Source organism: Scophthalmus maximus, chromosome 2 (genome assembly GCF_022379125.1).
Source record: "Scophthalmus maximus strain ysfricsl-2021 chromosome 2, ASM2237912v1, whole genome shotgun sequence".
Classification (NCBI taxonomy): domain Eukaryota; kingdom Metazoa; phylum Chordata; class Actinopteri; order Pleuronectiformes; family Scophthalmidae; genus Scophthalmus; species Scophthalmus maximus.
In genome coordinates this window covers 15,437,842-15,508,576 of record NC_061516.1, presented here as the reverse complement: position 1 = coordinate 15,508,576, position 70,735 = coordinate 15,437,842, and the positions used below count along the sequence as shown (strand labels likewise).

The following is a 70,735-nucleotide window of genomic DNA, read 5'->3' as shown; positions in this document are numbered from 1 at the left end:
ATCAGAACTAATTTAGTGGGTTGAGATTCTCCTTATGCAACAATGGCAGCCTGAAATGCAACACGCACAAAGACACACAAAAGAGTCACTATTGCCTTGAATTGAGGATTTGTCATAAATATTTTTCAGGATTAAGATACATCAAAATTATTTTTTTTATGTTAGTCTCCTTTGAGCACAAAAGATAACACCTAGGGCTAAAATACAGAGCTTGAATGTTTTACATACTGTATGCTTTTGGGATATGATTATCTTCCATACCAGACTAATAAAACACAACATGACTAAAAAACTAAAGCAGTGAATTGCAACTTACAGAGCATGAGCACATAACACACTGATTGCTCTGCTTGGATGGGAAGAGGTCGTGCTTGGTGAAGGTCTCCCCCGGCTGATAAATACTTCCATTGTACCTGCAGGATTTCACTGACGCCCTCAGGCCCGCGGGGATCCTGGGCCCATCTGAGGATCACACATGGACACGAAGGGGTGAAGTCATAAATACAAATCGATTCTCTTCAAAGGCCCAGAGGTGGATGAGAGGAGTTAGAAAGACGTGCCCACCTGTGCATCTCGGGCAACACTGCTGGGCCTCAGCTACTGGGTTTTCACAGGGCAGAGCAGGGCACCTGATCGTGTTACATTTCACATGGGCTGCCTGAGAGAGAGAGGGAGAACAACATCACACTCTACCTGTACCAAAACCACTGTTTCAGCAACTCAGAGCAAATACAGATGACTCCTTTTTGCTGCAATATTCCTTAAAATGTTTGTCCTGATAACAGTTGATTAAGAAAAATATTCAAAGTTACCTCTGTGCAGACACAGCGCATGCAGAACATGAACCCGAAAGGCTCCAGATAGGGATGCCAGCTGTCTCCTGGGCTGTATGTCTTGTCCTTAAAAGTACATACCACCCCAGAGCCTGCTTGTCAAAAAGTGAGACAGACGAGCGATTGAAACACACATGGCACAGATGAACTGGAGCCCTGACATGTTAATGTAATCTGGCTCCACATTTGTCAGATACATTAAGTCAACAATCACCTGATGCAAACTAAAGAGGGAAAACATGAGAAACTACAAATGCCACTGATCCTAATACTGCTCACACAAACAGAAGTCGTGATTCAAATTCCAGTGGTTTCTGTGAGCGGATGAGGTGAATAGCGTTCGTTTGGAGCAATAGATGATGTTAATGTTAAAATATGAGTTCAGTATTGTCCGACAAAGCGTTCCTTCCTAAAGTCCCAATGTCACGCTTTTCTTTATTCTAAGCCCATAGACGTTTGATGGGGACAGAAGGAGCGTCAGCGGGGTCTGGACTTACCTCTCCGGGGTTTTAGCTCCGCGTCTGCAAACCAAATGATGAAGAGGAACAAAAGCGTGGGCTTCATTTTTTCACATGTGCGCCGACTCGGTCTTCACTGCGCAATAAATATGTTTGGGCAGAACAGACACCGCAGTACAGTCTGAAACAGGGATATATAAAAAAAATGTCTTCGTTGATATATGGCGCCCCCTTCAGGACAGTTACCTCACGGCATGGCAGTAACGCGAGTGTGATCACATTCAACCATCAAATTCACATTAACTCACATTAAGTAACGATTTGTCCATTGATTGCTTGAAAAGAGAGGAACTCTCAGATGCATCAATAGTAATCTTTAAATCGTGTCGTACTTGATATGCCAATAATCAGTGTGTGCACTTACTAACACTTTACTCCTACTAAATTTAGTAATGGTGAAAGTACTGTTGAATAATCATGATGATGATGATACTGATCTATGATTATGTTTGAGAATGAATTTAGTTTTTTGCACTGGTTTAAATTATATTATGAGTTTCCTGCCCTTTTGTAATTACAAAGCAAAATCAACCGAGAGCTAAAAATGGAATGATTCAAATGAAGGCAACACACATTCAGAAGTATAATACTGTTCTCCATTTATTAACACCCATGGGGGATAAAACAGTGCAACCATGTTAAAATAGACATCAAGATGCCAAGAAACCCTAGACAAACAAAAGACAGAATAAAACTTAATGACCCATATCCCAACAAGCATTCCCACTCCCTCCTGTTTCCTATTGCAAGGCTTAATAATAAAGCATTATAACTAGGAGTTAACGTTTCATTCAAAGTCAGTGCAGATGTATAGAAACAAAGAAAATATCACAGATTCCTAAAACCCACAACAGTGTTTTCTAAAATGGGGCTCCTCTTGTGATGGAGGAAAGGCTTGCTTCAACTAAACAGGTCAATCGCCGTTGCTGTTTCCCTTTTAAAAACTGCACTGCATATTTGGAACTCTGTCCTTGGGACTTTTCAGCCATGCTTTGCCTAAAACTTTTTGTTTTTTAAATCTGTTCCAGCCAAAGCTGAAAACTGTAAATACTTTTCAGGATAAAAATGTCACTTTGGACTAGAAATGCACATTTGCATCAAAAATGTTTATCACTGACAAAAAGAAGTCCTTGTCCCAGTAGCTCAGTTGGTGGAGATCGTACCACGTATCAAAGCTGAGTTCTTATCACAGTGGCTGGGGTTTGAATCCAGTCCAGGACCTTTCTGCATGTCTCCCCCAATCTCTCCCCTCGCCTGCCCTGTCCAGTCTCTATTAAAAAAAGCAGGAATGAAAAAAAAAAAAATCTTGATAAAAAATGTCCTTTAAAAATGATGTATAAAGATACATCTGGTGTTTTTATGTAGTTGAACACAGAAAAGTTTCTCAAACTATATAGGATCCAATAATGTGTGAGAAGCTTGATAACTGACAGCATGTCAAGGTCAAATGTTAGACAAACGTTTAGTCATCCAACTCCTGGATCTGACACACCTGAGCATTTTCCACTTCCACACAGGATTGTATGATTTCAGCACAGACTCGGTCAAAGACTGGCATACATACTAGATATGATGCCTGTCATATAAGTTAAACTTTAAAGTCTGAATAAAAGTATCTTGTATTACAGCATGAATTAATGACGTTTTAACACACACACAAACTAATGCACCCACGAAACAGTAGTCAAATCAGAAACAGCGGAGACTCAAGAACTGCTGCTCTTTGCCCCCGTGTCGTCCTCTCGCTTCTGCCGTTTCTTTGCTCTGATTGCATTCATGGCTTCCTCTATGGAGCGAGTGTCCCTCTTGTTGGCCACAGGTACTGGGAGAAGAAATGACCAACATAATGAGAAAACAAGGGGGAGGGTGGGTTGGGATTATGTGTTTTTATGACCCTGTTCAGACATGGCACTTGCATACGCCCTAAGAGATTCCATTACAAGTGTTCTGCTCTAAGCACAAGTGTCAACGTAGATAAGATTCAATGAGGATGCATTCTGATCACTCAGACCACATTTGGAGGTGGTCTGGGACGCATGTGGCCACAATCGTTTAGCAGTGTGAACATCGTCACATTACGGTGTCACGTGAGACATTTTCATACGGAGTAACAGTCTCAAACAACTCTCACGTGCTTCTGTGTTTGTCACTATTGTCACTGATTGCCGCGGTGTACGGCCAACAACCGCGGCGGTGGCTGTGACGCTGTGCCAAGCGCTGATACAGGTTGGTGGTGTTGCCCCGTGTCTGCACAACACCTGACGCTGTGCACCATTCTCCTTTTTAAAACCAAAGAACTTCCACACAACCGACGTGCTGCTCCTCTTCGACACTAAAGTCTCCGCTGTATCATTTTCCGACTGTTCTGTCGAGCATGAGGCCATTGCGCAGCAGGTTAGTGCAGCGTGACTGCTGTTTTTTCTTTGCACCGAGCACTCCACTCGCTCGCGTATCACGTGACCCGTGTAATCACGCCCCTTGCGATTAGAAAATTGCGTTTAATCATATCGCGATATAATTGCAAATGCAATTTATCGTTCAGCCCTAGTCAGGACACATTCTAATACCAGACGTGATATGATCTACTCAGAGCTGTCCACTTGTGATCGGATCTCCTGGTCTGAACATGGTCTGTGGAACAGATCAGTGGAACTGATTTAGTGATTAACTCACCACAGCCATAAGCACTGTTGGCCTCTAGTGTATGTGCTGCGTCTTTTGCAGCCGAGGTGCCAATCAGGTGACTGTACTTGTCTCTGTAGTTGGAGTTGGGAACTTCTGACTTCTTTGTCTGACTGGATGCTTCCACTTCCAATGCGGCTTGCTCCTGCAGTTTGCCAAACACACAACAACACACATCTTGTTGATTGCGTCTCTTCATGCTCCATTGGGGTGACAATCGATGAAGGAACTGGTGCCTCTTTTGATACATTTTCTCCCTCTATGACTGTGCAAGATGTCAGGTTTCCCTTTTATTCTGAGACATGAAAATATATTGTAATTTGTTGATTATCTCATACAGCTAAAATGTGTCTGCTTACAAAGCAATAAACTGTAGTTTTGAATGTAAGATATTTGAGACATTTCTGGTGTAACATTTGTATTTTATCTACATAAGCTAACCAACATCCAGTCTTACTTTTAGTCTTCGCCGTTGCTCTGCCAGCTGGGGATCCCACTCCTCTCCTTTGCGATAGGCTTCCAGCTCCTCATCTGATGGTGCAAACTCCTGCCACAGCACAGGGTGGAAAAACAGCCCCATTATTTACCCTTGCCGCTATTCTCCTAACTTAAGCCTAATAACATGTTGTTGTTGTTTTTTTTAAATAGATCAAACACTGGATTAAAAAGTATTCAAACCTTCTTGAAAAGCATGACATAACGGCTCTCCTCGTCCTCCCCAAAAGAAAAAGAGGTCAGCCCAGCCACTTCTACGACATCGTGCCTGTGTGGCAAGAAGAAATTCAGTGTGAATAGTTGTAGACAACACACATAATTTTCTTGTCCAGTGGGGTTTATTTTATATAGTGACTGACTACTTACAATATACTTCTTTCGATCTTCCCCATAGGGTTGTATTTTCTTTTCTGTTGTGAACTGTCTTGGAGGAAATCCGATACCTCTTTCTCCATCTAAACAAGAGAGGTAGACAGCCAAAGTCAGTGATGAACACTATCAGAGACGAGGGGGAGGCCAAAGGAGCTCCACACCAGAACTCGAATCGGTGTGTATTAAGCTCTTACCTTTTTCCTGAACTCGAATCGGTGTGTATTAAGCTCTTACCTTTTTCCTGAACTCCGCTTTCTTTCTTCTCTCCTCTTCCTCCATCTTCTTGAGTCTCGCTGCTTGCTCTGTCCAATGACATTAAAAACGTTCTGTTGTAAACACAGATCTTACAGCCACAACCGGCCTACTTGTAACTTTAAAGACTGATGCAAACAAAACAGCAAAATCAAGAGCCAGACATCCTGCAATCCCCAAACCACATTCCAAGATCATTCAGGGCTGGAGCACAGAGCGACTCAAATCCTATTATTTGTTGTTGTGTATGTCTACGAGGAAACAGCCACAGTTTTTTTTATTGATAGGCATACACATGGCCCGTTTCATAAGTTGTTTATTTGTAGTTCACTCAGCCTTGGGGGAGTGTCACAGGTTTTGAACTTGACTGCTCAAGACTGTTGCAACCGAAAAGGGCGATTTTCAAGACAGGAAATATTGCTGAGAATTCCCAATATCCAATGTTTTAGTGGAGTAATATGGAAAACATGGGTTATTGCAGTTTTGAAATATAAAAAATCTGAACCTAATAGACCTTTTTCACAGCAGCCATTTTGACATGATACAGTAGGTAAACAAACACAGGTGTGGCTAATCACATTAATAAAGGTTCTGTTGTATTTACGGGGAGAGGTTTGATTAATAACACCTGTTTACACACTGTTTCATATGTCAAAATGGCTGCTGTGACAGAGGGAAACGAGGCCATGGTCATTTTCAATAACATGTGAATGCACCTAGGAATTAATTAAAAATTGTATTAATATTATTAAAAATCACTTTTGTTTCCCTTGTCCTTTGTGAGTCATTAAATGTTCATAACCAGAGCTAGTAAGAAACAAATCTGAGCGGTGAATTCATTGGCTGAGAGAATAAAAATAAGCTTATCAATAATTGTTTAATAATATGAAACTGATATATAACTTCTCCTCTACATTAACACCCGGGAGGAGCCGCAGCAGACTGAAGATGTGTTCAACTAATTTGACCCGCGTCAGTGGTGAGGGGGAAATAAGGTTGCGTTCAGGTTCCAGCAAAAGGGGGAAGCACCGCTCGACACGACGCTGGTTGTTGACATGGTGCTGTGGGCAGGTTCGAGCTACACCAGGAGCAGCTGCCCGTGGAACCACACTCTGTCCGCCGGTATGCGGTAATCTGCGGGACGTGCGTGGGCACGTCCCGCTCTGATGCGGCGGTGCTTCACCCGGTACCAGAGTTTACTTAAGAGCTCACCGAACCAGTGGCAGCAGGAGAGGCGCCCTTGCTTCGCCTTTCCTGTTCGGGTTTTTTTTTTTCCCCCCAGCGTCGTCTAAACAGTTTAAAAACAGAAGCAAATGGGTCATATCTCCGGCTACGCTTGATTTACCTCGAGCCTTTCGTCGGCTCTCCTGGTCGCCGACCGTTGGAGGCTTCTCCATCGAGTTTAAGATCGAACCTAGGAGGTCCGCCATCTTGAAATGATGCGGGGCAGACGGCCCAGACTGTTGTTGTGTCCTGCAGCTGTTCCAGCTGCGCATGCGCACACGACCACGCTTTTCTTCGCCGTTTGAAAAAACCTGTCTCCGAACATCTAGCGCCACCCTCTGTACCACAACGTTATTTTATGTACACATCATGTTTTATATCCTTTTTTTTGTTATTATGAAATGTGTTACACTATAAAATCATACAATGCAGGAGAAGGCACCTGTATGCCCCGTCTTTTACCCAAAACCCATTTAGCTCCAAATGTTGTGTATGGATTATTTATGAACATAACAGAAAGCAGTGTGACAGAATGAATGCTACAGTTTTCTCTACTACTACCATTGAACAGTGTATGTCTTTCTTTGTTGTCTTTGCTTCATTTAGTTCCATCTATCTATCTATCTATCTATCTATCTATCTATCTATCTATCTATCTATCTATCTGTCTGTCTGTCTGTCTGTCTGTCTATCTGTCTATCTGTCTGTCTGTCTGCCTGTCTCACACAATACACTTTGTGATTGAAATAGATGAGAAAGATGTACTTTTCAATGCGCTTGTTGTCACAGACATTGCTTTATGCTGGTAAGGTGGCAAATAGATAGGGTTCCAAACACATTCTGTAGACGGATTAGTAACATATTGATCATGATTTGTTTCAAGGTGGTTTGTCTGCACATGTATCATGTGTGTGTTGGGGTGATCGAACAAACGAACAAAGTCTTTTCCGATAAGCGCTAGGGGGCACGCTATGCAAGTGCATGTGTTTATGTGTTGTTACTGTTATGTTGACAATCGTCCCCTGCGTTCCCAGAGTAGTCTGTTTTGTACAGTTTGATTGTAGTTTCACAACCATCAGCAATTACACATGAACTACGGCCTTATTCAGATGTGGGCAGAGCAGTGCACGGACAGAGGGCTGCCCTGAAAACACATAGAGGGAATTGTGCTGCTCACTGTGTCTGAAACAAATAGACCAGTGCTTCACCTGTAATTATAACTTTTGGAGTCCTTGGTGGCCTGTGTTTACCCCTCTGTCCAGCCACAGAGATGTATGTAAGTACAATAATAAATTATTGTCCCTTTCCATTTTGATATCTTTGTGGGCGATGAGTGTTTTTGTATCAGGTTGAATGATAAATGATGAATGAGCCTCAGCTCTGCGACTCCCATCATTCAGCGATAGGACTTTGTTATTGTGATTTGGACAGAGCACGACGGACCCCTCCCCCGTGGTTGAAACGCTGTATAAATGCAGCATCAGCCTGTCAACAGCAGTGTCTGATCGCTTATTGGTGCCCAAACATGAAGGGACTAGGCTTGGTTCTCCTGGTGCTTCTCCTGATGCTCTCAGTCGGAGAGGGTAAGAAATGAATACAGACATTTCCTTACTGTGTGAGATCAAGCAAATCATGGAATGGCAAATGCTCAGACTTCACTGCAGTCAAACGGGGCCTGTTTGTGTGGTTTTGAGGAGAAACCATTGAGTAATTAAATGTTTTATGTAACTTTTTTGACACATTTATCGTGATTATAGTTTATGAAAAACTTAGTCGTATCCCCCAGAAGTATGGGAACAACAAATGTATGTTTCTTTCATAACTATGTACAGGCGATGATCCAGAAATGCAGTACTGGACTTGTGGGTATAGAGGACTCTGCAGACGGTTCTGCTATGCTCAGGAGTACATCGTCGGTCATCACGGTTGCCCTCGAAGATACAGGTAGGCCTGTCAAGAGCACAATGTGTACCTGCATACTACTTCGTAATACTTATATAGCACTTTTATTACAAAGATAGTGCTACATGAGTTTCATCAGAAAAAAAAACAATCTATCCTTTAAGACATTTCTGCTAATTGTACTTTGCTCATTTTCAGGTGCTGTGCTATGCGGTCTTAGCACCTGTCCTCCATTGCAAGATGTCCCAGCACGAGGGCTGATATTCTTCAGTTCACGTAGCTGGGAATCCTGGCAACTGACGCAGCTCTCTTCAGGAGAAACCAATTTGACAACTTCAGGGACAATCAGTCCCTCTTGGACTCCTGACGTGATGTGGAATCTGACAAGGAGTGCTTTTGAAGTGGACTTAATTTAGTTATACCTGCCTTAGTTACAGATGTTGGGTGTGTACCTGCAACAATACATCTCATGTTATTGCCTGAAACGTGGTGTGACTGATCCTGTATCTCACTTTTCTCATAATCAAGCCTTTGTTAACAGTTGATTCTGATATGCAGTGCCAGTGCCAATAAACTCATGAAAATAAATGCACCGAAGTTCGGCCTGTTGCTGTTTGGGAAGGAGGATCATCACTATCAGCTTCAATTATATTGTCCTAAACATAATGCAAAGTAACTCAGTTCAGTTCAGTAATCCATATGAAAAACATTGAATATATAGTGTCTATTTGCAGCCCATTACCCACTTGGCTTGACCTTGGGGAAATAACAGCATGGAAAGCAGTCTGGGTCGAGTCTGGCATGCTCTCGCTCAGCGCTGTACTGACCGGAGACAATAATGGTCAAGGGACTGGCCCAAATAGTTGTCAATGGAATAGAGCTTTTGTGAATGAAGTGTTATGTCTCTCGTCTGTGTTTATGTTATTTCACCGTTCTGTCTGTCGGGACAACATTGTCTGGAACAGACAGAGGATGTCACAATCCAGCAGTCTCGATTGCAAAGCACATTCATTGTCATATTGCCTTTCCATCTCAGATCATCGCAAGGTCAGATGTCTTTGCTGGTGAAGTTTTGCTTTGTGCTTTACATGTTTCTGTTTTTTTGTTTTGTTTTGTTTGTTTGTTTGTTTTAGGAAGCAACATAACTGTCAGTTCAAAAACAAATTTGCTCACCTTAGTTTGAGGGTACACCATTACTGGATGAAAAAAAATCTGTTATAATAAATGATAAAATATTGACATTTAGTATCAAACTATGAGATTCGGACTTTTGTATTATCCATCTGGTTACTGCACATTGCACCAGTGTCAACTGAGCCCGGGTCTGAAGATGGTTGATGACTGGCCCGGGCTAGTAGGTGTTAAAGGCATGGATGCTATTTGTAAACAGGAGCCACTGTATTGTGCCCTGCATTGTCATCTGGGTTGAATCTTTGTACTATTCAGACAGGGAGCGTGACCAAACTACAAAGGGGTAAAACCCCACAAACCTGTTTACACGAGGCTGTCTTCACAAAGCCTGACAGCAACAGCTTCAAACAGAAAATTATTACAGGATGTATGTTCTTTTTGAACTGTAACTGCATAGGTCAGTGCTACTGGGGGGAAATCAAGGGTCTGATGGTGCAGAAGACAAATTATTCACATACAGACATACAGTATTCTAATGCTAGAAGGAAATTATGACCGTTGACATTGCAGCCCAATTAATTTTAGCCCAGGTTTTTGTTGTTGTTATTGTTGTTGTGCAGTTCCTCAAGTCTGATTGACTTACCAAAATAAAATAGGACCTTTTAGAAATAATAGAAATATATACAGGCAGGGTGTTGAATCAGGAGCAACTGGACTTTCGCGGTTTACAGCCAAGTCCACTTACTCCTGATTCAACACCCTTGTGGATATGAATAAGAAGAATGTAGAAAAATAAGAAGTACATCTTTTTCTTTATACTTTACATTGTTTCACCATTCATATTTTATATTTCTATTTATTTTAACTAGGCCTTTAGATATTTCTTTTCTTGGAGCAGCTGTAATGAAAGCCAATCTCCCCTGTGGATCAATAAAGTATTTCTGATTCAGAAATTAAGCAATTGTGAGAGAACAAACTCTTAAATCGTGCATTCTAATAGAGGGGACTTTACTAAGTATTTGCCGTGTGATTTTTTTTTTGGGGATAAATGAATGTTAATCTCATAGTAGTATAGGCCCTAACATGAGTACTTTCAGTAATCATTAAAAAACATGAGTGCAATCAATAAAAAGTGTTTGTTGGTCAGAGGCACTAAAGATTTTTTTTTATGGTGATTTATAAGTGGATCACATAAAGCGGCCTTTTCTCACTAGATGGCTGAGTGTAAAAAAAAATATTTTACAACTTCCAATAATGTTTCTGTACTCCTCTGTGGTAGTGGAAAATTTCACTCCTGATGTAGAAGTCAGGTGAAAACAAAATCTTTCCTCTGGTCAGATTTTTTCTGCCCTCTGGATATCCTTCTCTTGAAGAACCTTTGTGTTTGGCTTCTTCGCTGTCTTGACCAGTCTTACACAACCTGCCCCTCAGGAATAAACCTCTCAGGATGCTGATTATCCCGGTGATGAGCCAAACCTTTGATTCGAAGAAGTCCTTGACATTCAGGCCAGCGGTTAACTTAAGAATATTTTTTTCTCACTCTCCTCTGCTCCATTTAATACCATTATTAATGCATGAAGTAAATAGAATGTTGTAAGCCTCTTACTTTTGCAACCACACAGATCTGATCGATGGAGCTCTGCAGACAGAATTGTCCTTTTGCCACGTTCACCTGAAAAGGATTTTTTGAAGCTCTGTGGTGGACCCGATGAATATATAGAGAAAATATGTCTACCTCCTTGAGTCTGCTTCTCACCAAAAATGTTTGAGCTTTTTTCCTTCGCACATCATGGTTTGGTCTTTGCTCTGACACGAATCTTCAGCTGTGTCATTTTTCATTCCATTTGCAGGAAACTGTAAATTTGAAGAGAGGTTAAAACAATTAAAAGTAGAAAAAAAAGAAAGACGAATGATTACTAAATAATGGTTATTGTGCCATACAACAGAAGTAACACCTGTAGAATATTATGCAGCCCAATAAAAAGCCCTGAGATAGACACTGTCATTGGTATGCTATTGTATTGGCCACACCCTGATCTGTCAAACTTTGGACTGTAGGCCTTTGTCTTTGTAGGCTTTCATAGTGAGACATAAAGTGCAGGAAATAACTTTTTCCTTTGCACAGCAACAGCCAGAACACATACGAAGTCAATGAGAGGTCGAAACTTCCAGATGTTTCCAGATGAAGCGGGTTACAGTTACGGGCAGACCTCAATCATTGCTCAGTACATGTTACCTATCAAAAAGGCTTTTCAGGAGAGGTCATGTGAAAGGTAGTAACGTGTGAAAAAGCTAACAGGGCTAGAATACTTAAAACAATTTGAGAGCAGTAAATAAAATGATCTATAATAATAAACTTAAGCCAATCTCTACTTTCACCCAAAATGAATACACTTCCAATCTGCTGTGTAAGCCAATATTGAACCACGAAATCTGGAACCACTTTTAATCATTTTAGATGTTAAACACACAAACATTCAGATATATCTTGTTGTTCAGAGGCATGAAAATGAAAAGCTTCCCTGACAGAACTGGTATTTTATTCCAACAGTTTTGTACAACTGATTCTAGGAACGGTAAAACATCAACTTGAACTGCAAGAGGTTTACTTAACTAGTTTAATTCCCTCGAGTCATATCAGTGCAAATTCAACATCATGAGGTGAATTCTAGTGCCACGAAAAACAAATCATGCACCCCTTGAATTTATGCATTTGTTGTGCTCTAAAGTCTTTGAGATATACAGATTTAGCTACTGCATTAAAATATTAGAACAACTTTCCGGTATGAAACTTCTAATACATGAGAACCAGGTAGGCAACTGTAAGTACGAATGTTATGTCCGGACTGAATGTGTTTGTGACGATATTCGATCAACATTTCATTGCGAGGCTGCTGAAATCTTATAATCAGGTTGTAGCTGCAGGTTTTAAAGATTAGTTGCCTGTGAAAATTGCTCTGCTGTTAAAATAGATGATTTTGTGTGGGCGGAGTTCAATTCAGAAAATTAAATCAGTGTTGAATGTGAGGTTCACTTTCTTTGGCATCCACACATCTGTTGCACAAAGCAGCATTACAACATATGGTTGAATAAAAATCAGTAAAATGCCAAATAACAAAATGCTGCAATTCATCTAACCATTTGTTACAGTGGGTCCTAGGGTGTGCTTTCATTGCAATTTATCTTGTCTTATTAACCTGTTTTATTTGCAACACAAAACGTAAACCCTTTCACATTAAAACTACACAGGATCTCTTGTCTTCAATCCATTTTAAGTTTAACTGAACTAGGCTGAGATTTTGGCTGATTAAAACAAATTTATAGAGCAAAGATTTTATCGTGAACTACAACCCAAACACGAGATCTGACCCTGATAGGTTTTGAAATAGTAATATTTCTCACTAGCATTACATCCTGTTGATACAAGGGGTGTTACATGTTTACACCCCGAGTTTTAGAGTGATTTAATTTCATGTTGGACTTAGCACAACTTTTTGCACAACTTCAAGGGACGTACAAAAGTTCAGCACTGTATATGACAACATGTAATTTCACATCTCCAGCAAAGATACGCTTTAGTTGAATACCCGGACTTACAAGTCAGGAATATATGGGATCAAATCTTTAAGATACCGCTGCTGAGACAGTAAGGTGCAATTTTTAACATTGATGTCAAAACACAACTAAGATTAAACCAATTCCTTTTTTCCAAATAAAATGCTTATCATGTGACCTGCAAAAAGGAAAACATTTGTTAATAATGCAAAACGCAAAATGCCCTTAAAAATGACAGCGGTGGGCTGATCTAAGCCTGAGAATCCGATTGTCTAAGCTTAGGAGAAAGGTGTGATTTGGTGCCGAGTCTGTTCGGCCAACTGAGGTTGCGGCCAATTCACTTTGAATTCAAAATGTAACCTGAAGCTTTGTTTTATAGGTTAATCAGTGTTCCACAACTTGTTATAAAAAGTCTGACGGAAAAGGTATGCAAAATCTGAAAAATGTAAAAATGTCTAGAACATGTCAAAAGGAAGTGAAATGAAAGTGCATTAAACACAAACGCTCCTTTCAAAGAGTTTATAAAAAAAAAAAATAAAGAGCTAATCTAACAATCCATGTGCCTGCCAGGACAGAACAAAGCAATCACATCAGAACTTTGCAATGTACATATTCATTTGTTGTTACAGAACTGGATTACCGATCCGTTTAAGCAGAAGGAGACTCGGACCTGTGACTTTCTCGCAAAAATTGGCAGCAAACATTTGAAAACATGACAAAAACAAACCCGCTGGAAAAATGACAAAAGCAGTTAAGAAATTAAATATTGACAGTAAACAGTAAAACCAAAATGTCCAAACTAATTTACATTGATCACGTACTAGAATAGAAACGTACATCACCCATCATCAGCTCCTACCCTGGTGTGCCAAACGCCGTGACTGAACCAGTTACAAAAAAAAAGATCTTTCCCAACCAATTCAAATAAAATGTCATAGCTGAGTGACCAGTGCACACCAACAAGGACACAATCACAAAGACCGACTACCTGCAACTCAAAACTGTTCTCACTAGGCCAAAGACTTAAGAAAGTGATGACACATTTAGTCAAAATCAAGAGCAAGATACCCATACATTTTGGCAGCACATACAAACAGCATATCAGTATTCAAATTTGGTAAAAGTTGTATGGACCGATTTTAGTCCTCAAGAGTAACAATTAATTTTCTACAGATGTTAAAATTTTTGTTCGGTCTCTCAGAAAAAAAGAATAACTCCGGAGCGGAAAAAAAACTACCAGAGTACTTTGAGTGATCCTGATGCCGTTTGAATTAATGTCTGTTCAGTTGTATTGATCTGACCGTGCAAATTTATGCATTTGCCCGATTTATACAGCACTGAAGACGCTGTAGCAACTTCTCTATTAATAAGCCCCAAGCCTTCAATTTTAATTTCAATTATATTCTACGTCAGAACCGTGTGAAGGACACTGTAAACAACATTTGAAAAAAAAAAGAAAGAAAAGAAATAGATTACTGCATGCCACGGGCTCTCTTTTGCAAAATAATCCTTGTGGTCTCTGTGCTGAATTACCTTGAACTGAACCCACCGCCCGGGTGTCATCACAGCTCAAATGTGCCCCCTACCATTAGGATGGAGCATCGAAAAGGCTTGAAGAACTCATGAAGTGCACTGTTGCTGGGATTTGAAATGGCAGCCAATATCAGGTTTGAGATGCCACACTAAACATTCTTCCTCCCACTGACAGTAAGCTGGCGTACGGAGATCTCCACGTAAAGTCACAGATCTAACATTTGATGTATTGTATTGTTATTAATCATGGCAGTTAAAAAAAAAAAAAAGAGACTGGCTGTAACTATGGCCCTCTGGCTTACCGGCTAGCCCATCATTACATCCATACAGATGTTTTCACTTAAACTTCAATGTGTTGGAAGTGTGTTGATAAAGGTGGAAAAAATGACAACACCAATACAACATAAATGTGTTACCATTCAGCATTTCACCGGATGTTTTGAGTGCACGCTACTGATGTGGCATCTTTATCTATATCACTTAGACAAGCCACTTTTCACAAGTCCTAAGCAATGTAGGAGCTTTTGGTTGTTTCCTTTTCGCAATGTGGCGGTCTACACTTTTGCAGCTCTGTAACAGATTAAAGTTAATTCAGCTCTTAGGCCCATTTTGCAAAAGAATAATGAGAAAACAAACTGCATACTAGGATTGGGAGATGGGACAAATACTGTACATCAGCTATTAGTGATGGCTGATGTACAGGTTTGGTTGTTTAAAAAAACAAAAACACCAAAATCTGCATTTGTGTGCCTGATGATGCGAAGATTCAAACCTAATCCAAATACTTAACTACAGAGAGAACGTTTTCTGTGCCGTCAGTAGTAGCCGGCAATATGGGACTTCATTTATCAACAGCCTGCAGTGTCCTCTATCTGCACTCGAGTGTGGCTTTTACAGAGACATCACGTTTAATGGCTCTGTAATCCAGTGTTTTACAGCAGTCTTGCAGTTTGAGCTAATCTGGTCAAAGCACCAGCTATTTCCAGTTAAAAGGGTAATGGTGGCCCATTGAAGGTCTGCCTCATCTCCCAACCCTGATGTGTAAATAGCATGTTAATATGGTGGCACAGAACAAAGTTATGAAAGTAGAGATATGGCCTAATGGTATTCAAACACGTGTTATGGCTGTGCATCAAACTGGGGCATCATTAGCACTAGCGTAGTCCAGGAAATGGTTCAGATGAGCACATCTTCGACAGTCTGGCCACATGATTAGGTCTGGCTCCAGGTTACACATTGTTGACTCTTATCCGAGTTCACTCGATACTGTAAGAATTTGCAGTCACAGAAAATTCTGATAGGCGCATCTTCTAGACAGGTCTCATCTTTACAACATCATTTCAAATTCTGGTCCCGTTTCTCCTTTGGGGATTTCTTCTTCTTCAGCATGTGAAAAAGCTGGAGTAACTGTTTAGGAGCCACGATGATTCCTCACAGTCCAGGGCGGCCGGCTGTCTTGTAATTTAGGCTACTCACATTCAATGATCTTCAAGGCAGGAGCGGTCATTTGTGAAATAAGTAGATTGGCCTCTGAAAACCTGTCACGGTGGAAAGAATAGTTGACCATCAAGCTGCAATGGCGAACGACAAGTAGGTTATGAACGTGCACTGACAAATTGTTGAATTACCTCTTATTGAACATTTGGGGGCCCCAAGGTGCTCGAAACTGGCGAAGCCCACCTCGGTCGTAAGGTATGATGAGAACTGGTCAGGTTTGAGGCGGATGCTTTGATAATTCCTGCTGATATTATCCTGAGAGAGAAAACAATACATTTCATTAAAAACAATCAAGCTTTAAGATCACTGAATGCTGCGGATATCCAAGCAACATTTGCTTCGGTGCATCGTCTCAGTTTCTTACAGTCAGCTTCTTCCTCCTCACATAGGACTCCCACGGCTGTGGCTCGAGGATGAACATGCCTCCAGGACGGAGGTGTCTGTAGACTCTTTTGAAGAGCCGCTTGAGGCCACTGTCTCCCCAGTTCAGGTGAACCCATTTAGTAACGCTCAGGCAAAGGATCACGTCATACTCTGGCCGCTGAGTCAGAAGCAGATTATCATGCTCCAGAACATAATTGGCCTAAAAGGACAGAAGAGGTGGGAGAGAGAAAAACATGACCTTCACAGTGACCACACACTTTTTTCGTAATAAAGAGACTGGGAATAAAAGGACTCTTCTAAAACATATTAAGAGGAATGGCCACTGGTGACAATCTGAAGAGTGAATATCTATTTTAAATGGAGTTCAAGAAAATGCCTTCATTTTTGTTTTGTGTCTTTTGGACAGCAGAGAAAAGTGTCAATGTAAAAATGCTTTACAACCTTTTGTGTAATAAATAAGTCTGGTCTTTGGGTGGCTCCCAGCCCCTCTCCATTTTGGATCATTGAGAATGAAATTGTTCGGACAAAGTCAGCAAAGTGAATAGGTCATATGGGTCTTTTGGGAGCTATAATATTTACCAGGTATAGTAGTAAGAACCTAGGGTATAGGAGTGATGCTGAGAAAGAAAAACAAGCGCCAAGAGGAGCAAAGTTGAGGAGAAACTGGAGGAGAGTGTTATTTGATCCCAGCCACCCTTTTAAAACTGGGAACAAATTCTGGGAAATTCATTGATAATCTGAATCTTTTTCACGGATAATATTTTGAAATGTCACCTCAGAAAAAGCACCGTTATTAGTTGGAGTTTGGTCAAACATCCAAGATGGGTTATAAAAGATCAATATTTCCCCCCTAATCACATAAGCTATGTTTTATAATTTGGGTAGTTGAGAATTTAGCAGTAAGGAATAATAATAATAAAAAACCCTCAAATATCTTAGTTTCAAATGCTTCTCAGCACGACATTTTTCTTTCATATCCATCTTGACTAAGTGAGTCCCTCAGGCCTTTCACTGCTGATGAGGTCTGTGCCTCACTGCTGTTAACTCTTCTGCTTCATTCAGAGACACTACAGTCTTTGCATCCAGCTCATTCATGTAGCTGCCTACACAACAGCTGCAGGCACAAGGCCAGTGGAGTGAAGAAACGTCCATAGAAACCGGAAGAACAAAAAGCCCTTAATGAGAAACCTTTATGTTGATTAAAGCAAAGCTGTCTGAATATGGCAGAATAAAAACTGACGCCATTAGAATAAACATCAATCTGATTAAAATGATAAGACTGCTGCTTCCATCTTTCAGTTCCCACCATCACCATAAGCTTCGGGTATTAGGAGCGCCAATAATTGAAAAAAAAAAAAAAATTACAAACGCCAAGGTGTGCAGCAAACAAAAAAAATCTGAGGGCGACAAACTTGAGATAATTGACCGCATACTCACAGTTTGAGCCTGCTAAGATAAACTAAAGATTAATAGAAATTGAATAACACAGAAAAGAAAAATGTAAAAGCATTTGACTTAAAAAGATGCTGAACAACATGTAGGGCTGCATCTAACCATCACTTTCAGTATCTCTTAAACTGTCAAGTATTGTCTCGATTAATCAATTTAGTTGTTTGGTGCATGAATGTCATGTTTTGTTTTGTCCACGAACTAAAGATCTTCAGTTAGCTGTCATAGAGGTGCAAAGAAACGAGATAATAACCACATTTCAGAAGCTGAAATCAAAGAATTATCACATCTTAAACCGATTACTTGATTATCAAAATAGTGAGCAATTGATTTAGTGGACGACTGCTAATCGATTAGTTGTTTGCAGCTCTAACAACATATTTGATTTGTATATTATTATTGATATATCATCTATTAACAAATACAAGGGGGAGAAACTCAGTTCTGTGCCTAGTATACAAGAAACCATGAAGCATCCAATCATTCAAACCTTGATCAAAGCCCTGAAAGATCTACTCATCCACTCTGAGGCCTACTACTACAACTAAGACCAAATGAAATCTATAAACCCCAGATGAATCAATGTACACTGGGTTTTAATACCAGTTATATTTAGGTACAATGTTAACGTTGCATCGTGCAATTTGGGCCACTTTTTTATTTCCCTGGTAAGTGAATGCCCTGCGAGTATTGTCTACATGAGCTGCATGGTGCCGACTGCACATCACAGTGAAAGGGACTGTGCTGTGACAGTGCCACCCCTCATTCAGATGCAAGACAATTATCATTATCATGTTCCAGGGAGAATAAGTGGGTGCACAAATTCTATCAAGTTGATGATGTCGAGTTTCACCTGACATGAGGCCTGTTTGGGAGTGTTCAAGGGCTTTACATCATGTCTTAGTGAATAAATATGATGCATTGAAAACATAATGCAGGCACTGTCGAACTGTGAAATACTGAAGTTAATCTGACTTGCATCTATAGGCTCCCAAGATGCACTAGAATGGCGGCCTACTGGACGCTGCAGCAGATGTTCACACAGAACGGCTTCTTACCTTGACGAAGGACACGTTGGAGGGGAACTCCCCGGGCTGCGTGCTGGATGTCTCCGTCAGTGGCGGCGCAGCGATGGGCCCCCTGGAGATCCGCAGGGACATGGGAAAGGAGCAGCTCCCAGTGGGATCGTGGGAGGGCGAATCGCACTCTACCTGCTCCGTTTCCCCTGTTTTGCTGTCCTGTCTCTGGGTCCCTGCCTCCTCTCTCGTGTGACACGAGTCATTGTCATTCGCGGCCTCTGCGGGGCCGACGTCTCCTACCAGCGCTTTGCCATTTTCGTCCCTGCCCTCGTCTTCGTTGTGCTTCTTTTCTGTGGCCGTGTGACCGTCTTTTCCATTCCTCTCCTCCTGTTCAGTGCTCTTTTTCTCCCGCCTGGCCACCTGCGTCTGCAGCTCCGAGAGAAAATGTCTGATGTTCTTTCGGGCTGCATGTACCAGACCACTGTCAATATCCAGACCTAATATGCGAGCGGGCCTTAGCATTTTGGCAATATAAAGTGTTAGGTGGCCCGAGTTGCAGCCCAAATCCAATACGTCTTTACCCTCAAACCACTCAGGACGAAGCACACGCACTCGTGGGTCTTCACTAGCGCCTGGGTTGCGGTAGCCATAATACTTGTTGTAGTTCCCATACTGGAACTTCCTCTGTTGTTCCTTCGCCTGGTTGTGGTGCTGCTGGTGCTGGCGGCTTCCTGGGCCCGTTTTGAAACCACTTCTCGGTGTGTGGAAAGACTGATAACTTCTCTGCCCCCCCGTACAACTACTCCTGTCTCCAGATCCTGACTTTCCAATCGGGGTAGAATGGGTTACAGGCGTCTCCATTTTGCCAGAGTTGCGCCGACGCTTGCGTCTGCCTATGTTCTGGTTCGGACCTCCCGATACAGAGGAAGTGGAATCCTCCATGGATACAGACGTCGCCTCCTCCTTGCAGCTGGCCGAGTTGTCAGCCGAGTGCTCATGGGATTCTGCCGCGACACTGGAGAAACTGTCTGACTCTTTGGAGACGTCTAGTGCAGAACATGAGGCCAACGTACCTGGAAGCAGTGTGGAGCCGCCACTTTTAACCTCACCTTTTCCTGATTCCGAGAGGTTGATCTGTGTGGCGGAAATCCCACTGCCAACGCCACTTCCTCCTCCGTGGTGTCTGTTGCGGTGTCTCTTCCTGCCACCACTCTTGTAGGGGGACACCAAAAAGCTGCCGCCCGCTATCCCACTGTTCAGGTTCAGCGGATCCGTGATGTCTCTGGGGATGAGGATCTCCACGGGGTCTCGACTCTTCGCTGGCAGTGGGGAGGATTTGGGCGTCTCTGCATTCAGTGCCCTGTTGACATCCTCATCCAGCAGGCTGTTCAGGTTCAGAGGATCGAAAATGTTCCCACCCAGAAGGAAGTTGGTGGGCAGGACGGAGTCGCTCTCAGAGTTGGCCCTCCGCCTCCTCTTGCCAGATGTCGGATGCTTGAAACTGAAGTTTGCCGTGTTGCGCCGCTTTGTCAGTTTCATCTGTTGCTGTTGTTTGGAATGATGAAAGCTGTTCCTGCGATTTATGTTGTTCTCGCTCCCTCTGGCCCTCTGTCCAGCATTGTCCGAGTGGCTGAGCGCGTCAGTCGTGCTGGTGTTTTTAGGTGAGGCCGCGGTGCCCGGCACAGGGCATGCCGCCGGAGAGTCGGGGGTGGCGGTGGTACCCTCCACCATCACAGATATATCACTGCAGCCTCCGGTGCAATCCGAGAGCTGCAGAAACGAAGCGGAGCTGGCCTGCGGACTGCCAGTCTTCACGGTGTCCTCGTCAACAGACATCTCGTTCGGTTCCCGGAGCCGACGCAGACATTGAAATGTTTCTAGATCTGAAAGTCACAGACAAGTGATAAGTATCAGTAATCAAATGAGATGTTGCAAATAACCCACACAATAGCATACATCTTTTCAAGTGTGTTGAACAACATTACACAGCTGGAGATGCTTCTCTGCTGCTGCGACCTCACACGCGTTGAACTACGAACTAAAGTCGCTCGTACTAAACCAAGTTGGCAACATCACCACCGGGTCATGCGTCTGGGACCCACAGGTCCGGGGACCCGTGCCCTCAAAGGGGGCCACTCGGAAAACAAGGGTCAACTGAAGTCAGCGTCGTGGTCAAGAATCCGTTCTACTTCCCACTGTCATTTACAAACATCCGCGTTGCATTCGAACAAATCGCACTTTGAAGTCGCGAGAGCCCCCCGACCACCCGCCGGAGGACCCGGCGTCTGGAGCGCGTACTGACCCCAGAAAAAGTTTGTGTCGGACGGAGGTCCAGTTAGCAGGCTAGCTCGTAGCTTCTCTGTCGCGGGCCAGGACGTCGAGTAAACGTTCGGCTCGAGCAAATCGCGTCGTTTGACAGTGAAGTCGAACGCGAGTCGCCGCCACGCCGCCGCTGCGTCAGTCACGCTGGCGGAGGGCGCGATGCGATCTCCCCCGGCCGGACGGACGGACGGACGGACGGACCGTCGGCCCTCCCGCTCCCCTGTGCAGTCACCATCACAATAACAGTCTTACCTCGCAGTCGTTCCTCCGCGCCTCCCGGCCGGACTGTCACTAACCCCGCACTCCCTCGACTCGAGCTAACGTTAGCGCGGCTAGCACTCAAGTGTCCCTACGCCGACGCAACGGCGGCAAACAAAACCCACGCAGGGGGGAAACATATGGACTCCGTCCGCCGTAACGGCCCCGCTCCGTCGACTTGTTCGGTCAACTCCTCTGGTCGCCCCGCGTCGGGCAGGTCGCTGGATGAATGATTCCGCTGGCGGAGAGAGTCGGCATGGCGGCGCATCCGGGCTCTGCGCTGCAGCCCGAGATATGACTGGGGCGGAGATGGTGAGGAGGACGGACGCCCGAGCCCCACCGACCCCGATGACGGTTACCGCGCGGGATGCAGTCGTCGACCCTATCGATCAATGAGTCGCGCGTTGTTCGAAATGAATCGATTAATCGATGTGTTGGATTGTTTGTTTTTTTATCAGAGGATACACGTCACAAGTTCAAAACAAAAGGCCATAACCGAGATCTCCCAATCACAGACACTGCAATCTGAATTACTTAAATATATATATATATATACACACATATATGTGTGTGTGTGTGTGTGTATGTATTATGTGTGTGTGTATATATATATATATATATATATATATATATATATATTATTAGCTTAATTGTATATCAATCTGTTAATCAGCAACTTCCATTCCTGATTATAGTATTCATGAGCAGGCTAATATGAGTTATACTTAATATTTTCACCTTAAAATAAACACGCATACGTTTGAATATGCATTTTATCCACTTACAGTATTTCAAGTATTGCATTAAGTTTTCTGGAGGAGGAGGAGTCAGCTATCATGGAACAAGGAGGTATACACTGTAAAACTGATTTCAAGCTCATGGTTAGATTAAATTTATAAAAACATTGCCAAATTTTAAAATTAAATTAAATTTAGTTTTAAACTCAAAGACTGCTTGGTTATTATCTCTGTCACCACAGCGCCGCAGCCATGGCCACGGTCCACAAACAAATATGTTTCACAGTCAACTTCAAGGCCGCAAACTACGAGGTAGGGTTGTTCATCCGATTACCGCTGCCCTGACCAGCAATCTAGAATATGCCCTGAAATCAGACAAGTGGATGTGAACTAAGAGGAAATTTGCTGCAGCAGCAGGGCAGCCCCTTGTCACCTCCATCCCCAAACAATCGTGGTCGTTCACCACAACAGCCACTGCTGTCCTGAGCTGTCAGGTTGAAGATATACTGTACAGTGGTCCTGGTTCAGGGCAGCAAATTGCTTTGTGCTGCTGAATCCAATTCTAGAAGATTTAAGCCTTTTATTGAATGACTCACCTGGATCGTCTTCGTGCTCTGACTGTGAAACTCGCCGTGGTGAGAAATGAACGTTTTACATCTGAATAGGTGTAGATAAATATGTTTTATGCAGAGTTACTGCATATACAGATGTGTTCTTATTAAATATTAAAGTGACACATTTGCTGCACATTCTCCCTGTTAATGAACCTAAGTATCAGAGTGAGGTTTTATTAAAAAAAGAGCTGATGATCATCTGACAATAATCACTGTGTATATGCAAAATAATCATATTTAGTTCTGTTTCTTTCTTTGGGAGCTTGCAGACAGCAAGACACAGACCAGCGAAACACAAGGCACATCTCATTTCCAACATATAGCATGCTTAATAGCCTTAATGTTTTTGGGTTTTGTTTGGCTTATAGATTTTGACATTAGCACGATTCATGGTGTTGACTATTAAATGAGGTATGGTATGATGAAGAAGACTGCGACATGTTTCATTTTGATGAACTAGTTCAGTTATGTCAGCAATACAATATTTTCTTCTTCAGTGAATACAGCTCAAAGCAAATACCTTTGCGTGTCAACTGACATTTTAGAGCATTTTATTCACGAAAGCACATAGCAAGTCCTCCAAATTATCTTTAATTGTAAAAAAAACTACAACAACTAATCCATTCCAACTCAAAATATGAAATTACAGGACCTATTTTCCCATTAAACATGCACAATACTTGCTCCACTGTTCCCTGTACATATTCCTCTCAGAGCGAGAACAAGGCTTTTGTCATGAAGTAATTACAGTTTGAACTTTTGCTAGTTTGTGTTTTTCTCAGTGTACCTCAGTCAATGTGGGACACAGTAATAATGTAAAGAGATGCTGTGCTGACTGCTGAAGGAAATCTGAATTTACTAGACATTTCGGTAGTCCTCCAATTAGCCACTAGGTGGAGACATAGGATTCAACACAGCATGTTGCCTATAGGAATACATTTGAAATTTCTCCCCCTCCTTTTTCTCCCTCTCTGTTTTTTAGTCATATTGTTTTATTGTTGTCATAGTCCTTTCATTTTTGCATCACTGAAAATCAAAATGTTCCTGTTTTGCTTTCCTGATAAGCTTTTTTTTTTTAAGTAATAGGAAAATAAATGAAAGCAATATTGTGCTCATGAGAAATCCTCACATTGTGGTTGGCGTGATTAATGAGTCAAAAAATCTGAGCGGCCTCATTCCACCCACAGAGGGGCTCCTACCCTCAAAAATCTGCAGCTGTAGCAACAGGAGGATTTTTGTTTTTAGGTAAAATTGGCCCCCTGTGCAAAGAAAGGAAAATACTAGCAATCCTCAAGGAATCTGGTGAGGATTTGTTTTGAAAAGCTACTTGAATCTGTAAGATGTTTTAATGCAGTTTCTGTACTGGCACTTTTGGGCTGGAATTTCCAATGCACCAGCTTTCTCCAAATTATCAGAGGTTTTATGATGGCTGTAAACTAAAAAGCAGCTTTACCAGGTCCAGGAGCATTAAGGAAAATCTAAAATTGTTGCTGTAATATATTCTTGCTTTTAACAACAATCAGATTTATTCCCAAATTATGATTTATTACTCTAGCAGTTTTAATTCAACCTTTGACATACTAATGTGCAATCCCAGTGTACATATCCTCTTAAATCTGACATCAATGCACATTAAATTTATCATTTAAACCTACCACCTGCTGGGTTTAGCTGAACAAAAAAAAATCTCTTATTCACTCAGAAATGACAGCTCTACCATAAAACTCAATGGGAAATGTAGCCATACATAACAAAAGCCTCAAACAATTTGTCTCACATTATTTTTCCAAAATTATAAGATATGAGTCAAGTTATTCTTGGAGGCTGATATGGTACAAAATTAAAGTTCCTGAATAGAAGACGACCTGGAAATCTTAAATATGGATAAGAAAAATTGCACATTTATGAAACTGTATACAGGACAGACAGGATCCTCACACGTCATATTCTCTGCTGTGTTGACAGCAGGCCTCTAATTGGGTCCCAAATCATTACCACAGACTCTGTTGGGTAAATGAGTCACCCCCTCTCTAATCTCTATAGAAGGGGAAAATAAGAGCGAGGGTACCTGTTCCCCCGCCTCTGTCCCTGTCTTTTCTCATGTTAATGGGGGTGCGGCCCTCGATCCCGGAGACCATCTGCCCTTCCTCGGGGTTTGGGCCCCAAGCACTCCAGACGTGTCCCATTGTTTGTGTGTGTCCATGCAGAAAGTGGTGAGCACACACGATTCTTGTGGCCCAAAAGGCTCCTCCATCAAGAGTACAGAGCCTGCTGCTCATTAGACTGCATGTGACGGAGCTCGCGTGCCCTGTGTGCAGTAACATCAGGGCGGTCTACCATTTGTTATGCTGCGAGTCAAGTTCAGATTGAATGTGTGATGTCATTGTAAGTAACCGTTGGCTGTGGGTTGATTTGACAGGTCAACAGCTATTTTTCTACCATCTTTATCTGTTATCCAAAGATGTTATTGTTATCATTTCTTTTTAAACTGAAATTGAGTTTTGTTAATACCCATTGCCTGCTACATGGCTTTCTGGGTTACAGATACACTTAAGGTAGTGGATGTGGAGCCTTTATTGAAATAGTACGGCTTTGTCGACATGCATCATCCCCACTGAGCCCGGTCAAAATTAGGTGTCTGAGATGTGACAGATGTATGAATCAACTGAATGATAGAGACCAGACTGTAGATGCCCTTTTCTCAATTTCATTATTATGGGGGACAATAAAATGACAGACAAAATGTCATCACGCAGTCTCGGGAAGAATAATTGCAAACGTGCCATGATAACCTTTTATATAATTAATCGGATTTCCAGCCAAATTATTCTGCAGATACTGAAAGAAAAGTGTTTGACCAATCAATGTAGCAAATATTCGAAGATCAATGAGGCTACAGATGTGCTACTCAAGACCAGTGCTGTTGGCTTATGATTGAAAAGAAAGGTGTTTTGACTTAACAATATCCCACAAGGACATCTTTGGTGAAATTCCACCTGTTTACTAGAGCCTGACTGATTTATGTTTGGGGGCTGATGCTGATACCACTGATACCAATATTGGGGAGTAAAAAAAAATTCAGATTCTGATATATCGGCAGATATACATTACATTTTAATAATTGCAATAATTCGTTATTTTACTCTTAAACCATAATCTTTAATACTAATAACTATATATAAAAACACATACAACCAAATATCTACAGTAGAGCTTAAAATGAAGAAAATAAACTTGAAAAATATTTTTTTAAACATAAAATGTAAACATAAATTCACATTAAAGTTTTCATATTGGTGCACATTGACAAACATAAACACAGATACCAATCTGTGAAAGGCTCATATCGGCCAGTATTTATCGGACAACCGATTCATCTGTTAGGCTCTACTCTTGACAATCATATTTTCTTTTTTGGCATTGTGCGCCCAAGGTGTGTTTGCACCATTTCTGACCCATCTGAGTTCAGTTCATGTCAACTGAGATGGTCGCCGCCCAGTTGCCAGACAGCACTGACGGGCAGATGATGACTTTCCATTGGGGCTGCCCTACTCATTTTCAAAGCCACATGCTGCTGGCTGCATTGAAATTAGTTATTGAACTGTCCAAGCAAAGGGAAACAAGGCGGCATCAGAGGCACAGCACACAATAAACCAGCTGTCAGTGGGAGGGGCTTGCTCAAACCAGTGTTGTCATGGATAGTACTTCTGTGCTGTGCTTCCCTCTGAGACCTCCCCTGTGCGAGGCTGCCAAGCTCCGACTGATATTGACACGAGGCTTGATTGAGGACAGGCCAGTGAGCAGAGTTGAAGCGTGCAGCAGTGTACACAGTGGACACTGGAATGTCAGCAAGGTGAAAGTGAATATGGATACGCTGCGCTTTATGGATATCCGTGAGCTGCATCGAAGGACACAGGTCCACAATGAGAAGATACTCTATTGTCTGTGACATGGTGGTGCTAAGACATATTTTAGTTTGTGGAGGTATTGAATTGCTCTACCTTCAGTTGTACAATTGGATTACGGACCATTAACATTGTGATGACTTTCGCACCAACCTTTACTTTTAAATCATACTTGCATAACAACTGAATAATAACCGATCTATACAGGCACACAGACTCTTCTCTCTTATCCCCAGAGGCTGCTCATTTGCCTCCTCACTCCTGTTTTACATTCATAGCTGTGTTTCTGAGCATCTTGTTAGCAGCATCGCGGCTGATGTCCTTGCTGAGAGTTTCTTTTTACCTGACAGTGGGATTTCGCACTATGATGTTGAATGAGGCTGAAATAATATAGAACCGAAATATGTGATTTTTGACTGTTTGCTGATTCAGGATTATAAACAGAAGAACACCATTTATTTGTGATATTCATAAGATGTTAAAATGGCCTTTTTATGTTTTGTAATGTTCAGTTACAAAATGTAGTTTACGTCTCTGATTGTTACAGTTAGCTGTTTGCATTTTTAATGAATTATTATGAATACTTTTTACTCAGTATGGCTAATAACTGACATATTTGCTGTTTTAAATGTACAATGTAACCTCCATCAACTTTGTTTCACACCATAATTAGATCCTACAGTTTGGAACCGCTTCATTTTATTTCAATTCAAGATAATTTAAGCGTGAGATAGATTTATGTATTGTAGATATGACCATCACACAAATGTCATAATACAAATTCCCAAAAATCCCTCTTAAGAACATATTTACCACACCGTGTTAAAATCCAGATGTTATAGCATGTTGATTGGTAAAAATTGAATTGAAATGGTCAGAATAGCAGACAAATATTTAACAACAAGATGAGACTGCACATCACTTTAGAAGCAGTTACCATGTTTGTCTGTAGGTTTTGCAAAGTCTTCATACATTTCTACAATTTTGCTGTTAAGCTTGAATCATTTCCCTGGACAGCAATGTGGATAGATGAAAGTTTTTCTTCCAGAACGTGATACACAGCAGTGCAAACATAGTAAAAATAGATTTGATATTTTATCATCACAAATATTGCTAATTGGTTTTGCATCACAGGCCATCCATCTATTAAATTGACAGGGAAACAGTTATTCCTAGTTTACACTAAACACATACACCAGCCCAAACAAAGCAGACTGTGATCCTGCAGAATGTCAATAAACACCCCCCACCACACCCCCATTGTGGGCAACTGTAGATAAGCAGTGTTGAGATGAATCGTCAGAAATGCTCCCTCTCAGCCTTAGCGTCCTCTATGAGGCAGCAGGTTGAAACATGTAACACCCTACATTAAAAAATCTGGGCAAAACAGCCAAGGTGTTAAGTGCACGGCATTAAACTGCACCGTAATCTGTAATTACTGCACTTGGCTGACGGCGTTTATTTACCGCTGAGCATTTTTCAATCTGAAAAATGGGCAGTAGACTTAATGAGTTCTCACAAAACCATGTGTAACTTATCAATAGGTTACCCATAAACAGCAGGATAGAGGCCTACTAACCTCAATAATATTCCTTTAGGGGTTATCTCTGCTATGCGCCAACCCACACATAAAGTATAAGTTTTTTTTCCCCCTGTTTGTGAATGCTGCTGTAGTGTGAGTGAGCGTGACCCATTATCTTTTACATGCCAAGTTACCAGAGGAGGGCTTACAGACGTTAATCTGATGTGGTAAAATGAAGAGCATTTAATACACTGTTCATACCAGCCCTCTCTCCCCTGTTTCATCCACAGATATCAGCACACTGAGAGATATACCATATAGTGATGTATATCACATCAGCTCTACATGTAAGTTGTAAGGTGGGTAATGTTGTTTCAAAAGCTCAAATCCTGTTGTTCGTTTTTCTTCATGCTGAACAGCACTTAGTTTAAAAGTGATTCTGTTTTCAATAATATTGCAGTTGTCAGTGCAAATATCTGCTGTTACGAAACAATATAACTTGCATCAAATCATAGTCTGTGCAGTACCAAAGTATATACTGTATATCCATTGTTCAGTGATGTGATTGTTTTTGAAATACACCAGACTCGCTCTATCACAGTAAACCAGTGTAGTCAAAGAAACAGTAGGTACTGTACTTGGACCTAATGAAACCTTCAGATAACGTACTAGTCCTAACAGTGTGCTTTCCTGAATATCATCATTAACGAAAAGAAAATGTACAAAATGTACTGTACGCATATTCAGGCACAAAAGAGAGATGAGAGATTTAATTGATGCCCCAGCTGAAAGTAAGCTTAGTTCAGAGGGGATTCACCCACACAGCACATCTCGTCTCGTATATCATCATTTCCTGCGAGGCCTGCGAGGCTCTCTGAAGCCTCCCTCTTCCTCAGCTCCCTCCCAGTGCACAGTGAGATCTACCCTAACATAATAATCAAAACCATAATTTGATATGGTTTATACAGTGGTGATTGACCAGTGCTGTGATTATTTGATTCTAGACCAAAAGAAATTTCATCTCAAATGTCTTGCTTCCATTTTGCAGAATGGTCCATTCCTCTTGAACTGATGAAGAATGATCATTGGGAAATGCTGTGATGAAATTTCACAGTCATATTGCAAACAAAAATTGTATATGAGGTGCCTGTTGATGGAATTTGAGGTTGGCCTTGTTCAGTTGGACGACAAAAGGGATTCACGAGCGGATTGATCTGGAGAGAAACATTTCATTGCCATAAAATGAGAAAACTTGTTTTTCACATTGCAGTAATGCATGATAGGCTATTTCCTAGATAGTTTTCCTAGAAGGCATGTTAAGAACCAATTAACAATCTTTGAAATCCCTATACTGATATACACATTAACACAAACAAGACAAGAAGACTGCAGCCATGCTAGCAGCTCTGTGGGGTGGCATGTTAACATGCTCACAATAAAAACTTAGCATTTTAGGGTTATGGGGAGACTCTGAGTGTCATCCGCTTGCACGTCTCTTATGTGTAAGGGAGTGATGTTTACTAACCGCACACGCAGTGTTTTGAGGTGCGGTCCGCACCATTTTTTAGTTTTTTCGATTTACAAAGCCAGGGCTGGGACGAAAACCCTGATTTTTTTTTGCGATGCACATACAGAACTGACAGCTAACAGACAGTGAGGAAATATTCACTGATATTTACAAAATGTGTATCGCTTTACAATCGCTTATTGCCCCTTTAATACTGACCTGCATGGTGGCACTAGAGGAAAAGCCAGGTGATCACCAAAGACATTATGGTTTCATCTTCAGTGCTAGATTCCCTTGCAATCCATCAAATAGTTGAGATATATCACCGAAAAACAAAAGAGTCAACTTCACGGTGGAGCGAGAGGAAAAGTCAGGGCATCACTGAGTCTTTAGGATTCTTCCTCTGTGGACAATGAATGTAAGAGGTCATGTTGTTTTATTCGAAAGCTATTGTGATAGTTAAGTCTGGACAAACATTGTGGACAGAGAGACCAAGAGACCATGATGAACCTGCAGCCCTAGCATGGCTTAAAAAACACTTGTATTGACTAGATTTGTATTTTACCTATGTCCACCAAATCTCATATTTTGACATTAGATTTAATATATGCTGATTCATAAACAACAAAGTTTTATCAGACATGAAGTACAAAAAGTTATATTTTACACTTAAGTGAATTATAGGTTGTGGTGAAATAACAGGCCGGCTTTCAATTACAGGCAAGTAACTGTAAACTCAGATGCACATAAAAAGATTACAACACTGTTTTCTTTAGGAACCTACCTGATTGTGTTTCTGGTTAGATTGTTAGTAAGGATACAGATATAGGTTCTATAAATTTCCTGTGAAAGCAATTTTCCTAACTCTGCCCGAAACAGCTTATTACAGAGTGTCACAACAGAGATGTGCTCTGCCTCCAAAGATATTTATAGGATTCATTACATAAAACCTGATCACTGTCAGCAGCCTATGGGTACTGGTAAATCATGCTCCTCCTTACTGCAGCTGCAGGTTGTCCTGTCAGCTCCTGATCTGAGCTTTGACTGCCAACTTTAGGAATTGATCTGCCACGAATATTACTCAGCTGAGTTCATAAGTAATTATGTAACAGAAAGGGGAACACAGAAAAGTCACATTAATGTCAAACTAAAGCATGGACAGAGCAAAACATGGTTGTGAAGCACGATTCTCTGGCTGTAGTAGGAAGTCTGTGATCTTCATCTTTGCCATCTCAGCTTTATACTTACACCTCAGTGCAGTCATAATAATAATAATAATAATAATAATGATAAATTTCATTTATAGAGCACTTTTCATTGCTAAAAGCATCTCAAAGTGATTTCTTTGTTTCTGCTCGCTGGTGTTTGCATATTTCTGTATTTGCATGTATATTTTCTCTTGAATCTAATGACCTAAGTTGTAAGTTAGTGTATTGTCTGTCCACGTGGTGGACAGCTGACCTATCCCGGGTATTTCCTCTCCAACAGCCAAATGCCTGCTCGGGCAGCCGCACTGTGATGCTGGCTATTCATAATGACAGTCACATGTGGCCAAGTGATAAGCATGGAAAATGAATGACGTAGTGGTTGCTGATGTTTTGAACTTGTGGGGGGAGGATTGGACTGGCTGAACGTAGTTTTAAAAAAAAGAGAGACTTGGATACAATATACAGTAGTTGTCCACAGAGGATAACATTCAAGAGGCCAATATAAACCATGTGTTGGTGCTTTCTTTCTCCATGTCTTAAAGGCTTTGTCATGCTGCAGTAGTTGTTTTGTCTATGATCAGTTGCATTTTGACATTTTTTTGTGTCTCACTGCTCGAAAGCGAAAACTCTTCTCTGCTTCAAAATGTTTACGTGGCACTGCTGATCTCTTGTCTGTGTTGGCAGGGTTTAGCCAGCAAAGCTTGAAAAAAACTGTCAAAAAAGACCACAAGACAATAAGTAATAAGAAAGTTTCATATCATTTTCATAAAAATATTAGATTAAATTAAAAAAATTAAAAAATCTGACATCGATCAACATTTATTGCATATTATAATTATGATTTATTTAAAGCTAATACCCTCTGATGACAAGCAACATGGGCTACTTGTAATCGTCATTTGAGTGAACAAAGTCACAGAACAGCCATATTACTCACCGACAAGGAATCGACATTACAGGGGTTGTCAGGACAACCAGCCATGATTCACAGAGCCTCCCATAGACCTCCTCCACCTTGGGCTAGAAGCACTAGCCATGAGACTGAGCAGATGCTGTGACACTCAGCCAATCACAGGTGAGATGGAGGAAAAAGATGACATCATAGGCAAATTAGGGCAAATGCATTGAGTATTTTGGTTGTCGTCTCTGCCTGCTTGTGAACACATTTATATACTTTAAGTGGTAAGTGTTTATCAGTGGGTTTCCTAATCACAATAAAAATGGGATAAGCTTTTTACTGCTATTGTAATCAGGACTTTGGAGCTTTTGTATATTATGTTTTTACTATTTATAATACTTACATTTTATAATACTACTACTATAATGCTTTTTTTTTTTTTACTTCAAATGATCAGTAGATGGTGGAACTGTGATTGTTTTGGAGGAACTTAGGAGCATAGAACACAGCTTTGTCAGTGCAAAATGTGCACATAATAGACCCACTGTCCCACTTTTGCCAAGCCTGTTCTTGGTAAATTTGCAGTTTTTGTTTTACCCACATCCCCCCAGCATCGAGAGCTTTAGCAACACTCACACACACACACACACACACACACACACACACACACACACACACACATACACACACACACACACACCACTGCCTTGCGAGTCTGCAAAAGAGAAAAGGTCTTCTTATTCACGACATTTGAGGTAGGCCCTCCCTCCTGGCCCTCTCACTCGGCAGGTTTGGTCTGTCAAACAGAAAACCAACTCTGTCTGGCCGTTGGCTGCCTCCTCCCCCAGACCCGCTGCCTGCATTAATATTCAGCCTCTCAGCCAATGGGCAGAGCAGGGCGGATGACGTCACGGGCTAGGGAACAGTGAGCAGCCAGTGAAGCATCCAGCCTGCCGAACAAGCTTGCTTTTAGGGTCAGGAACTGGTCTGACGAGAGAATGGCAATCCTGCCTTTAAACTGTCACTAGGACTGTTGACGATGACTCTACCACAGGTCCGGGCCCAAAGGCGAAAGACTGAGCAAGAGAATGTGAAGACATATTTCAGGTAATTCCCTCTCTGTGTATGTAATAAGGGATGTGGAGGGGGGGCAGAAGAGGGAGGAGAAGAGAAGAGGAGGAGGAGGAGGAGGAGGGGGAGGCTGTGTATGTAGGGGTGCCTTGTAGCCTCTTTTTCTTCTTCTTCTTCTTCCATTCTGCATTCTGCCCTGCTAAGGAGGCAGCTGTGTCACCAGCAGTCTGTCCGTGAGGGCGAGATGGGAAAGGATGCTGCATCAGATGAGCTGGACATGTTTTGTATTACCATATACCCCCTCTGCATCACATCATCTCTGTGTGTACTCCCTTGTGCCTCACACATAGCATCTTTATTGATGGGGAGGTGTCAGAATCAATGGTGGCGTTTGTACAGGCCCTGTGTGTGTGTGTGTGTGTGTGTGTGTGTGTGTGTGTGTGTGTGTGTGTGTGTGTGTGTGTGTGTGTGTGTGTGTGTGTGTCAGTCCTGGGGAAATGCAGCAGCTGCAGTGGCAACACTGGAGCAAAAAAACGAAGCAATGCTATTTTGGGTCTTTACACCCAAGGCTGACGGATGGATCTGAGCTGTGTGTGCTGTGCGTGGGGTGGGGGAGATGGATGTTTAATATGCTGATGGATGCTCTTTTGTTATCTCGGCACTGCCTCAGTCGTGGTATTTCTAGGGAGGGTTTCACAAAGAAATGGCGTTTATTTCCATGTCAGTCTAACACTAAGGACACGAACATACTCGGCCCCTGGCCTCTGTCTCCCGGCTTTAACATGGATGTGTGTAGCCGTTTCATGGCGGCCGTGGTGACAGGGAGATCTACAACATCTGGTCACCTGACTTCATTTGGGATCGGAGTGGGGGTGGGGGCCCCGTCCTGTGAAAGCCGAGCTATTCTGCCTCGGATCCTTCCACAGCCGTCGGTGGCGTTGGAGGAGGAGGAGGACGGAAGGACCGTCTAGAGTACGAGCTGATTACGTGTCCCCCCATCACCTTTAGATTGTGGTGCCAGAGCCAACGTAGAGGGAGGGAGAGATTCCTCCCCCAGGAAGCACAGTCATCCTCGGGTCTGCGAGGAGCGGGGCCTGATGGGAGACCTGTTGTCTGGCTTTCGTGTGAAGGAGGGATGCTAGGGAGTCATGTCAGTGATGGAGGGAGGGTGAGATGATTGTAGAGGGGAATTGGGGGATGGGATGCTGAAGGTGCTACTCCCTTCGAACACCGGCCTGCTATATTGATAAAGATACATGCTCCTCTGTTCACCATTAATCTATATCTATATATTGCCATATTTTTGCATGTAAATATTAAGTGGCTGAAACATACACTGTCCCTTATCACCACCACCAAGGCCACTCCGCTGTCCTTTTTCAGTTTCTAAACATAATTTGATGATTTGTTGTTATTCCACAGAATCCATCTATAATTCATGCCAGAACAGCACATTACAGAGCACTGGTCTTGGCAGAATAGACACCAGGCCTTCAGTAGTGATCTAACACAGTGTTATAATCAGAAAGACAGAGAGACAATCAGACAGAAAAATGCAGTGATACACCATTGGAGTAGAATACATAAGTGTTTTGCATTTATCCGTCCTGCAGTTCAACTGATCTGTGAAACTGCCGTCGGATAATTGGTTTCCTCTCTGGGTCTTCGAAGCTACGCTCCACATGCCACACTCTTTACACATTTATCACACCTTTATCTTCACAGGTCTGTTGCAGGGCAATGGACGGGTTTTGTGCAGGGCCGCTCACCATCCGTGGACAGTACTCATACCTGCCTGTAGCCTATTGTGTCTGCATTGGTTACTTGCACCTCATGAAAATTTCATGTGAGCAATGACGAAACACAGACAGAGAAGCTGTTGCTCGTCAAAATTTGATAATGTGATCTACTGTTCATGCCGTAAAAAATGAAAGTAAAACTGCACCTTTCAGTGTATGTAGTGTAAACATGTGTCATGCAGGCAAAATTCAAGTTATTGTGGCTTAGCTTCATGAAAATGTTTTCACAACTGACCCTGATGATGGACCAACCAACACTACAGTGACTTCATATCATTAAATATAGATAGAAGAGCCTCGCTAATCCTCATTTATATTATCTGTTTTGCATGAAAGGGGTACGTATCTCTTCTCCTTGTACGCTTTGCTTGAATAATGAATGATTTTATTCTAGCTTGATTTGGCAGAAAGGCGTAGTAGAAAGGATACTGTTACTGGATACTGGAGGTTACCTTGTCCTGCTTATCTCTCTGGCGCTGGGATAAATATACTAATAGATGTTTAATTTTCCTTATTTATGTATACAATACGATGCCCTTCCCAGAGCTTGGTGACCAAACTGAAACAGTTCATATCTCATCTGCCGCCAGTTGATATTATAAATTGCCCTGCAACTTTATTTAACATGGTCATAGAGGGAAAGTGAGAAAAGCAGGGCACAATATTAAACATTTCTCGTTTGCAGTATGTCTGCCTTAACCCTCGTTGTGTAATAGTGTGCCATATTGGGCTTCCCCATGTTTTCCATTGGCTGGTGTAACCCAACACACACAGCTTCTCTTACCTCACCTCAGCTGACAAAAGCAGTGGACACAGGACCTCATCTGAGCCTGTAGACTGCTAACTGGGCTGGCTGAAATATGATAGTAGGATACACACACGCACGCACGCACACACGCACGCACGCAAGCACGCAAGCACGCACACGCACACACACACACACACACACACACACACACACACACACACACGAGAGTAGGCCTCCATCTGCTGAGGACTTAGTGTGGGTGAATTATGTTGCTATTGTTAAGTGGAGTTGTCGTTGAGGACTCCTGTTGACAGTTTATGTATGTGTAGTGGTGCGTTTGTGTGTGTGTGTGTGTGTGTGTGTGTGTGTGTGTTTGTGTACATGTCTGCGTGTGTTTAAGGGCATGGCTGTCTCGAGCCGAGCTGTAGTCCTGTGGTAGGTGTGTCAGAGCTACAGCCTGTGTGTTGTGGATTAGCATGTAGGATTGGAAGCCATCTGGCCATTTTGTCTCAGAAAGGGGAGGGAGAGTAAGTGAGAGAGATGGATGGAGAGAGACAGGGAGAGAGAGAGAGAGAGAGAGAGAGAGAGAGAGGAAACACTCACACACTGACACATTGACACAGCTCCCTCCGTAATCTCCCTACTTGATGTCTGTTGCTACTTAAAAAAGGGTTATTTGTCTGTGTGTGTGTGTGTGTGTGTGTGTGTGTCGTTGTGTCGCCTGATTGTGTGCTCAAATACGGATAGTCCTTGTGTGACTCGTCCTGTTTCTGATGGCTTCAAGACGAGTCAAGAGAAATGATAAAAAGATTTCCAAAAAAAGTCAAAGGTGTCGAAGCCTTGTACAGTGACATGAAGCAATGGGGGTGAAGATGCTCCAGATGGATAAAGACCGTGGAGAATAGAAGGATGAAATGTGGCAGAGGAGGACAGGGTTCAGGGGGTTTAAAAGATTAACAAGTTTCACTGGGTAAAGAGTTTGCAGCGAGGGGCATCTGAACTTGAATTTGTTTGAAGATGAACAGGCTGCAGAATGTAACGTGTCGGAGGCCATCAAATGGGATGACAAGTCTGCGGATGAGTAACTTACAAGGTGACAAGGTCATCTATTCTATAAAAATATTAACTTTAAGTGTTAGTAATTCCCAATTTTGGCTTTCTTTTAGTCAATTTCTATTTAGCATGTGCTGTTCTTCCTGTGGACAGAACTTAACATATGTTGTAGCAACAGTGTCTTAATCATTTCTAACTGTTTGGCAGAATTAAAATTCAACTGGGGATAGAATGCAGCAAACCTGGTGTTTGATTATCATTTTTAAGGTAACTTAAACTAATTATATATCTTTCAAATTTAAAAGAAGGCTGTATTCATAAGCACATGGTGTTTTTTTGTAACTCCAGGTGGAATGAATAGTCACAAATAGATAACACCACGACCCTGTTGACATAGTTTATCCAGGCAAAGTCAAAATGCAACAATATAAGTTTTGCAGGGCAGAGGTTATTACAATTAACTGCGTGGCCACTTTTAATCGTGAGAGAACAGTAAAACTTAAAAATGATTATGTACAGTGTGATTGTAGAACATGCCAGGGTTTGTATACTTTTTAAATCTATTTTGCACACGTGAAAACATTGTACCTCGCTGGAGAAAATGCTACAGAGAGCAACAACATGCACACACATCCCCTAATGCTGTGTTGTCGTTTTACCTTATACAAGCGTTGCATTTTAACCCGTTTCCAACCGGACTCAGAGAAGGTGCACCAGCTGGCGTGGCAGGAGGGAATCCACTCCCCTCTCTGCCTCCAGCTGGCACCCAAACATTGCCCACCCATGCCACACTAATGCAAGAAAAACACACCGATACCTTGAAAGCAGACAACACACGGTGCGGCCTCACCTGCGCTTAGTGCGCACATCTTCAGTGGACATGGAGAAAGGTCTCTCAAATGAAGTCAGTAAGTCTTAGTATGGTTTGGTTCAAGGTTTAATTGTTGTAGGTTTTAATATTTTCTTCTTTTTTTTTTGATAAACCAATCCATAGTAGTAGTATAGTGTGTGATTGCTGGTAAATCCTCATGCAGAAACTCAGAGATTCTTACATTTGGGAACAGCTGAGAAAGTGTCAGTCGTTTTAACCACAGGGAACCATCAGTGTCACTTGCTTGTCATATTTTACATTACATTACATTCATTTAGCTGACACTTTTGTCCTAAGCGACTCAAAATAAGTGCATTCAACTAGAAGATATCACTCAAAAGTGCAAGAATAAGTAAGTACATAAACATTCATCAAATAGGCTTCAAGTGCTATTTGTAACTAAGAATTGTATGTTACAGTGTATTCCATTCATTCATGCATTTATACAACCACTAATAAAGGACATAACTATGAGGGTTACTTGGATTGTGTGGCCTATAGGTGCATCATTTATCATGTATTCTGGTTAATCTTTCCTTTGTTTCTTGGAATTGGAAGTCTCCACTACCAACCATTAAAAAAAGACAATGCACCATAAAAACATCTACCTAGACTGTTGAGTTGGTGACAAAAGCCTCTAAGCCAAGAGAAACCACACACTTCTGCATCTATATTTTGTGTTTATTTTTTGACCTAAGATAATTAAAAAGATTTAAAAAGTAGAACCTAAATGCAAACACACATCAGAACACTAAGGATAGACTATCAAGTTTGCTTGGAAATAAGGCAGTTTCCATTTGTCAGTGAGGATAGAAATTTGTCATAATGTACTGCTATAACAAATTGGGGCTATGTCAGACAGGAAATGCCCATCACAATAAAATACCAGTTATGTACTTTCAATGAAATCAGGCTTGGTCTCCAAATTGTCGAACAGCATATGTTTCACTTGAAAGCATTTTTATAGCAAACTGTGGGAACACTGTGATTGATCTTCAGCGCTGTGAGAAATTTGATACGGTTTCATTTTTATGTTATCGTCCAACAAAAAAGAGAATTGTGCACACAGCCAATGAAATTATCTTGGACAGCACTTAACCAAAATTGTTGTTTTTCAAAAATGTTGTTGAAAATGAAAACTCTAATGTGACAGGTGTCAATACATGAGGGGGAACACAGAAGCAGATATTAAAAATGATAGCGTGAACTCTCAGTCCTCCACATCAGGGGAGCTTGTGGAAGCCTGATGCCTGGTCATGGTGGATAAGACTGTGGACTAATCTGCCTTTTCCTGCTTTGTTTTAAGTGATTATTCCCGCGAGTTACTAAATATGAAGTAAATCAACTAGGGAGATGTTGTGTAGTAAGAGAAATGAATCCTCTGAATCCGAGAGAGCAATTAGTTTGATCAACCGAAGAGAGAACAAGGCAGGTTTTTTCTTTTCTTTTTGTCATCAATATGCCTTTTCAATCTCATTAGTGTTTCTGCTGATTAGCATCCGACAAGATCAGAGTGGAATTTTAAAAGCCAGACAAAAGTTGCATCTAATTTAGATTAAAGGGCCCATATTATGCCCCTTTTACACAAGTTACATTGGTTTTCAGGTGTGTGCACTACATGTCTTTGCCATTCCATGTCAAAACACCTCAAGGATCAAGCCACACAGCACCCTCCTCTTTCTGTATAAACAGCCCTGTGAGACTATGGTCGAGTCCAGCGCTTTCCTGCTCACATCTCGCCCAAAGCCCCGCCTCGCTCCGCCTCGCTCCGCCTCGCTCTGCATCGCTCCTCCCCGGGTCTGCTGCGCAAGTACGGCGTTGCGCTGCCATGACAACAGTCGCATGTGACAAGGCACATACGCGACGTAGAGACCCGGGACGTAGAGACCCGGCCGGCCGCGAGTCTAGCCTCGCCGGCCGGCCGCGAGTCTAGCCTGCGGTCGTCGCTCGCTTGCGGGGAGAAAATGATGGCGTAGACGCGATCTGTTTTTCCGCACTTCAAGGGGGGAGGTGCTGCTCAGGTTGGGGGCGTGGTCGCCCCAGTAGCAGGAGTCAACTTACGTCACTTGACGCCCGGGCTGTGACGGCTCGTTTACAGACCGTCTGCACGATCCACCCAAACCACGAATCAATGACTCATTGTTTTCTTTTGATTCTCCGTGGGCTGGCAGACACCCCAGATAACCAAATATACGTGGAGGCAGGCTGAAAAGGTGCCTGGAGCATAATATGGGCCCTTTAAAGGAAAACCGGGTCAGAAAAGAACTTGTGTGTCAATTTTAAACTGGATGAGTGGGACAAAACAAACATCTTCGCTCAAGAGTTTGAGGCCTTCGTGTGTCTTTTGTCCTCATATCCACGATAGAAATGTTCAGCCTTGTAACTGCTGTATGAACCAGTGTCATTGCACTGCAATTTTTGCGTGATTTGCAAGGCAATAGAGCAGTAATACAGCTTATAATAGGAATATAAGGTGGAAAAAAAGTCACCAGCTTGCATGAGCTTTAATTAATAACACTTGGTTATCTCGAGTTCTCTGGACAATCCCGAGAAAAAGTGACTAAAGCAAAACAAGATCTGGGTTGGGCGCTAATAATAGATCACTGGTTACCGATTAGAGATGTTTATCGGCTGTGCTGTGACTAAAATAACATCCAGTGGCATTTTGGATAAGTGTTTGTTGTCAGGTTTCGTCAGTGGAAAATATACTGTTTTCATATACTATGAACTGACAGATCTGATCTCGGAGGAAGCGAATGGGTCAGTGTGAATGGGCATTTAACATGGAAGAGCAGCTATTGCATCCATTTAGGTTTGCTTTTGATATTGTGTAATCATGCTCTAGTTGGCATATTATGAACGGGTATAAACCTTTTATACCAGCACGATTAAAAGATGTTCATGTTCAACATTTTGGTGGCCTTCCCCCCAAAGGCATGTGTATCGGCTAAAAATAGAAGTTGGAAGAAAAAGTTGGACTTTGATTTTTTCCCCTCTGTTCAGTAATGAAACACATGATTCCACTGCTGCGAGGCAAGAAACAAACGACGAAAGAAAGAAACGATTATGCAAGGTGACGACAACAACTGAGTCAATATTTATGAATATGTAATGGAGCTGTTTATCAAGATCATTTTCAAGCGCCATCAATACATTATTGAGTATGTATTCATTGTTACCCGGCTTATTAAAATTCGGCCTGAGAGATGAAATGTAAAACAGTAACTTCTTGATTTTCTGCACTTAACTAAACTAATATGTCCTGGTGGGTTGATACTGTATTTAACTGTCTCACCTGCCTTCTGTCGTAAGAAAAATAATGGAGCAGTTGTGACCTTTTTATGAACCAAACATTGGCAGCTGTATGCAAAGCAGAGTAACTGAGTTTTGTCAGGAGGGGGGGGGGGGGCAGAACAAGGTGGAGCCTCCATAACTGACAAAAGCTGCTATGACAGAAAACTTTTTGGAGCAAAGTAACCACAGTCACAGTTATATGCCACAGTGGCCAGCCATCAGTGGATAAAGGAAAGTAACATGTTGCAGGTTAAATCAACAAGATATATTGTCTAAATTAGTGAGCTGCAAAGTTGCTTGTATGCCTCTTGTACTGACCTTCTAATGTCAACTCCTGGCCAGAAGAGTGAAAACCCATAGATAGATACATAGATAGATGACTTTATTAATCCCCGCGGGGAAACTTATTTGCTTTAACAGACATATTGTAAGAGACAATGTCAATGAAGAAAGTGGAACACAATCAGCTGCCCTGAAGCAGTTAAGAAGTTGCAGTGTAAGGGATAAAAACACGTAGAACAGAACACGTAGTGTAATAGTCCTGTGCGCGACTTGTTCTGTATTTATGATTTTTTCCCCTAGGTATATCACTGGACGCAAAGTCTTGTACATGCAGGAGTGGGCTCATAATCCCATAGTATAATGAATCATAAGAAAAAAAGCTACAGAATATCTATATGATTACCAAAAAACATCATTAATGCTTAAAAAGCCTTATATCTATATATATAAACTAAAAACCCCTCCCTCTCCCTCCATTTGAAATTATGGGGGGATGTAATTGTATGTACAGTACATCCACGCTGTGGCTTTGTGTTTTATTCCGACCTTGACAGGCCGACCATGTGAGAGGGGAGTGTTTGTGCAGTAACATGTTGACATCCGAGTGTCGTCAGCCTTCAGTGCTTTAACGTCAGGGCGGTGTGTTTGTGTTTGTGTTTGTGTCACATGATGGTTTTCAAGTGAACTGGTCTTGTGTGTGTGCCTCGGCTTCTTATAAATACACACTCTATACAGTGGTCAGGAAGACCAAGATGAATGAGATAACAATGTTAAACTGTGGTTTTGGAGTGACTCCCACCCCCCTTCCTCCTTATCCTTTGAATGTCCTCTAGCTGTCCGTCCCATCCAAGTAATCAGCATCCTTCAAAGAAGCACAGCCAAAGCTCAGGCCAAGTCAAACAGCGAGCGTGTCCTAATCAGGCATGAAGAGCCGGGTTTACGGAGCCCTCCCCCCACTGCGGGGGCCATTACTGAGCTGCCATGGGCTCAAGATTAGAGTCTCTTCCTGCGTTAGCCATTCAAATTCTGCATTAATGTTTGAAAGCGGGAGAAAATGCCCGCTCTTCGTGCATAGATTAATATTTTATGGAAGAGAAATGTGGAAACATCTGCAGTAATATCTGAGTTGAGCCGCTGCGTCTGTGGCGGTTCACTGTGTGCTTGAGACACTTGATTTTTATATTTCTGTCAACGCGTCACCTCCGACCAAAGCAGCCAGGCGGCAGGAAGGTCGAGGCTGTAACGTCTGACAAATTTGCATATCATGGATCAGTGTTCCAGCTGCAGTTTTTTTCTTCTGGTTTGCATCTTTAACATGTTACCGACAGAAAGTTCCCTCTTTTATTTTTTAAGTCGAGCCTTGTGTAAGACTATCTTCAGTATCAGGCAAAAGGCGAACGTAGAGTTGATTCATGATGTCGAGAGACTGGCCCTATGTGTGTTTCAGAAATAGGAGCTGCTTGTTTCAGGGACAGTGCACTCACTGACTGCCTGCCTGCCTGTCAGCCTGCGCAGTAAATAGGTCAGTGTTTTATGTGAGTGAAGAATCAGAAAAGTGTCTGGGCCTCCGTGAATCTGCCATCTTCAGCCGCCGGCCTTCAGGTGATTAGCCGAACAGCCACACGGCAGAGCGGTGAGGTCCAGAGTGATTCAATATTTAAAATCGTCCGGTCCCTCGCGGTCTCCTGTTGTATTTTTGCAGCCGGTGTCGCGGAATTCTCTGATGTAGAAATGACCACAGACGTTGAAAAGTTTTTTTCAGCTGCATCCCTTCCGTCACACACTGCACTGCAATGGCAGTTGCTCACTGAAATTATCATATTTATGAGCTTGCGCCACACCTTCACTGTTTTATGTAAGTGTTTCCTGTTTTGCCTGGTCCCAAGGAGGACACAAGAATTGTTGAAGCAAAGGAGTAAAGTGTGAAACACCCTGGAAAATATCATTTTCTAAGGAGTCTTAACCTCCTGTCACCTCCTCATTGTTGAATGTTGCAGCCATTGATTTATTCCCCCCCACACTGTATTTGCTGAACCTTTAGTGACCTGACCGATTATATCCCAGTAACTGCTGCCAGGTCTTGCTTGTGCCATGTGCACACGTCGGTGAATCCACGTCTGTGCATAGCTGGGAAAGCTGTCGGACAAACTGGGGCTTGTAACAATGTCTTCGCAAGATTAAGATAATTACGATTAACGAAGGCATCAGTCACATCTGCATTAGTCTCGACAGGACAGAACCATATATATGTATATGTCTTTGTAATGAACTCTAGACAATGTGGATATAAATATATATATATATATATATATATATATATATATATATAGATAGATAGATAATTTAGCCTCAATCCATAACTGCCGTTTTGAATGAATCCTTTAAAAGCATTTTGAGGCCATTCTTTTTTTTGCCATCCTTGTGAAAAAGACGAGCTCAACACCCGGTGGTGCAGTCTAAAGCTAAATAAACCCCGTGAGCCTTTAACTAAATTTTTTGTCAAGTGACACACACTGTTCCCACCGCGTCTTCCCTGTTACCTTCACGGCTTCCAGTTGGTACGTTTCCCCCTCAGGTGTTATGATAGCCATGTTGTCAGCGACTCCCTTGTTGCAGTCGCATGTCGACATTGGGACACTCCTCTGTAATCAGCAGAGTTCTTCCAGGTTTTGTTGTTTCTGACACGCCTAACCTCCGGCCTAAAGAGAACCTGTTTACTGCGGCTGTCTGGACTCTCATCAGGAACTCACCCAGCTCGGTAGAAACCGCCGGCAGGCTCAGCCCCGCCGCCAGCAGCAGAACTTTATGATCCTGGAAAGGCACCAGGAAAACAATCTTAAAAATGTATTAGCACATTAAGACCATAAAGTGTTTCTCCTGTAGCTGTCTAGTGGTTATACCAAAATAGCGTGCGCTTTCCAGCTAAAATGGATTAACATATACAGTAAGTTTTATTTATGAGTGTAGTTAACCAATCTGAAGTAAGCCACCTTTTCATAAATCAGTTATGGGAAAAGGATTTCATCATTAGTTTCTCATGGGTGCAACTGATATAATCTGAATTCAGTATTTTTTTCATTTGATTTTTTTAAAATACCTACAGTTTTTATCACGATACACACTTCACTGATGATGCCGCTCTCTTGCTTGCTCGGTGTATAACTTGTTCCACAACGTGCAGCATCTTGACTTAGATAAGAAATGGAAATTCATCAGCAGCGAGGTCTGATACTGAAGACTGGAGCATCGCATGGACTGCTGTGTAACAAATAACATCCTGCAGTGATTATTGAACACTTTTTCTATTTGAAAAGTCAACAATGGTAAAAAAAATATCCTGCTTGTGAAACAAAAAAATGTCATCCTCATCATCTTAGAGCAGAGGGACACACTGTCCAAATTAATGAGAAACATTAAGATCATGTTGGTTGTATTTTTCTCTTAGGCCAAAGTTTGATCCACAAGACTTTTATAGGAATATAACATTAAAATTGTATATTATCATAGAGGAGACACTCTTCTGCTGTTTTGGAGAAGAGTTTGAAATATGTAGATTTAATCAAGTTCAATATGTTAATGTGAAATGGGAAAGATGGAATCTGAGTTATATTTCTCAGGTACACAGGAGAAGACAGTAATCAAAATACCCACAGGTTAATAATTGTGATTCACAGATTTGTGAAGACAGTTACTGCCTTCTGAGGGATTTGGTGGTGTGATCAAACAGGTCCAATGGGAAACTGCACATGACTGACAAACACTTTTTTTAATAAAAGCAAAAGTATCTTTTTTTTTTTAGATTTGAGGCAGCCGAGGGGAAACCCCAAAGGTCACATCTGATTAAATCATGGCTTCCTATCACGTTACATCTTTTTCAGATAATCTAATTCCACCATTCAAAACCAGTTATTTTGCTTAGCTGACAGAATAGGGTGTAACCAACCAGATTCGGTCTTGTGCAGGCGAAGGCTATGTAAAACTTGTCAAAGGCCACGGTGGAGGCACATGTGTAACTTGTCAGAGGCAGTGTGCACCGTGTAAGAGCTGAGGAAGGCTCTTTGTTTGCTAATGTAGGTCTACACCAAGGGGGCAGCCTGCATGGCCCCGCTTCCTGGGACGGCTGTGCTGCACATCACATGATGGGCTTGGCCTCAGGGTGAGGCAGTGAAGGAGTCTTAAGTTGTTGGTGGGATGGGGAGATAGAAGATGAGAGGATGGGTGATGGGGATATTTACTGTTGCCCGTTTCTTTCAGAATCAACTCCTGGTTACCCACTGGACATCGAGCTCCACCTCTGCTCCAAACATCACAGTGATAGTTCCAGGAGCTTTCTTCTGAATATAGATCATATCTAAATCTGTTGTGCAAAGTATCAGATGTGTTGGCATAGAACTATAAATATACTCAATTTCATGAGAATTTTTTTCCGACCCGCAGCTCGTGTCTCTGTAGCAGGATTCCTCATGTCACAATTTTTTGAAATAGGCCGAAACTTTGAAACTGTAACTAGGAATCTTCTGTGAGTGTGTCATATCTGTGTGAATATGGCTTTGGCAACTCCATTTTACTCCAGTGCTGCTGTTTCAGAAACCCTCCACGTCCCCCCACCTCATCCTCAGCCCATGTCTATCAGTAATCTGTGGCCAAAATTTCACATTTTATCAAATAGCAGACTTTCATTTGGTAAAAAAACAACAAACTGTTGATTCAATTTGTAATAGTGTTTTGGACTGTTGTTCGGGGAAAGCAAGCGATTTGAAAACATGACACTGGGAATTCTTATGACCTTTTTAGATCTTTACAATAATTTATGCACTTTGCTTGCAGCTTACCTTGATGTTAGCACAGACATGTTGGAATGAGGAATAAAAGTATTCTTTCGTTAGTCCCTTGATATTTTTGTATTTTGTACATTTGGTGAATCCAGAGAAATGAAGAAACCTGCCGTTGCCCTTGCTGATCTATCATCAGACTCATCAGACTCTTCTTCAACACTGAACTCCTCCATCTGTCTCTTCCTCCCTCACAGGACATTGTGAGTGCCACTAAAGATGTCTGTTAGTGTTGATATTGAAGAGAAACCACCAGCCCCCCCCTTGAGAATGAACAGTAGTTCCCGAGACTCTTCATCGTTGAATCACGCCTCTAAACCGCTTCCAATGGCTCCTGAAGAGAAAAACAAGAAGGTCCGCCTGCGCTCCATCTTCCCCGGGGGAGACAAGAGTGAGTGTCCGCCCCAGCGTCATTTTTTTACGCCTGTATTGATTCACTTGGAATTTTGCTATTTAACTACGTACCTATGACTGAAAATTATCTTTTGTCTTCTGTAGCAAACAAGAAGAAGGAGAAGGAGCGTCCTGAGATATCCCTACCCTCAGACTTTGAACACACCATTCATGTGGGCTTTGATGCTGTAACAGGAGAATTCACTGTGAGTATCTCTTTCGCCCGACAACCATGCATATAAACAGGGAACAATGTGCTTCCCAGACCCAGGCTACACATTTCTACAGTCACGATTCCCTGAAGTGATAGAGTCACACACAAGTTATAAATAAAGTGACCTGAATGACAATCACTCTATCACCTCCATCAAAAAATACCTGCTCTGAAACCTGTAGCATTTCTTATTAAATAACATTTTAGCTGCAGTTTCAGTTTGCGCGAGATTTTTTTATTCTTGCACAGTCCTGATTAAACATATATTTTTTTACTTTACTTTGATATGGTCAAATTGAGAGTCATTTTGTGAGTTATTCATTGCGAAGGTCTGATATGTTGTTTTAATGCTTTTTACCACCAGTCACCACTTGGTCTTACCAGATATGCTTAAGTATATTAGGAAGAAATAAAACAACAAGCAGCTGTTTGACACAATCTCAGTGCTTTTAACGTTTTTAAACTGAGGCTCACATCACTGGTGATGGTTCATTGTATTGTATTACTTTTATAGTTATATAAACTGTTTATTGAAAGATTCACTGTACTTAAATGTTGTTCCTACTCTGTGCTGAAGGGGAGGTTGTTGCAGAATAATTGAATTATACTGTACAGAACACCTGCAATGATAAGTGCATTAAAAATCACAGATTAAACAAAGTAAACACATAAACAGATAATGTGCATTTAATTTGGTAATAAAAATAACCATAATAATGAAGTATAGCATGAATCTGAAATGTGTTTCAGAAACAATCTGTAACACATACAGTAAGTCTAATCGTAGACAGACAGGATATTATCATTCCCGTCTTAAACCAACTTTACACTGAGGAGCATTTATTCTGATCTATTTGACTCTCAAATGTACAGCGCTCAGTCCATGACGTCGGTACAAAGTAGTCCTTTGTTCGTTTGATTAGCCATGTCCCTGAGCAAAATGAATTTCCCTTTGGGGACAATGAAGAGTATCTAACTTCATCTAACACGGTTTTAAACCAGGACCACTCTGATTAAGTTTCTTCTGTGGTTTTCTGGGAGGAGACTGCATGTTGATTTGCTCCTTGATCCCACTCAAAGTACAGTAGCATCGGAGCCAAAACACCTCTGTTTCCGCAGAACAGTGAACTTCACACTGACAAACCCCAAGTTTACACTGATACACTGCATTGATTTTGAACGAAGGACTATCAACAACCCACACGTTTTCCCCCGAGAAAAAACTTGCATATTGTAACTCAACTCCCATGTTTCACATCCAAACATGTAATGTTTGATCTCAGGGTATACCAGAGCAGTGGGCGCGGCTCCTACAGACCTCGAACATCACCAAGCTGGAGCAGAAGAAGAACCCGCAGGCCGTGTTGGACGTCCTAAAGTTCTACGACTCCAAAGAGACTGTCAACAACCAGAAATACATGAGCTTCACCTCCGGAGGTGAGCAACGCCAAAATACTGATCCCCTCAAATAAAACGTCAAACACTTAAAATGAATTCTACTGTCGAATACCGAAGATTTTCCAGTTTGCTGTCGCTACAAGAGTGTTTCCTTTTCTCGTTGCAGACAAGTCGGCACATGGGTACATAGCTGCAAACACTCTGGTGAGTTGTTTTTATGTTAACCTACTTTGGTTAGCGTTCCGGGCGACTTTTGAGAATATTTTCTAATTAAGGAAACACCGTAAAATGTTAGTTTGAATAAGTATTTTCCAGTTAATGGCACCAAATTACTATTTATTGCTCAATTTGAAAAAGAATTGTGATGCTGGTAATTAAACATGCCGCTCTTTGCTGGAGGTGGCTCCGCCGTCTGTTTTATGAGGAGTTTTATTGCAGCGCCGCATTTCTTGTCCTCTCTGGAGTGTGTCTGGTTATTATTGCAAAAAATGTCACAATTACAAATCTATCCAGTCCCTGGTCCTGAGCCATACCTCCGCCATAATTCATTGCTTTGGAAAATCACTCAACTTCAAGTATAATATGGAGGGGAATTTATTTCACCATGATTTATGTCACAGTGTAATAATTCAACAGGTAAGTTACAGCGTTATGTGGCTTTATTTCATCGTCTTAATCCTCAGTGCAATTATACTGCCCCGACTGCACCTCAGTAAATCTTCCTCACTTTACTCTCACCAGCTCTGTCTGGGTATTTCTGGGATAGACTGTGTTCCTCTGATGCCGGTCATTTCACACGGTCTTCTCCCTCTAATTGGCAAAGTGTTTGCGTTCCCCCTCTGGAGCCGCACCGCTCCGACTGTGCACCACAGTGCCCTCAGTTTCGCAGCCCGTGCACGAAAATGGCGACTCCTGTGAGAGCTACCGCTGCTCATTGTTTACTTTTCCAATCTACTTAACCAGATTTTGAAATACCCATAGACAGGCTTCACCGGGGGCTCAGCTGCATCTCGAAGGACTCCCACTGTTGTGACCTCATTCCTGGCTTTGACCAGAGTAATCTATGCTTTCAATGCCTCGGCCTGTGCATGCTCAGCCAGCTGAAGGAGTGGAATCCAAGTCTGTTGAGTGAAATTTGCTGCCCAAGGCAAACGACACTGGGATCACTTCATGCAGGGCTACTCCGTGAAAGAGCTCTTTGCCAGTGAAGGGCGAGCGATAGTGGCGTTCAGTCTAGGTTGTGCGAGCCCAGTGAGGGCATTCGAGAGCATCTCAGCCTTGGACTGTCACAGTGGACTGCGGCTGCGGAGGTGACTCAGCTGTTGTCTCCGGTGCCACAGATTTCCTCCGCAGACTGGGCCACGCTGTCTGACGAGCAGAGCTACATTCGCTTACATTCACTGTACTTATCGCTTGTTACACTACTCGTACATCCTGCTGCTATCCTGTCTTGTCATCAAGGATTAAGAAAAATAACGCCCATATGCCTAAGCATGATGGAAAAAAGACAGCTATCTGCTGGCCATTTTGTGATATATCTGGTCTTTATTCAACCTCTTAGAGTACCCATTTGAGCATTGTCCATTGTCCATTGTCTAATTTGCTAAATGTTGTTCGCAGTGTCTTGACTCTTCTATACAAAACAGAAATTAAGTGATGAAACTGCTTAAAAAAGTAGCAACATATTCTTAAGAGACATTGTGCCTCCGTCTTAGTTTTTCTATTCTGCTTTCACTGTTCCACCATCAGTGAAGTCGTATGTTAAATCTTTTCAAACCAGTTCTACTACCAAACAGGAGGTTCTGGATATGTAACTTGAGTGTGTGCGTGTGTGTGTGTGTGTGTCAGACCCACAGCACTCACCTGTCAGACAACAAAGACGGCTTGACCGCTGTTCGTGTGACTACGTTTGCAACATCGACAGTTGTGCGAGCTTCACTTTACACTGAACCTGACTTGTGCAGTTTGGGTTTGCTCACACAATACATGTGTCCCATAGTAAACAGGGGAACGGTTGAAAGAAGATATTTATAGCATCTTAATGTTGTTGGGAGCATCGAGTCAGAATTTATGTTTCGTTCTGTAGAAATATTTGGCTTTTCAAATATTTGATAATCCAGGCGGGCATTAAAATCCCATGGCTCAGATGAGACGTCCAAAAATAGTCCAGTCAGTGTTTTACAACCATACATTCTCAAACACGGCAAACGGTCCACTAAGGTTTTTCAGATTTTATTTTCACCACATCAAAATGAATATACCACTGCATTGGTTTCAAATAATATACAGTATAATAATAATGCAAGGTAAAATTGGAAACTGAAGGTTAAAAGTCAAACTCAGTGATGTAAAGTTTCTGTCAACATCTGGGCCAAAAAGTTAGAGAGCAACACATCTGCCTGTACGTTGGTGTCCTTTGTATGGACTGCATCTACAGCATGTGATGAGGAAATTAAAAAAAGGTACAGGTATTTTCCCCCACCAAATTCTGTGCTAATAAAAAGTGACTTAAATGATATTTTATGGAAGAAAATGGTCAAGTGAAGAGGAAAACCCTCTTGTGCGAGGACAGTCCTTAGGACTGATTTGTCTCCATCATGTCCTCTCCTCGTGCTGTGTGTTAGGAGGACGACTTTGGGTCTTAATGTCCACCCCCTCCCCCTGACGTCCACTTACTCTTAAACATTGTGTGGGTTTGTTTTGAGTAAATCCTCCCATTTTCAACCTTCACATTCAGAACCGGCTGCTGTCATCTGGGCCTCCTGTCAGCCTTAGAACCTGCAGCGCATTATTTGACAAGGTAACTCCTCCATATTACTTTCCACATGATGTATCTCTGCATTGGCTTTGAAGCTAAATTCCACTATTTGATCTCCTAATCTTGATTCTACCGACTGGCTAACACAAAATACATACAAATCTCTGACTTTAGAGGCAACATCACTGTATGTATTGAAATTTGAATGGGGGGGTATGTTTGTTTTTTTATTTCATGAATGTTTTATACTATCTATCTCACAGGAGCAACACCTATCTTTATTTGAACGGACTGTGTCCGACATGGCAGTGCAGGGGTGCATGTCGCAGAGGGTTGTGATGACAACTGCATGTATGAGCTCATATTCCTTATAATTTTAACCACATTACCAGTAATGTGCCTCTAACTCCATCACTACTGTAGACATTACCGCATGGCTCTGTAAAAAAAAACATGACTTACAGTTTGCCAGATACTCATTTCTGCACTGCAGTCTTGGCTCGGCCCTCCTCGGAGCAGGTCAGAGGCCCAGCGTGTCTGAATGAAGCACTGGGACTTTCCTTCAGCCAGACCCTTTTCCCTTTAATCACTAGAACTAAGCTGCACTGATTCATGTATGCATGACGAAACTGGAAATGGATGAAAACGTTTCCATTCCATAAGAGGAAGATGATCCAAGGCTAGCAGTTTTGGATGGAGGGGGATACAGGCTGACCACTAGGCATAATAAATATGTCTAAGGCATATTAGTCATGCTTATTAGAGGTATCTACCATATCAAGCGGATGTTGGACAGTTCATCACCATATTGCATATTACTGCAATGTTGCGGCATGTTTTTCTCTGGCACAGTTAAATCAGAAAAGTTTGTTTCTGACTTCAAAAAAACATTCTCATCATTGGTTCACGACCACCTGACCCAACCCCTCAACTTAAAAAACTCTCAGATAAACTGCACCGGATGGCGCCTCACTCCTTTAACACTGCTCTGTTTAGCTTGACCCTTGACCCTTGATGCTTCCCTCCATTATTAACAACCTGTTTCCTTTTTTTGCACAAAATATCAGATGTTTTGTTTCAGAGTGTCACGACAAATCAACTGGATTTTGTGTATGATGATCACACGCTCCTTTTTATGGCCTCCTTTGAAATGTTTCATCTGCATCTATAATAATCTGAATCTGTTTCACTGTATGATTTAAATATCAATTCGTCATCACTAGAGCTTACATGACAGACAAAGTTCTCTTTAACCTCAACTGGACAGAACCCAAACCTTGCACATGGCTGGTTTGGGGTTTGAAGGCTCTTGGTAACAACTCATGACAGTGAAAGTTATCATTTTGATTAATTCAGCTAAACATTTGAGGATCAGAATTTTCTTCTTTTTTTTATTCCATGCTGCTTCTGTATGTGGCAGATGCCTCCAGACTTACTTACATCTCTGTTCTGCAGGCTGCCAAAACATCATCGTCGGAGCCCCCAATCGCTCCACCTGTGTCCGAAGAGGAGGATGAGGAAGAAGAGGAGGAAGAGGAGGAGGAGGAAGAGGAGGACGATGATGACGAATTGCCCCCTGTCATCGCACCTCGGCCCGAGCACACCAAATCTGTGAGTTGATACGGCGCGGTCACCGGAATCATTCGGCCGCGGACGACGCCCCCGTCTCCCCCCAGCACTTCTGTGACTCTTTTTTCCTCTTGCAGATCTACACACGCTCGGTCATGGACCCACCAAAGCCTCCCACCCCTGTGAAAGAAGTGGTGACTCCGCCGGAGTCACAGGTCCAGCCGGACAACACGTCCAACACAATGTATCGCCACACTGACCGCCAGAGGAAGAAGTCCAAAATGACGGATGAGGAGATTCTGGAGAGACTCAGTATGTGTCGTCAGAGCCACGCATTCATTTATTATTCATTTAAATATTTAGTTATATTTCACTACAATTTATCATTGTAGATAACGGAGAAATCCTGAATCTCTGTCCTTTTGGTTTATTTTCCTAAAAACAATCAAATGTAAAGATACTAAAGCTGTATTCACGACAGCAGGAAGATTTCCGGAACATTCTGTGGCGTCTGGGTAGAGCATGCAGGACGATATGATATGACGATAATTGTGCTGCAGAAAGCAGTGTTTTTGTTCACGTCCACTCGCTCACAGTGAATCTTCTGGAGGTTTTACTGCTGTATTCTCACTTGGACATTTTCGAGAAATTTTACTTGGAGGCAGGCAGGATCAGTTCAGGAAAATGCCCAGACCTCTGTGAATGTCAGCAATGTAAAAATGATCACAATCATTACAATTTGTAAACTCCTGCGAAGGTTAAACTCCCCACATGACCCAAAACACCTCTGCGGGCACAATGTGTGTTTATGCATGCTTGTCACTTTTCTTGGTTGTGTGTATGGCTGCGTTGAATAATTCACCTGTGTGGTAAATCAGAATACAAACTGGGTATTTAGTTTCCAGTGGCTTTTTTCCCCACATTACCTAAAAATCTGTGTATTTACAAGAATTATGCAAAACAAACTGTGGCCTTCACTAGACCGCTCCCCTCTCTGTTATGCAATTTTATCCCATAAAGTTGATATGCATGTACTTAGAGTAGCTGCAGCACAAGGCAGGGTATGTCTGAAGTAGATGCAGAAAAGATTCAGCAGTGATGTTTCCTGTGTATTTGTGCTTTTGTGTGAAGGCTGTCACAGTCACACACAAGCAAAACTCAACTCAACTCAACTCAAACATTATATTTCTGTTTTTTTTCTCTCTCTTTTTCTCTGACTCAGGGAGTATTGTGAGCGTTGGGGATCCCAAAAAGAAGTACACACGCTTCGAGAAAATAGGACAGGGGTAAGTCCGCCCATCCGTGATCATCAACCGCTCCTCACAGTTATTGAAATAGAGCAATTTCAGGAGCAGTCAGTCTCGCCAGGAGAGACGGAGCGAGAGTGACCACTTCAGAGAGGCAGAGGGAGGGTCGGGGTGAATGACTGGGAGAAAAATAAGTAGAGGGGAAATGAGAACTGTATCCTGAAATGGCCATGGGCCAGATTAGTTCTGCCATCCCTCTCTCTCCCTTTCTTGTCTTTCTGATGCTTTTGTATCACTCTCCCCGTTCACTACACATCTCCACAGATACAAAAAAACTGTGCTTCTTATCTTGTTTTATCATGCACACTATTTCCACATCTGATCAGGAGGCTCCTATCTTAAACAATGGATAACTGTCTGTTTACTCTCCAGCGGGTTATCTATCAGTACCAGGAACTGTTCTTCATTATTCATAGCTTCTGGATTTTCACAGGTGCTGCAGGACAGCGAGAGAAAGACTAGATGTGTGATCGAAGGTTTTTTTTAGTAGCATGAGTTACACTTCCAAATAAGGGCAGCATGACTGCATACCGTTCCTCTGAGCAACTGTTAGAAGCCACAAAGTCTTTGTGGATCATCGCAGGTAATTCAGCAAAAGTTTAGTTTCCATGGTAATATGAGCGCATGCAGTTTGTTAACGAAGAACCATTACCTCGATCATCTGAAAAACCATCAGCACTGCAAAACAAATCTATCTAAGGTCTATGACTAATTTCAAAACACTTAAATGATGTGTCATTGATGTGGTTTTGACTTTGTTTTTACAGAGCATCCGGCACTGTGTACACTGCCATCGACATTGCAACCGGCCAAGAGGTACAACATTCTCATACTGCATATTATTTCTGGTTCCTTCCTAAGCCGCCTTTACCCTTGTTCTGAGCCACAAAATCCCCCGTCTTGTTTTCTCAGGTGGCCATCAAGCAGATGAACCTGCAGCAGCAGCCCAAGAAAGAGCTGATCATCAATGAGATCTTGGTGATGAGGGAAAACAAGAACTCCAATATAGTGAACTATTTGGACAGGTCGGTTCACACTCTGTGCAGACATGATGCTGAGTCAAGACCCGTTACCGTTACACTTCTTCAAAGAACGTTACATAGCAGATCATTTTCTCAAAGCCCAAAGCGATTATGTAGAAGATGATTATTCTGAACATTACAAAGTGTCCTGTTATATATTTATATATACAGTATATACAGTATATATATATATATATATATATGTGTATATATATATATATATATGTATGTATATACCTGTTTACCTGATATCGAAAATACAAGGCATATACAAAGACACTCTGATTTGCAGTCAGAAGCCAAACAAGGTCAATGCATGTTGGCACCAACAATGTCATTGACGGATCCTCCTTGCCGCCCGTCTTTCTCTTCTTCCTCATCCCCTTCGTCTTCTGTTTCACTTCTGTTTCCTTTTTAATGGTAGTCATCTTGAGGTGCATCACTGCCACCTACTGTTATAAAAGTCAAATAACGATTAAACTACACAACCACCACCACACGTGGTCGATTCAGCTCAGATTTCATCAAACCGTCCTGCTGTGGTTTTTACATCTGGCAGTGACATGCTGGAGTACCTTCCACCGTCTGATTCAAAATGAACTACACAGTGCATCTCAAACTGTAAAGATGTGTATGTGTGCTGCTATTCTTGCGTCAGCTTAGATATTGATCATTTACTGGTTATTTATTTGTATTTTTTAATAATCGATACTTCATTCAACCTTTTGAGATAAAATATCTCAACTGACTACGACATTTAAAAATGCATGCCACATTAGTTCAGAACCACAGTTGATTTTTTTTCATTTTTCCATGTATCTCTCCTTTCTCTCCACTGTTTAGTTACTTGGTAGGAGATGAGCTCTGGGTGGTGATGGAGTATTTGGCCGGTGGCTCGTTGACTGATGTAGTGACTGAGACCTGCATGGACGAGGGCCAGATTGCTGCCGTCTGCAGAGAGGTAAGAAGCCGAGTTTAGACCTCAGCAATACGTACTGCCAACACTACTTCTGTAGCCATGATGGGCACATACAAAAACAAGTGAACACTTCAACTTCTTTTTTATTTTTATTTTTTTTTTTGCCTTTTTCCCTCTCATTTCTTTCCTCATGTTTTCCCTCTTCAGTGTCTTCAAGCTCTGGACTTCCTACACTCCAACCAGGTGATCCACAGAGATATAAAAAGTGACAACATCCTCTTGGGTATGGACGGATCGGTCAAGCTCAGTAAGTTGCAACTTTTTTGAATTGTTATTAGGTGTGGAAAATATCAAAGCAAGTGGTCCAGATTTTATTTTAAAAGAGACAATGTACTGTTTGTTAAATGAAAGACCACTTTAATGACTCGTGGGTAAACAGAAAGTAAAAATCTATAACTGAATGTTTAACACACCTCTGCTTCTCTTTGTCTCCCTCTGCAGCCGACTTTGGCTTCTGTGCCCAGATCACTCCAGAGCAGAACAAGCGCAGCACGATGGTGGGAACGCCGTACTGGATGGCACCAGAGGTGGTGACCCGGAAGGCCTACGGCCCCAAAGTGGACATCTGGTCTCTGGGAATCATGGCGATAGAGATGGTGGAGGGAGAACCGCCCTACCTGAATGAGAATCCACTCAGGGTAAAACCCAAACTGCAGCCACGACACATGACTAACAGGATGTTAGCTCCCATACAGTGTGTGGAGATGAAATATAAAAAATATATATTATTTGATCATCTATTTGACCACATTCATCTATCCAGGCACTGTACCTGATAGCTACCAATGGGACTCCAGAGCTGCAGAACCCAGAGAGACTGTCGTCTGTGTTCAGAGATTTCCTTAACCGCTGTCTGGAGATGGATGTGGACCGCAGAGGCTCTGCCAAGGAGCTACTACAGGTAAAACACACACTCTTACCACATGTAATATCTTATATATCGACTAGTATTGTACCATGCGGTTGATGTGGCATCAAATAATAATAATATTATAATTTAAAATTATGATGATTTAAAACTAACTGTAGAAGTGGAGGAAAGGGACAAATAATTAAATTAGGTGCTGGGTTGTAGGAGGATTTCAAAGGAAACAGGGGGAAATTAGACACTGATAGACTTAATACCATCTAATTATTTAAACATTTTTGGATCAAAGTTCAAATTGGCAGATCTTGTCTATTTCAGTATCTTATTTCTTTTCTACATAGAGTCAACTTTTATAATTATAATGTTATTTCTTCTCCTGGAATCGCTTGTTAATAATGAAAAATACAGGTGCCCAAATCATCATCAAAAGTCAACTTCTTTTATTTCTAAATCTGCATCTCTTTCACTCCGTACCTACGTGTCCTTTTTGTCCTCTGCAGCATTCGTTCCTCAAGCTGGCGAAGCCTCTGTCCAGCCTGACGCCTCTGATTGTAGCTGCGAAGGAAGCCATAAAGAACAGCAGTCGCTAGGGCGTGCCCTCTGTCCGCACCCAAGGCTGGAGCCCCCGTCTGTGTTGTGTGCGTTCATGGGGGGGCAGGGACCTGGGTGTATGGGTGGTGGGTGACCTGATAGTGATGACTCAAGGAGGGGGATTTGTGTGACTTACAGTGACAGCACAAGGACAAAAGACCCCCAGGCCTCGTGTGTAGAATGGACATCTGGCCTTGCAGCCACTCGGCCCATGCTGCTGAAAAAGACCTTGCCTCTTCGTTTACTTTTCCAGCACTCTGTACATGTAGAGCAGTCCATCACAAGTGTCTGTGTGTGTGTGTGTGTGTGTGTGTGTGTGTCTGTGTGTGTGTGTGTGTGTGTGTGTGTGAGTGTGTGGGCGCGTGTATCTGCGTGTGTGTGCACATCTCTTTGTGTCACGTGTCTTGTTTTGGAGGCAGTTGCTCCGCAAACCCCCCCAAAAATAGGGTGGAAAAAAAACTGAAAAGAAAGTACATTCAGTTTCAAGAAGAAGAGAGGACGAGGAGAAACTGACAACACTGACGAGCCCTTGAATCCTTCCCTGGCCCAGCTGCAGGTTGTGGTCTTCTCTCCTCCAGTCCCTCCACGGAGCTCGAAGGGGCCCTGCAACGGCCAGCTGACGCAAGAGAGTGACTCTGGACCCAACCTTTGCCTGCATGACTATGGCTCTGTGCAGAAACACTGCTACTCCTCTGCAGATTGTCACATCTCAACGTGGTGCGTGTGTACGTGCGCGCGTGTTTGTGTGTGTGTGTAAGGGGTGCAGCTACGGGGGGGGGGGGGGGGGAAGTCATGAATAATTTCACAAGACCTTTGCCAGCTTTAAGCACCCTTCAGAAATCTGCCTCATGCCAGTGAGGAGATACGGGTCTCATGTTTCTTTCGAGGCAGCTCCTTCCAGTCAGTCTCTGTCACAGACGTCACCGGTGTTACCTGCAGTTGATTTATTTAGAAGTGTTGGTGCAGAGTTTCCCCAACATAAAATGATGTTGAATTCAACCAACAACTGTCACGCAGCGTCAAAGTGAAAACTTTGGTGTGTTACATAATTGATTGTCAGGGTTGCTGATTTTGTGATATAGTGACAGACACATGATTGGAGACACGCATTCTGTATTTGGGGATACGCATTCTTTTTCAGGGTGCTGGTGCAGGAGACACTGTGTTATCCCAACTTTTCAGATTTTCATGACAGTGTGAAACAGAAGGTCATGTACTTATTCACCTGCAGTGAATTGGAGGCCCAGTGCCAGACTTCATCACAGTGTCCCAAGAATCTGTGTATCTTTAGACCTTAACCAAAAAGTAACAACAACGACAACAACAACAACAAAATATACCAAATGTTAATGTATTCAAACTTAGTTGGTCAGTCAAAACCACAATCTACACAGGGAGGGAGATTTATTTCTAATGTTATCTATAGACTGTTTGAACAGATATTTTTCATTGACAGTTTAAATGACCATGTCAAATGATGATGAGCGACATCTGAGCTCAGCGAGCAGAAACGTTAAATGCAGAGTAAAAGAGGTTGTTGCAGTCGTTTCTCCAATCTGGAAAATAAATCCTGTATTTTCAGGGTGCATGAAGGCATGAGTAGGGCTTTTTGGTCTTATCATGTTAGAATGCAGAATAAATTATTCGTCTGTGGTGATACATGTTTGGACTGAATGCCTGCCTTTCCTCAACATGTCGAACATCACATAATAAGGCGCCAACTGTCCTCACCCACCTCACAGAGCCCTTTTCCTGTGGAATTCCAGTGCTGCTCATTCATGCTTCAGTGTCTTTTTGTCCCTTAATGGCGTCTTATGTGACTTTTTTCTCATGTGACCTGTGTTCTTTTAGTGAGTTTGTAGAGAAGGGGGAATGTTTTCCACTGAGCAAAGTAGCGAGTGCCATTTCATGATTGTACCTTGTCCTCATGAGCGCTGTGAACAGAAACTGTTGTAGAGGTTCATATTGTTTCCCAACATTCCTGCCATACCTGGTTAGTGTTTAAATCCATTCCTGTACCGACGTTATCTGCTATGTGTCGGTATTTGTGAGCTGCTTCTGGCATTTCCCATGTAGCATCCCTCTGCGAGTGAGTGTGTGTATGTACGTGTGTGTGTGTGTGTGTGTGTGTGTGTGGTAGGGGGCTACCTCAATCTGCACTAGAAGATGCCTCACCTGTGTTGTCCACGTTGATTCTGAGGTGCAGGGTAGCTGCTTCTTCATATTGTACCTACATTGTACAGCAAATGTGCAGAGGATGAAGGAGTGATGTTAGACAGGAGGATGCAGCAGAATTCATGCATGTAAAACAAACTATACACTGTATCTCATCTTCAAATAGGTTAAGATTGTTAGGATATGTATGTATGTATGTAAATATGATGGGAACCCCCCCCCCCCCTTTTCAGAATTATGTAACTTAAAATGACAATATTCAGGTTGCTCTATGGTATGTAACAATTAATGTTTTTGCACCCTGGAAATCTAAAAAAAGAGAATACACACGCGCCGTCTCTGCACTCCTGGATCCAGCTCTCCTGTTCGGGCTTCATGGGACACTCCTTCATCTGGACAGAGAGCCGATGAACGCAGCACTCTGTGTGCGGGCCCACACAGTCTGTCCTGAGTACCACTGTTGAGTGTTAGTACATGTACTGTATGTGTGCGTGTGGTAGGTGTGGAGGGGTTGGGGGGGGGGGGGGCTCTGTCAGGAAGCTTCGTCGGCCCTGGGACGTTTGGCCTCTGCCCCCTATGTATAGGTCTGAACTATGAGCACAAAGGTGAATTTCGGGACAAGAGACGCCGCTGACGTGCCCCTCTTCTGTGGTTGCGCCTGTACATTCCTATCTTCTGAATGTGTAAACCTGTACATGTGGTGTGAAAATTCCTCTATTAATGTGTATCAAGAGAATGAAACAAAGACAAAAAATGTTACTTTTTAAATTATTATTATCATCATTATTATTATTATTATGACTCTTATTATTGTCTAGCTTTGTAAAACTGCTGATCCATCGGGCATACCTCAGCAGACCTTCCCCCATCTTTGAAAAAGGACAAACGATTGGCGGGGAGATACGGTTTTGGATAAACTATTTTTAATTGTGGTTGAAGCAATAGACTTTTTGAACTTTGAATTGTGCATGGCTGTGTCTTGAGTGTAAAAAAAAAAAACAACAAAATATTGCAGTTAGGGATCTGGACTGAAATAAAAAGAGGAAGAAAACCAGAGTTGTGACGAGGTTTGTCGGCTGTTATGATTCTTAGGTTCAATTTATTTTTTATTTGTTTTGTCATTCAGGGTTTTGGGGATTTCGGTAATAATGCATGAGAATGAAACACGCTGATATTAACTGATGAAACACAGACAAAGAAGCTGAATGAAAGAAACAGATACATGAGTTTTTAGTAGTACAAACTGCATAATGATGAATTCAGCAAATGGTCCGTAAACAAGAAAATTGTATTGTAAGACCCTATTACTCACAGTATCTATAGTGTAATAAAAAGAGGAATGATATCCTCACAAGCAACTTGCTAAAATGTCAATATAGACATGTATAAGTTATTAAAAAAAATGTTTGGATAAAAAGTGACACACAGGAAGTGACGATCAGTCTGTCCAATAGTGCCGCTGCTCATATTAGTGTAAAACTCTGCTCATCGTACACACAGGGCTTAGTACTGTTATGATGACACATCACGCTAAAGTTCAGCACTGACAACGACTCGCTCTCCTCAGGTCACTTGACGGGGTCACATGGCGGTCAGCTGAGTGGAAGTGGCGATCCTCAGGCTGATGCTTCCGGGCATCTCGTCGGCCATGTGCCGGCCTCGCTTCCTCAACCTGAGCATCTGGGGGTCGGTGGTGTCCTTCACCGACCCGGACAACATCACCTGTCCCATGAACTCGTCCTTCACCGCGTTGCTGTTCCACACCTGAGGAAAGGAGCAGGCACTTTGAGATGCAGGAGAGATTCCTCTTACTGTCCCACGTCACAAAACGATCATCTGCAGGATTTTGACGGTTGATTTGATCATGTTGAGTTCAGACAGATATGATGTCCTGTGCTCTCAGTCAGTTATATATGTGAGCATCCAGTCTTTTTTGTGTGGTAATGTTTAGCACTGAATACCTTGTTTAAAAAAAACTGTGACTGAATTGCCACATCCTTTAAACTACTACTATTTAGTTCATAACAAGTTGGATATATAACAGGAGTTATTTGGTTGCTTCGGCAATGACCCAACAAAACCTGCAAAAGCACAACACGTCTTTCTTTCTACATCATAGAAAAAACAAGTGAAATTTGCTTAGGCATATTAGGGGCAGCTTAAGAAGTCACTTACAATACAAGTGTGTCTGAATATTCTTCTCCTTCATAACCCTTTAAAAACACACTCACTTACGGAACTTAACACGGGGCTACTTTTCTGAGTCTGAAAAGTTTTCAATACGGGGATTCCACAGAACAGTGACTAACAAACCCTCCGCACTGCCAGTTACGGAGATTAATGACAGTCATCACGACCAGCAGATGCCACCTTACCTCCACAGTTATGGGCTTCCTGGGCTTCTTCCTGTAGAAAATGGCACTGATTGTGAATTCTGGTTTCAAGGTGTCTTTCTTGATGTTGGATTTCACTGAGCGGCCCTCACAGTATATGATCACGTAGGGGTCTGCACCTGCATGAAAACGTGGTGAGGAATGTTTCAATAGAAAGACACTGGTGAAATATTAATATCTATTTGTGGATATGAGGGCGAAGTCTCGCCTGTGACCTTCCTCTCACCCCCAGTGCTGTCCTGGTTCTGCAGCCCCTCGGCCCCATGGACATAGACGTGAGTGACAGCCTGTGGGTATCCCACGAATGAACTCCAGCATCTTACTCTTGGCTTGTCTTCCGTCAGCTCCCTGTGAGAGTAGAGGAGGATTTAAGGACCGGGAGAGAAGTAGAGGTCCTCGTATCCCGAGACTCTGACTTGGAACTCGCTTATCAGAAAACGGAAAGTCTAGCAACGTGACACAAACGTCTGTGTCTCATTAGGACACAGTGCTGTTTGGTCTAGCCAGCTCGGATGACCTGTATGTGAGGAAACATGGTGAGGTCACGTGTTCAACTTTGCCAACAAGAACGTCAGGATCAAAACTAAACGCCCTGGCCAAGACCAATGAAGGAGTGATTTTAATTCATAAGTGATTTATTGTGAAAAGACTATCAACAACCATTATGAGTACATTTCACAGTCTCCACTTTCCAAAACCCCCATTTGTGTGCTTTTCTTGGACACTATCCACCCATCGGTTTCTTGAAGGAACAGCCAGGGAAACGCTATATTCTCCCTTTTCTTCTCTTTAAGACTTGATGATTATAAGACATAAGTGGTGACATTTATATCTGCCAACGTTAAGCACAGCCCACGCTGCTGACTCACACTGACTCGACGACACACTGTCGCCACAGACTTACCTGCAACCTGAGTCCACGTCAGTGAAAACTCGGATCATGTAATCCCCCAGCGTCTGGGGCTCGAAGGTGGTGGGGAAGATGACGTAGCGTCCCTGTGGCAGCATGCATCTCATGAACACTGTGCGAGCGTTGATGTAAGTGGACGTGCCCACACACTGCTGTGTCAGGATGTCATGCATCCGATACTTCCTGTTCAGCTCCACCTGCAAGAGGCAAAAAACCGTGGGCTTCATTTACTGTTCATTCACTTATCAGTTACAAAGTCTGGCAAGTTATTTTACAGTTAGTACACTTGCTTGTGCACTAATATCCTGTTTATGATTGAGTTTTGCTGCATCCTGGTCATGTGTTTGCCCATTTAAACATCTTTTCCTGGTTTAAAAAACTCTAGATATTCTACACACCATCTGAAGGACAACCACAGACATGTAGACACCTTCTTCAGGGCCCTGGACATATTTGATTGATCCCAAACATAGTGGCAGAGATTGTTGCACACGGTGTAGTTTTAAAATCATGTAAACAGGAAGAGGATTTACCATGTTGCTCGTGTTCCACATAAAACCCAAATATAAGATTTAAAACCAGGATACAAGCTCATATTGAATATAAACGCAGCCATTGTGGTTATACAAGTTTGAGCTTGAGGGACTGTGAGTGTTGCTACATGTCACGATACGCATTTCATTTGATTGTATATAAATCCCACTGGCAATTTGAACAAACACTCCCCAAATAAGGCGTGCTTTAGAAAAAAACAATACATGTCAAAATGAAAATTATACGGATTTAAACTGTATCTGGAGGATTAATAACTGGCTCTTAGCTGCTGAAATGTATTCTCCTGCCTCCTGGTGGCAGAGAAGTGACTAAAAAATGTAAATCAATGCAAGTCTGTATTTTTTTGGTGCTCAGTCAAGAGACATAAAAACCCTGTTGGACATGCTCCTTTTATGTGATCAATTTTGATTAAAAGTCTTAAAAAAATATTGCATGTCTCAAACAGAAATGAAAAAAAGCCAAGTTGTAGTGGACGCTCGCGTCAGACGGAGAATGTGGACACAGGATGTGGAGTCCATCACATAGAGGGGGAGGCTACGTCTCAGACGCCATGACCATAGACGACAAGAGTTAAATTCAGGTCGTGTGCACACGGCTGCTTTTTATAATCACGGGCCCTGAGCCTTGTGGCAGCAGCATTTATTGCCGTCCAGAACAACTTGCCCCTGTATGCAACACTTCTGCCAGCATGATAATAGTGTATAGAGTGTGTTTGAACCTGGCCAGATCTCTGACAAGGAAGTCACTGTACGAGTAATGTGATGTCATTTTTTTGCTCACATTGCCTGATCTGAATGCGAGAGTCTGGTCCCTGCACATAAGACCTAGTCTGACATGTTATACAGCTGCTTTAAAAGAGAACAGTTTTGACTTTGCTATTTACAAAAGTCAGTTAAAACCAATATGAATGTTGACCTCTATTATAAAACTCTACCTATCAAAATGTTGTCTTTTTTCATCTTTTTGTGAGGTTGTGATTTCACATATACATATACATATACATATATATATAATATATATTTTCACAATGTGTGTTTGTGTGTGTGTGTGTGTGTGTGTGTGTGTGTGTGAAACCACAACCTCACAAAAATATAATATAAATATATATATAGTCTATTGAATCCCACAGAGAATGTAAATGTGTGGCTTTTTGTTTTAAGTGTCCAGCAACCATCAAACTACTTTTGATTTCTATTATGGCTGCACAGGCACAGTACTAGAACAGAGGCTGCTGAACAGACTGCACCTCCGTTTCTCAGCTTGGAACCATCAACTTCTTTGTGTTGTATGATTTTATCCACTTGTTGAAATGGTCTGTTTTCTTTCCGATAAACCTATCAAGTAATGTCTGCCTGTCGTTAAAAACACCCCAACAACTCTTCAATTTGCTCTCCGCTCAACAAATGAGAGAGAGAAATCAAATGAGAGCCAAAATTTGATGTAATGAGGCTGTTTTACCCCCAAAATAAACTAATATTTCGCAAACGCCTTTGTCCCAGACGAAGAACAATTTCCTCTATGATGAAACCCTAAACTCTTTTTTGTAATGTTTCACACATCCTCAGAATCTATTACTGCGTATTGCCCCTGGTTTAAGAGTCTTTTGGTGCTTATCATGGAATATGCAGTTATTCAATTGTTGACCGTACATTAGATCAATAAAACATTGTGGATAGTGGAAAGTGTCACACTATATGTTACCTTGAAAATACCAAAGCCAATGCTTATATTTTCTCCTTGACCAAATTTTCTGTGCATCTTCATGTCTCTCTGCTGCAGGGAGATCAGAACTTCGTCGAGCTCCTTCGTGACGTCAAACAGATACTGTGAAAGAAGTTGACAGTGAGTCAACGTGCAGGTGGACATGTTGTGCATGAACACAGTGACGTGAGGAGAGAAGTGCGTCCAAATTGTGCAAGCACCTGTGGATTTTGCAGAAACGTCGGCTTGTGGTTGGCGCAGCCGCCGCAGCGGTTTAACAGCGGATCTGCGTTTTTGGTCCAGCTCCCAAAGTGCACGACCTCGTTCCACGTCTTGTGGACGCTAATCACTGAGGTGTTGATGAGACGGCAGACGTCTGCTTCTGTGAAGAACTTGCACCAGTCTGCGAAGGACATCCTGCGGAGGCAAACATGACATGTGTCGTCAGGTGAACTGTGCAGGTGGGCCATTGCAACTGGGGGAACGTAATTCTTTACCAGAACTCTCCGTCATCCTCCACCGTGATGCCGAGGTTCCCCCTCTCCGTGTCACCGACCTTTGACCATTCCTCCGAGCTGACAAACATTAAACAAAATTAATGGTGAACACACATGTGACACAAACTGATGATTTTAATGTTAGAATCCACACAAAATCAACAATTTGAGTCATAAAATGTGACTTTAAAAGTTTGTATTTTACCCACAGTTTCCAGGTTAGATATCCAGCAGGGAGATTAGATCTCAAAAAGTATTTCATATCAGAAGAAGGACTCCTGAAGCAAAGCCTACGTCTATGCTGTCCCTTCATGTGCTCAGTATGTTTCTGTATGTTCTTGTCAGTACTTTCACTGGTAAAAAAAAAAACATTCTTTGGTCTAAATTAAATCTTATAGAAAGAACTATATATGTTTTATATATATTTGTTATTTTTTACTTCAGAGCATAATATGGATGGACCTAAAATTGAAGTGGATACTGGCACAGGGTGGGTTTGAGAAGTTTCATCGGAAGTTTTCATACATTTTTAGAGAATAGCCACAAAATCCACTGTGACTGAACAGTATGCGTTCAGGCCGACCACGGCCTCGCTTTTTACATTCTCCTTTTACATCTCTTGGCAAAGCATGCTCTGTTTTTAAATCAACCAAATCAAACTTTAACAGCGTCTCACCTGTCACTCCAGGCTCCTTTCCACTCAGTCTTGCCCCAGGGGTTCCTCATGCGGATCAGAGGGATGGTTTCGTTCTTGAAGTAGGCCAGTAGCCCGTGACCCAAACGCACCTTCTGCACTGCGGTTATGGAGTACGCGTGGCCTTTCACCAGCCCGTTTGCCATCTTCGCCTCAATTATATGAGGATCTGGCTGAGGAGATTGTTTAAAAATAAAAAATAAAAAAAACACAATTCAGTCTGTTTTCTCTTAAGCACAGAGACAAAGAAGTGAATATTCAGAAACAGGGCAAACCTTAATGGAGCAGCTGATGATGCCTCCACGGTCATAGACCTTCAGAAGATCCTCGAACAGCTGGTCTTGTTTTTTCTGGTCTTTGAAGTACTCTCCTGTCTCCACGTTGATGGATTCAGCCACAGCTCCGCTGAAATCCACCACGGCGTCTCCGGTGTTTCCCCCCTCCAGTGACTCGTAGCAGCCAGAGAGCCTGGACACGGAGGAGGCAGGACAACCACGCGTTTAGTGAGAGGTCGGGAGTGTTGCATATTACAATATAACGTGTATATATGTTAAAGATGAGGATGGGTTAAATGTGATGCTTTACACAATGTAAAGAAAGCAGCAAACGGTATTTTATTAAGCAGTAAAACATTTCTTGTTCATATTAGTGTTATAAATGGTAGTATCAGAAATAAGTATTTGTATTTGTAGTAGTAGAAACAGTTTTTATTCTTGTAGTTTATTATATTGTAATATAATGTTATGTTGCTATCATAATGACAATAACCTATAATGCAAATGGTTTTATGACAACTTGTAAATATGAAAAAGAAGATATTTTTGCACCACTATCTGGTTTAAGTTGACTGACTTGGCGTAGGCCTTCTCCAGCAGCGCGCTCCAGAATTCATTGTTGGTTTTCGAATGGCAGTAGATGAGTTCTCCATTGATCGTGGGCAGCCGGTCGTCCACCACCACGTCCAGCCACTCGCCAAACACCCAGAACTGAAAGTGGAAGATTCCGGCATAGTTCTCCGGATGTTTGGGATCCCATTCCTGCTCCTTCCAGTCCGGAATTACCTGGAATGGAGTTATGTAAAGATATATTCTTGGCCTCCTTGCTTAAAGCTCATTACTCTATAAACAAGTACTGTGTTTAATGCTTAAGTTTAGGCTTATGTGGTGTGTAACTTTAATTTGAATACAAAGCATCAACAACAAGTAGATTTTTCAGTTAATTAAACTCATCTCTCTCTGTAAATGGTAATGAACGTATTATATTCAATTCATAAAAATCACAGTATATGGTGCCATCTACCAGCAAGGCAAATTGACTCATGGTTATAAGTCATTTTTGACACAACTATTTGGTTTTGCTGTCAGTCATGAGTGAACCCCCTCAGGTGGATTCCTGTGCGGTGAACTATTTGTCAGCTGGTTGCACATTTCAAGTCTAATCCTTTTACGCCACTGCTGCCGTCTCACTAACATTTGGTAACCAACAGCAAATACACCGACCCCCTCGACTCGCAGAGTGAATAAACCAAGTTGGCTCACCTTCTTCCAGAGGTTTGGCTTTGATGCCAGACAGGAGCAGGCGGCAACAAACCAGCAGTTCCCCACGACTCCCTGGTTCAGGTCGTGGGAGCTGATGCCCTCCACGAACAGATGGGGCTCACTGCTTATCTCCTGCAACAGAACAATCCACACACTTAAGTCTTAAAGATTTGAAGCATAAAAACAAAATGCTGGTGATGGGTCACTCACCGCTGGTCGTTTCCACTGCACGATACCAGGAGGTGGTCTCCTAAAGTACAGCGATTCATTGGCGGCAGGAAACTCTGGATCCTCAAACAGCGTCTTGTCCCTGATGCAATTCGTCTTCAGCTCAGCGTAGTGCTGGTTCTTGTATGGGACAGCAGACGAGAACATGGTCCAGCTGCTGAAGCCTCACAGCTGCAGACGGACGACAGACACCAGAGGTTTAACAGACTTTATATAGTGTTTTAGCAGTAGTACGTGGGCAGGATCCCCCATCCGGCCCCCGACACTCAGCATTTCTGGGCACGGTCTGCTGGACTGCATCGGATAAATCTCAGCACTGCTTCTTTCCCACAGCAGACTGCCCCGTGACCCAGAGATCCTCTGAACTCACTTTACTGATGAGCATATAGTGTAAGACACAAAGTGTTCTTTACGGCCCAGTAAGAAGCAAAACATTCATCTTCTGTAACACTACTGGGCTGTGGATAACATATATATCATGGTGTCTGTGCAAAGAGTCTGTTGACGGAAAGCTAAATAAGTAAAGGTTTTGTTTTTTTCTATAATTACCGACCGGGAAACAAATTAATTACACATCCTTCATACATCAACGACAGGCGATAGAGGCCACAGTGTGTGATCGTCACTTCGTGGGACAGATTTCACCTGAACCGTCAATTATTTCAAGAATAGCACAAAATTTGTTTAAGGCCACGTTGTGCATCAACAGGACGTATTGTGTTTGTGACTGAAGCAGAGATGACCAACTCTTGTATTCTCTGGGGAATGAAGATAGTTTAACCCTTGGGCTTTGTCCTCCCCCTCACACTGACCCATTGGAGCTCGGCGAAAAAAATATGAGCCAATAATATTATTTTGGATACGTTTTGATTTTTTTTTTTTTTCCCCCCAAGAGCAACAAATTACGACTTACCAAATTTAATTTACTGGAAGCAACAAGTTCTAAATTGACTGAAAGTTGCTCCCCAGGAGATGTGCATTTAGAAGTCAAATGATGAGGAATGAAATGTTGGGACCCGCGAGGACATCAACTCATAATCATATGACACATACACACGTATACAGTATATACATATGTTATATATACAGAGATATGGTTCATAATCCTGGAGAAGAGAACTATGAGGATAGAAGAAAATGAAAGAGAAAAAGAAACCGTTTCCTGCCCCAGGTGGTGAGTGTACCTGCCTTTTCCCCCCCCCGCCCACACACCAGTGGCCTATTTCTGCCTGTGCGTTGTTCCTGCCGCGCCCTGGCTGTGTTTGTTCTGTTTTAAGCTGGATTTTATTGCCTCACGCTGTTGTTGATTTACTTTAGATTGTGACTTTGGGAAGAAGGATTGTGTTCTATCTTCATATGCTGTAGCTACCAGATTATTTTTTAATTTTTTTATTGAGGCAGTAAAACAACGTGTGACTCTGGTCAGGGACGAGGTAGTGAGCCAGTTTGTGCCTGTGTATGAATGTTATCTGTTCATCTGTTTTAAGAGCTCCTGGCAATTGTGGTCGGGCAGGTTATTTTTGGTTGGTTACTTGCTCTTCTGTAGGGGGGGCATGAGTGTAGGTCTGTAAAAAAGGTTGCCTCATACATTGTTTGGTATTGTATTCTCTGTTGACCTGGTTTAAAATGTGTAATGTTCAATGTCTTTTTAGTAATTTTTTTCAGAGCAAGAAAACAAACACATTTGATCAGATCTGAGAGTAGATGTCATCAGACATACACAGATGTGAAATTGTTTCATATTATGTGGAGGACAAAAGGTCTGAGGCAAGAATGTTACTTGAGAAACTAAAGGAAAAATTATAAGTGATGGTAACTAATCAAATAAAACACAGCAAAAGACACATAGTGAATACCAAAAGTTAATACAGCAAAGTCAAATCTGAAGCTAAGAATGTTCAAACTGTATCAACGAGTCTTGTCGTACCTGTAGCTAATAGCGACACTCACCTGTGCTGAGCTGTCTTATCGTGGCCGTGATGAGATCACACAAATTCACTGTCCTGTTAGGCTCCTGTGAGACGTGGCTCCAAATCAATCCCACATTTCTGTCACAACATCCGTCGCATAAAACATAAAAGTGTCTGTGTCCCCTTTCTCGAAAAACAAAATCCAGTATCTTGTGTTTTGACCTCTGGCATGAGGACTTCCCTGAAATTCTTTTACCCGAACTCTGCCTGAAAACTGGTCTGACGAGCACATCTGTGCAGCAGGAGGTGCTATGCAAAGGCTGATATGGTGATTTCAACAAGGGAGGGAAGACTGAAACTAAATACCTCCCACCACCTAAGAACCCATAGGTGAAGCAAGTGAAAACTTGCCCTGCGCTTTTACAATAACAACAAAAAAGCTGTATGTACTGGATGTTACATCTGTCTTCTCACCAAGTAAAAAGAAATACTCTTCCAGTTATCCCAAGTTCAGTCAAGTTGAACAAACGTTACCAATAAGCCACGTGCACGCCCTCATACTGTTGTGAACTGTGGTAACAAGACAAACTGGCAGACACTCAAAGGTCTGGGCTCAACTTTTAAGGAGCACTAGAAGCACTTTAAGTCCCTCAAACGAAAAAAAAAGAGAAGAAAAGCTTGACTGGATAATATTTCAGCTTTAAACTGAGGGCAAAGGAGGCAGTCTGAGAAGAATGCTTGAGCGAAGCCAACGGTAATAAAATAATTCCCGTGTTTACAGGAGTTAAGTAGACAGGCTGAAGTAGAAACTGGAAATATTCATGAAAGAAAGGCAAATGATTGGGATTAGAGGTGATATACGAAAAGACCAAAGCAGTTTTTACAGATCGGAGCAAAAGTTTGTGAAAGTTTGGGGAATTGCAATAATTGCAATAGAGTGCAGCAAAGCCCGGTAATCTACCCTGGTGTCACGCTCACAGACGACACCGGGTAAACGAAGGGCGGCCAGAGTGAGGCCTGATGGTGGCTCCGGGGACAAGGGTCAAGGGGTCACTGCAGTCCAAAGGTCACTTCCTTGTGGGAATGTACTGTATGTATTCTCAGAGAATCCTATGACTATGAGATATGAGATTAGTTTTCTGTCTGTCTGTCTGTCCGTCTGAGGAAGTGCAGTGCTGACTGAATATGTTTGGGCTTTGGACTAAACAAGGTATTTGATTAAATCGCTGTAAACTTTAGGAAACTATGACTGACTTTCACATTTTGAG

General features: G+C 42.2%; 5 protein-coding genes across 9 annotated transcripts in view; 1 reads left to right on the top strand and 4 right to left on the bottom strand.

The window, feature by feature from the left end:
- The window catches only part of chrdl2 (chordin-like 2), a 5,808-nt gene extending 4,326 nt beyond the window's left edge, over positions 1–1,482 (bottom strand). Inside the window, exons 1-4 of one of the 3 annotated variants that reach the window (XM_035627067.2) lie at positions 1,331–1,482; positions 813–925; positions 565–658; positions 317–462 (exon numbers count right to left, since the gene is read on the bottom strand). In XM_035627067.2, the coding sequence (XP_035482960.2) occupies positions 317–462; positions 565–658; positions 813–925; positions 1,331–1,397 (420 nt within the window). In that variant the 5' untranslated portion in view covers positions 1,398–1,482. Of the gene's footprint in view, positions 1–316; positions 463–564; positions 659–812; positions 929–1,330 lie in introns of all 3 variants that reach the window. The other 2 variants (XM_035627065.2, XM_035627068.2) reach the window with 2 other exon arrangements.
- A 451-nt stretch (positions 1,483–1,933) lies between these two features.
- Positions 1,934–6,654, bottom strand: spag7 (sperm associated antigen 7). Its single transcript, XM_047330420.1, has 7 exons — positions 6,498–6,654; positions 5,135–5,202; positions 4,895–4,983; positions 4,712–4,796; positions 4,491–4,580; positions 4,025–4,178; positions 1,934–3,173 (listed from the first exon to the last, which is right to left on the bottom strand). Exons 1-7 carry the CDS (start codon positions 6,646–6,648, stop codon positions 3,058–3,060), a joined length of 753 nt encoding a protein of 250 aa, XP_047186376.1. The 5' UTR covers positions 6,649–6,654; the 3' UTR covers positions 1,934–3,057.
- Positions 6,655–11,816: 5,162 nt separating this feature from the next.
- Positions 11,817–21,916, bottom strand: LOC118301232 (7SK snRNA methylphosphate capping enzyme). 2 transcript variants are annotated; one of them, XM_035626517.2, is made up of 5 exons: positions 21,421–21,916; positions 18,886–20,729; positions 16,359–16,577; positions 16,126–16,249; positions 11,817–16,035 (listed from the first exon to the last, which is right to left on the bottom strand). In XM_035626517.2, the coding sequence occupies exons 2-5, from the start codon at positions 20,680–20,682 to the stop codon at positions 16,001–16,003; spliced, it is 2,175 nt and encodes a 724-aa protein (XP_035482410.1). In that variant the 5' UTR covers positions 20,683–20,729; positions 21,421–21,916; the 3' UTR covers positions 11,817–16,000. The 2 variants fall into 2 exon arrangements, with proteins under 2 accessions (XP_035482410.1, XP_035482412.1); XM_035626519.2 differs by lacking the exon at positions 21,421–21,916 and adding an exon at positions 21,149–21,333.
- Positions 21,917–32,737: 10,821 nt separating this feature from the next.
- Positions 32,738–60,097, top strand: LOC118301234 (serine/threonine-protein kinase PAK 3). Of its 2 annotated transcripts, XM_035626521.2 has the most exons (16): positions 32,738–32,924; positions 45,965–46,158; positions 46,266–46,366; positions 47,658–47,811; positions 47,939–47,976; positions 50,510–50,572; positions 51,986–52,141; positions 52,237–52,411; positions 53,322–53,385; positions 54,174–54,222; positions 54,319–54,431; positions 55,272–55,389; positions 55,555–55,654; positions 55,849–56,045; positions 56,171–56,308; positions 56,776–60,097. In XM_035626521.2, the coding sequence occupies exons 2-16, from the start codon at positions 45,987–45,989 to the stop codon at positions 56,863–56,865; spliced, it is 1,728 nt and encodes a 575-aa protein (XP_035482414.1). In that variant the 5' UTR covers positions 32,738–32,924; positions 45,965–45,986; the 3' UTR covers positions 56,866–60,097. The 2 variants fall into 2 exon arrangements, with proteins under 2 accessions (XP_035482414.1, XP_035482415.1); XM_035626522.2 differs by lacking the exon at positions 50,510–50,572.
- A 12-nt stretch (positions 60,098–60,109) lies between these two features.
- On the bottom strand, positions 60,110–69,779 carry LOC118301233 (calpain-5-like). The gene is made up of 13 exons (XM_035626520.2): positions 69,508–69,779; positions 67,540–67,728; positions 67,330–67,461; positions 66,644–66,852; positions 66,067–66,259; positions 65,774–65,964; positions 65,098–65,175; positions 64,822–65,017; positions 64,601–64,723; positions 62,339–62,541; positions 61,661–61,782; positions 61,417–61,553; positions 60,110–60,805 (listed from the first exon to the last, which is right to left on the bottom strand). The coding sequence occupies exons 2-13, from the start codon at positions 67,702–67,704 to the stop codon at positions 60,623–60,625; spliced, it is 1,932 nt and encodes a 643-aa protein (XP_035482413.2). The 5' UTR covers positions 67,705–67,728; positions 69,508–69,779; the 3' UTR covers positions 60,110–60,622.
- Between the last annotated feature and the right edge of the window lie 956 nt (positions 69,780–70,735).

Bases quoted from the DNA above. Each gene is read 5' to 3' on its own strand.
- LOC118301233 (XM_035626520.2), bottom strand. From the start codon at position 67,704: ATGTTCTCGTCTGCTGTCCCATACAAGAACCAGCACTACGCTGAGCTG. The intron at 65,176-65,773 runs GTGAGACGCTGT...AATGTTTGTCAG, and splicing joins AAAGGAGCCTGGAGTGACAG to CTCGGAGGAATGGTCAAAGG. The intron at 61,554-61,660 runs GTGAGAGGAAGG...GTTTTCATGCAG, and splicing joins GAACCAGGACAGCACTGGGG to GTGCAGACCCCTACGTGATC.
- LOC118301234 (XM_035626521.2), top strand. From the start codon at position 45,987: ATGTCTGTTAGTGTTGATATTGAAGAGAAACCACCAGCCCCCCCCTTG. The intron at 46,367-47,657 runs GTGAGTATCTCT...GTTTGATCTCAG, and splicing joins CTGTAACAGGAGAATTCACT to GGTATACCAGAGCAGTGGGC. The intron at 50,573-51,985 runs GTAACTCCTCCA...TCTGTTCTGCAG, and splicing joins GCAGCGCATTATTTGACAAG to GCTGCCAAAACATCATCGTC.
- spag7 (XM_047330420.1), bottom strand. From the start codon at position 6,648: ATGCGCAGCTGGAACAGCTGCAGGACACAACAACAGTCTGGGCCGTCT. The intron at 4,581-4,711 runs GTTTGAATACTT...GTGCTGTGGCAG, and splicing joins ATGTCATGCTTTTCAAGAAG to GAGTTTGCACCATCAGATGA. The intron at 4,179-4,490 runs GTAAGACTGGAT...GGCAAACTGCAG, and splicing joins AGCAACGGCGAAGACTAAAA to GAGCAAGCCGCATTGGAAGT.
- LOC118301232 (XM_035626517.2), bottom strand. From the start codon at position 20,682: ATGTCTGTTGACGAGGACACCGTGAAGACTGGCAGTCCGCAGGCCAGC. The intron at 16,578-18,885 runs GTAAGAAGCCGT...CTGTCCTTTTAG, and splicing joins CCAACGTGTCCTTCGTCAAG to GCCAATTATGTTCTGGAGCA. The intron at 16,036-16,125 runs GTAATTCAACAA...CCACCGTGACAG, and splicing joins CCCCAAATGTTCAATAAGAG to GTTTTCAGAGGCCAATCTAC.